Raw genomic sequence first — 72,089 nt, forward strand, 5'->3', positions numbered from 1 at the left:
CCGCCCGAAAGAAGTGGCGCAGTGGTCAGCACATTAGGCTCGCATTCGGAATGACGATGGTTCAAGTCTGCCTCCGGCCATCCACATTGTGTTTCCCGTGATTTCCCTGAATCGCTCTAGGCAAAGGGTGGGACGGTTGCTTTCAAAGGACTCAGCCAATTTTCTTCCATGTAACCGAAACATTCCGAGCGTGTGCTTCGTCTCCAATGACCTGGATGTCAACGGGACGTTAAACCTTTGACAGTCCGCAATGTATATCTGGACATAGCAAATTTTGGAAAGTTAGTTTCAAATTTTAGTGGCTGTCTCACGAGTGGTTACTCTTGTCTGAAAACTTTAATGCGTGGTCACTGTCACTGTCCTCTTACAGTTGTGCCATGAACCTACGCTTTCTGATAACTGTTTCCAGTGTTGCAAACGGCTACCAAACCTAATGTCAGGTGTGGAAACAGACTTTTATAAATTTCTGTGTTATTCAGTTTCCGACTGGAAGCAGATTATCTGCTCAGCACTCGAGCCTATTTCCACCAGGATAAGTCGATTTTAAGTGGGTGCGGCTCCGGCGCCGGCGCGTCAGGTGTCGAGTAGTCGCTAGGCGCCGGCAGCGAGCAGAGCTCCGGGCGCCTCATCTTCACATTAGCGGGAGCCGTGGCTTTGCGGCGCTGAGAATTTATGCGCATTGGGCCTCCGGTATCGAGAGCGGGAGGCAAGTTGCTAAGAGCAAAGTCCGCGGGAAGAGGGTGGGAAACAAATTGCCGAAGCCTTTCTGGCGTCCACAAACGCTATCCGACGCTTTCCACGCTAACGCACTCACCTCTCATTTTCCGCATAAATATCGAAGAAGCAGCAGGAAAGAAAACTTTCCTGCTATTATCACCCACTGAAGTGAGTTCTCGTCCGTCGTTGCCTTACGAAATTTTTCTGCCGACGATGAGCGAAAGGAGAAATGGCGAACTTAATACGGAATAATGACTCTGCATTCGCGAGGTAATTCTGAGGAATGTGCTTTTTGCGTCACATATGTCATCCGTCTGTGGTCTATAATAAAATCTCTCCTACTATCCACACAAACATAAAACGAATTTTCATCCGACAATATATTGAACGAGCTACGTGTTTTACTAACACTCGACCAGACACTAAAAATGTCTCTCTTGGTCCAGGCATGAGTAAACTGCTACATCAGTTCTATCGATTTCACTGCGTACAGCGATAAATATATCTACTAGTGTAGCTAAGTAATAGCGCACTTAGTTTAGGCCATTAAAATTACAGCACCAGGAATGATAGCTAAAGACTAAGTACTACCTGACATACATAATGTAACGCTTGATCAGTTACGTATTTTTTCATGCTTAAAATACCGTGTTTCAATAATGTATTCTCACTAACAAGTGAAAATAGTTACATAAATATTAAATGTGATGTTTGCGTGTGCGTTGTGTTGCCTCTGCTCCACTGGAGTCGCGTCTTTCAGGTTATGCTGTAATCGGAAAACCGAACACAGTAAAACCTGGGATACTTTTTAGGTGCTAATATCAGAAACGTTATTTTTCTGTCTATTTGCTGCGCGCAGGTAGGAACACTGGGAAAATGGGCAAATAACATCTGTATACACGAATGGTAAAAGGAATGACCCGCGGAATTACAGACCAATATCCTTAGCTTTGGTTTGCTACAGAATCCTTGAACACATTCTCTGTTCGAATAAAAATAATTTTCTCGAGAGTGAGAAGCTTTTGTCCACGAACCAACATGGTTTTAGAAAGCATCCCTCGATCGAAACTCAACTTTCCCTTTTCTCACATGATATACTGCGAACTACGGATGAAGGGTAACAATCAGATTCCGTATTTCTAGATTTCCGGAAAGCATCTGACACGGTGCCCCATTGCAAACTGTTAACGAATGTACGAAAATATGGAATAAGTTCACAAATGTTTGAGTGGCTCGAAGACTTCTTTAATAGAATCAGGTATGTGTTCCTCGACGGCGAGTGTTCATCAGTGACAAGCGTATCGTCAGGAGTGCCCCAAGGAAGTGTGATAGGACCGCTATATAAATAACTGATTTGACTGACTGAGTGGACAGTAATCTGCAGTTGTTGGCTGACGGTGCTGTGATGTACAGTAAGCTGCCGAAGTTGAGCGACTGTAGGAGGGTACAAAACGACTGAAACAAAATTTATAGTTGGTGTGATAAATGGCAGCTAGCTCTAAATGTGAAAAAACGTAAGTTAATAAGGATGTGTAGGGAAAACAAACCTGTATCGTTGAGATACAACATTAGCAGTGTCCTGCTTGACACAGTAAAGTCGTTTAAATATCTGGGCATTTTACAAAGCGATATGAAATGAAACAAGCATGTGAAGACTGTGATAGACACGGCGAATAATCGACTTCGGTTTATTGGGAGAATTTTGGGATGTGTGAATCATCTGTAAAGGAGACCGCATATAGGACTATGGTACTACCTATTCTTGAATGCTGTTAGAGTGTTTGGGAACCGTTCCAGGTCGGATTGAAGGACATGGAAGCAATTCAGAGGCGCGCTACTAGATTTGTTACAAATAGGTTCGAACAACACTTTAGTGTTAGGGTGATGTTTCGGGAGCACAAATAGGAATCCCTGGAGCGGAGGCGACTTTCTTTTCGAAGAACACTATTGAGAAAATTTGGAGGAAAGGTATTTGAAGATAACTGCCGAATGATCCTACTGCCACCAACATACATTTCGTGTAAGGGCCACGAAGATAAGATACGAGAAATTAGGGTTCATACGGAGAAATACAGATAGTTGTTTTTCCCTCGCTGTATTTGAGGGTGTAACTGAAAAAGAATAAAGTAGTAGTGGTGCAGGGTACCCTCCACCACGCACTGTACAGTGACCTGGGGAGTGTCTATGTAAATGTAGACGTATATGTAAATATATTAAACTTTTAAATTATTTTGAGGTTGTAACGGAAACTATTAAAGGCTTTACATTACCGAAGTATGCGATACCTTCCAAATTCAACCAGTTTAACGAGTATCTATGATTATAGTAACGTTATTGTGTATGTCACCAATGATTGCATAACATGTCTCCATAAACAGTCAATCCATTAAATTATACTGAATAACTGACCCACACAAAAGTTAATATCACTTGATCACTGATACAACAAATGTCATCATGTAAAAACACTAAGTTCATCTACAATAATTAATATGAAGTACGAAAAATAGTGACCAACTGACGTATTTGGGATCTCCTTAAATAAAAATCACCCAGTGAAACCTATTTGTTCACTAGGACTGTTTTCACTCAGTATTCACATAATCATGTCCATACTTATAATTATGTTCTTTGCTTACATTTCCATTATGGGCTCAAACAGAGCAGACAGTTGCAATATTTTCCTATGGACATATGACCTGTCCATCTATGTAACATATTTATATTCCTTCTATTATCGTGATTATTCTGTGACTCAATGAGAGCTGACTTTGAAATAATTTACATATATTTTTTATATATCTTAACATCGCATGTGATATATTTGTGTCTGTTTTTGATCATTTTCCATGTGGCTCACTAGGAGCAAACATTATACAATTTTTTTTTACCTTCAATTATTACTAAATATTTTTATTATGCTTACATACTGAGAGACGTAACACAAAGTACATTTGAAACAACACAACTAAAATATTGGCAGGAAGAAGTCAATTTGAAACGGTGTAACGGTCATTGTATACATACACATTATGCATAGTAAAACAAAAAAATTAGTAAAGTAGAACTTTTCCAAAATTTTGACATTTGACACATTTGTCCTAGTCGGCTAATATCATTAACATTCTGTAAATAATATTACCCGAGGGGGGTATTGTAACGGAACCTATTAAGGGCTTTACTTTACCAAAGTACGTGACACCCTCCAAATTCAACCAGTTTAACGAGTATTTATGATTATAGTAAAGTTATTGTGTATGTTACCAATGATTGCATAGTATGTCTCCATAAACAGTCAATCCATTAAATTATACTGAATAACTGACCCACACAAAAGTTAATATCACTTGATCACTGATACAACAAATGTCATCATGTAAAAACACTAAGTTCATCTTCAATAATTAATATGAAGTACGAAAAATAGTGACCAACTGACGTATTTGGGATCTCCTTAAATAAAAATCACCCAGTGAAACCTATTTGTTCACTAGGACTGTTTTCATTCAGTATTCACGTAATCACTCCTATTTTAGACGAAAACCAATGTAATTCTTAATAATTCATGTTATTTACCCATTTACGCAAATTAGAGAAGTCAATTGACAAACTTCTAAAAAACGGCCTTTTTGTACCAAAGAATTGTTCTGTCAAGTCAACAAATCTGTCTGTCATTTTAATAACATGTTAAATTATGTCACTCGATGTAAATTAATAACTTTTCTGCACAAATTATGATAACAGATGTACATGTGACTTATAAACTATATCTCTTTTTAGTAGTTCTTTGACAAGGTTATAAATACAAGCAGCAAGAAGGGTCGGGAGCGTAGTCGGAATGTCACTTTGGTAAAGTGTGTTTGTGTGTTATTGTTTGAGGTGGATAAACAATGCTAATAACATGTAAAAGAAGTATTACTTTGTGTTGTGTCATTGCCTTTGTTGGACAGTGGAATGAAGGTGGCCACCAGAGTAATAAATAATTGAAGTTTAAATATTTGTTGGTTTCGCTCGTTATTTATCATCAAAAGCACATCAAAAACACAGGACCTCATCTTTTTAACCCTAGACAACCAGATTTAGAGCCAGCATCAGCATCGAGACACAGCAGCGATTCAGCAAGCAGCAGCGATTACTACAATGCAGCTTCGATAAAAGTGAAGAAAGCCAACAAGGAACACCAACCACGACATCATAGCATAGCTACAGAAAAAAAGCAAGGTATTTTGTTGTTTTTGTCATTTAGAAAATTAATAGTTAACATGTCTCTACCTGAGAGTGATGAGATCGTAGGAAATGTAAAAATTGAACCAGGGGATGGTGAACAATTAAACTTAACAAAGTGGAATATCAGAGTTTGCAACTCAAATAAGCTCGCTACTTAAACAATCGAGTGAACAAGTAAATTTGAAACTTACAGAAAACACGGACAGTTTGAATTTTGAGCTGTTAAGTACTCATCTCAATGAGAAGTGTGACGAAATTAAAACTACCTTCAGTAGGGACACTAGAGAGCAGTTGATACACTTCAGAAAAGAATTTCAAGTTAAAGTTGAAAGTTTAAATGAAAACATACAAGCTAACATAGACAGCATTGCTGTCATCAACAACAGAGTAGATACTGAAGTAGAAAGATTAGATTAGAGAATAGACAAAACATCAGAAAACCTTAAACAAGAATACAACCTGTATACCACTAATGTAGATACAAAAGTAGAAAATATACACACTAAATATATGCAATTGCCGGCCGCTGGTGGCCGAGCGGTTCTGGCGCTACAGTCTGGAACCGCGCGACCGCTACGGTCGCAGGTTCGAATCCTGCCTCGGGCATGGATGTGTGTGTTGTCCTTAGATTAATTAGGTTTAAGTAGTTCTAAGTTTTAGGGGATTTATGACTTCAGCAGTTGAGTCCCATACTGCTCAGAGCCATTTGAAACATTTTTTATACGCAATTGGAGGATGCATTGATGTCCAAATAAATATTTTACAATCAAAATGCAAGGTATGGGCGCATCCAAGTGAAATGCTTTCCAGGTGAAAATCTGCACCCTATAGACTTTATTCACCAATGTAAGGATATGTTTGTAGTAGGAATGTCAGATAACATAAAAATTAAGTTAGTAAAAAGGTTTCTAGAAGGGGAACCCCTATCCTGGGCAAATGAGAATAATGATTATTGTAATACTTTTGAAGAGTTTAAAGCTAAATTTATTTGTAAATTTTGGTCACAATGCATACAAGCCAGATTAAAGTCAGAATTTCTAAAAGGAGCAGTGTATAGAGGGAATGCAAAAATTTTGCGGAGGTCAATTGAAAAAACTAGCTCACTTGAATAACTCTTTTGATATTATGACACAAATTAATGTTTTAAAAAGAAGGTTACCAGAGAGACTGCTGTGGGAATTGGTCCATGGACCAGACGATTCAATGAAAGAGTTCCTGAAATATGTAGATATATTAGATAGGGCCTTGGAAAGAGAAAATAACCAAAGTTTTGGTTCTGGCAACAACTAGAATGGGGGGGAGGGGTGGAACAGGAATGTAAATAGAGATTATTATGGGAGGAGAGACTTTGAAAATTCAGGAAATAATGCTCCAAATAGGGGAGATAGGAGATATGAAAATGATTTCAGAAACAATACACAGGAGGGAGGATGGAGGAGAGATAAAAGGAATGATAGAAATAGGTATTGGGGAAGAGAACAAGATAGAAGGGGGTTTGTTGAAACTAGTGAACAAAACGGCAACTGCTAACGGACAGACCGAGGGAACCAGACGGGAAATGGTGGACAGCCCCACTAGATGTCTGTAGTTTTGGGGCTAGACAATATTATGGCAGGACAACACATAACCGAAACTGGAAAATGGGAGGATACAATGTAAAGAGTAAGTACCATGAAAATACTGATGTTGTTAGAATGAATAAATTAGAATTTAATAAAAGTTTTTGGGATACTATGAGTAAAAGTGATACAGTTAATAAAAACAGTGTTCAAGCTCAGGTAGTTAGTGAAAGTGCAGAAGCTGAAGGTATTGCAGAGTTCCATAATTGGGCTGAAAAAGCTACTGGTCTTAATAACAAGTCAGACACACCACAAATAGAATTTATTTTGGGGGGTTTATATGATAAGAAGGGGGATGATGAAGTGTTTAATGGAGCCAAAGACTCAGTTGCTGAGATTCAGATACATAGGGGGGAAACTGAAGATGGGGTTGTTGTGGAGAAGGAGGAAGAAGTAATAGAAGGACTTTTAAATAATGATCCTAAGTCAAGTGATGTTATTGATGAGAATGTGAAGGAAGAAATAAAAGTGTTTTTAGAATTTAAAAGTGATGATGAGGTAAAGGTAAGTGATGTGACAAATATGTGTAATAATGGGGTTAATTTAAGTGAAATACAGGCTAGGGCATGTGTATCTGATGACAAGCTTTTGCCTGTTGGGAACTATGAAACACTAATCTATGAGAATGGTAATAATAATAATAATATTAAAGGAAATATAAAGGGATGGAATGTAAATGTGTGTTTTCAAGAAAAAGGGGAAAAGTTTTTAGAAGTTTTGTGGAACAACTAAGGAAACTGTATAAACAAAGATGCCTGTTGGAAAGAATTAGCAAAGGTAAGTGCAAATTTGTATCCTACATGGTGGATAAGAATCCGTAGTGGACTTTATAAAAAATGGGGTGAAAACAGTAGTTTGTTGAGTGGCAACACAGTGTTGAGAGGAACAGATGAAAACAAAGGTTTATGTTTAAATGTCAATGCTTTGCAAACAGAGAGGGATGTGGCTAAATGTAGGAAAGACACATTAGACTTAGGAACTAAAGAAATTGAAAATGATCTATTGTTTGAAAATACTGAAATAGACAAAGATGTTGAGCTAGGTTGTTCATATGTTAAAGTAAACATTGACAGGTGAGAAGGAAGAGTGTTAGTAGACACAGGAAGTCCTGTTTCTGCCATCACTTCTAGACTTAGAATAAGCTCAGAAATTCTCAACATTTTCCTGAGATGCCTGTTGTTGGATTAAAAGTGAAAGGAAATGCTACACAGTTCAAACCAGGGGTCCTGATACTCGTCAAGACACAAGAGAAATCAAAATTATTGTCAGTCGAACTTAAAAAGTTTTTTTGATAATTACATTGGTCCATTTGAAGTAAAAGAAAGCCCACATCCTAATGCATATTGACTTATAGACTTATTTTTCCCAGATCAAGAAGGTTATTAGGATTAAGAAACATCACTGAATTGAAACCATATAAACATGATTAAGCACATTTCCCTTTTTCAATACAGTTACTTACCCATTTTCTGTAAAGCATTTTACCACCAAAGATTTTTACTGGGTCTGTCATATAGCAACTAACACTCATCCTATAGACCTTGGAAAAGTTCCAGATCTCTGAGAGAATGTTTTAATAGTTTTATTGTCACTATTGAATATTAAATTTTGAGAATCATCTTTACTAGCAATGGGCAAGTTTAACCATGCACCCAAAGAGGTGACAAACATTTATCACTTTCTGTTTGTGTTGTTGAATATGGGACATACTTGCACCAAATATAAAAGACAATGTAAAAATCGTTGTTCAAGACCCATCATTCTGTTACTATTCTTTTCTTAGGCGTCAGATTTGTGTACAGTTTTCTACAGTTAATCAGATGTTCACCAAGTTTGATGTTTGTGTTATGTTGTGACCAATTTAAGTGTGCAATTTTGGTATTAATATGTTCTTGTACTATCTTGACTATGTGTCTCAATGGGAGACAATATTTAAAAAACATTTCTTTTTTTTCAAATGCATACTATATTCATACATGTGACTTCTCTAGTGTTTGTGTGTATATATCATGTCCATACTTATAATTATGTTCTTTGCTTACATTTCCATTATGGGCTCAAACAGAGCAGACAGTTGCAATATTTTCCTATGGACATATGACCTGTCCATCTATGTAACATATTTATATTCCTTCTATTATCGTGATTATTCTGTGACTCAATGAGAGCTGACTTTGAAATAATTTACATATATTTTTTATATATCTTAACATCGCATGTGATATATTTGTGTCTGTTTTTGATCATTTTCCATGTGGCTCACTAGGAGCAAACATTATACAATTTTTTTTTACCTTCAATTATTACTAAATATTTTTATTATGCTTACATACTGAGAGACATAACACAAAGTACATTTGAAACAACACAACTAAAATATTGGCAGGAAGGAGTCAATTTGAAACGGTGTAACGGTCATTGTATACATACACATTATGCATAGTAAAACAAAAAAATTAGTAAAGTAGAACTTTTCCAAAATTTTGACATTTGACACATTTGTCCTAGTCGGCTAATATCATTAACATTCTGTAAATAATATTACCCGAGGGGGGTATTGTAACGGAACCTATTAAGGGCTTTACTTTACCAAAGTACGTGACACCCTCCAAATTCAACCAGTTTAACGAGTATTTATGATTATAGTAAAGTTATTGTGTATGTTACCAATGATTGCATAGTATGTCTCCATAAACAGTCAATCCATTAAATTATACTGAATAACTGACCCACACAAAAGTTAATATCACTTGATCACTGATACAACAAATGTCATCATGTAAAAACACTAAGTTCATCTTCAATAATTAATATGAAGTACGAAAAATAGTGACCAACTGACGTATTTGGGATCTCCTTAAATAAAAATCACCCAGTGAAACCTATTTGTTCACTAGGACTGTTTTCATTCAGTATTCACGTAATCACTCCTATTTTAGACGAAAACCAATGTAATTCTTAATAATTCATGTTATTTACCTATTTACGCAAATTAGAGAAGTCAATTGACAAACTTCTAAAAAACGGCCTTTTTGTACCAAAGAACTGTTCTGTCAAGTCAACAAATCTGTCTGTCATTTTAATAACATGTTAAATTATGTCACTCGATGTAAATTAATAACTTTTCTGCACAAATTATGATAACAGATGTACATGTGACTTATAAACTATATCTCTTTTTAGTAGTTCTTTGACAAGGTTATAAATACAAGCAGCAAGAAGGGTCGGGAGCGCAGTCGGAATGTCACTTTGGTAAAGTGTGTTTGTGTGTTATTGTTTGAGGTGGATAAACAATGCAAATAACATGTAAAAGAAGTATTACTTTGTGTTGTGTCATTGCCTTTGTTGGACAGTGGAATGAAGGTGGCCACCAGAGTAATAAATAATTGAAGTTTAAATATTTGTTGGTTTCGCTCGTTATTTATCATCAAAAGCACATCAAAAACACAGGACCTCATCTTTTTAACCCTAGACAACCAGATTTAGAGCCAGCATCAGCATCGAGACACAGCAGCGATTCAGCAAGCAGCAGCGATTACTACAATGCATTTTAATGGCGCCAACCTAACATCAAGTGCTAACAAGCTCCGTAAATGTGAGTGAAATAGTGCGATTATAGCAATTAGCAATATCTACGACTAGGCGACCATTACAAGGTATACATGGTACAAGATTTCCAACACCGAGCTGCCAGTTTTCACAGCAACAGATACTCCAACCCTCACAAAATGTGGTCTTGTGTTATCACTATACAAGATAGCGTCATGAAGACCTTTAAGGTACAGCACTGCCACGGACCTTAAGACATCAGAAACGTAACCGCTGCTGTCCATATTATCGGCCATCCGTACAATGGTGATGTTGTATACCCAGTGGCACACCAAACCATCATGCCATGTAACTGTTCCCGCATCACACGACGCATGCATCCTGACAACGTTCGGTCTCCTCGGCCCCCAACACACGGGTACATCCATCGTGATGCGAAATGCAGATCCGAGCTCCCGAAAAGACGAAGTGGTGCCAGTCATCTGTGCAGTGTTGTCGATAGGCGTGCTGTCGTCGGCGCGCTTCTTATCTGCTGCTCTGCGGAAATCCGCAAAAGTGGTTCCGTGTTGCACCAAACGGCGTCGCACTGTCGGTGTGGGTACTTGTCTTCCCACAGAAGAACAACATTCAAACTGAACCACGATGGCTAATTTCCGTCTATTACAAAATTTATCGGGAACAGGAAGTGCAGTCCGTTTCGTAAATTACGCTGCCATTTTTCTCCATTGTTCTTTCACAGGTTCAGCTCTAGAGATGCATTCTACTTTGCAGTTGGTAAAGAAGCATTTGTTATCTGTTTCTCTTAACATTACTTACAGATCTTGATGTTATGCGAACCTGATGATCATTTATTCTCACCTCTCCTGTCACGCGAAGTGGCCGCGCGCTTAGAGGCGCCCTGTCAGGAATTGCGCTACCCCTCCCGTTGGAGGTTCGAGTCCTCACTCGGGCATGGGTGTGTGTGTTGTTCTTAGTTTCAGTAGTGTGTAAGTTAAGGGACCGATGACCTCAGCAGTTTGGTCCCTTAGGAATTCACAGGCATTTGAACATTTCTCACCTCGCCGGTAACTGAAAGAAAGTAAAACTTTTATATACAGTAAGATTGATAAGGAGAATCTTATTCATTCCTCAGTAAGGCACTACCATAATTTGTTTAACACAGTGTACATACAAAAAACGGTGGTCCATGTTCAAACGATTGGTCGATCAAGCTCTAGAGATATGTGCGAGAACGTGCTGAAAAGTAATGCCTCCGAATATTATGTAAAATCTCTTACAGGTTTTTAAGTAAAACAAACTTAATTAACATTCTACATTTCTACTATTCATGTCTACATATTTATTTCTCAACATATTCTGCCTGGAAACGAACACACGTCTCCCAATTAGAGGCCAGTTTGTTAATACCGTCACTGTAGAATGTTCGATTTTCTTGACGGAGCCACAACCTCATCTCTGCTTGCACCGCTTCATCACTATCAATGTGAAGTCTTCGAAAGTATTCTCGAAGTTTCGGAACCGTATGAAAAGTGGATAGAGCTAAGTAGGGATTCTATGAAAGATGTTGGATTGTGGCAGATGTCACAGCGCTCGTGAGAGGTCATTGTCATGCTGAAGGAGAGGGTGCTCCATGTGTGAACAATCTCTTCGAAATAGTGCTTTCAGTTATCTGAGGGTCCCGTAGTACCTTGCGTAGTTTATAGTGGTGACTTTAGATTGGAGTTCCAAAGTACCACACGTTCAACCTCGCATGGAGTCAACTAATGTCTGAAGTAGTACTGGAGGGAACTAACACCATGAATCCTGCGGGGTTTTCCATAAATCCCTAAGAGTACGGAGAGGGGAGGAGTGGACATCATTTCTGAACAACACGTTGCAAGTGGTCCCAGACATGCTCAACAGTCCTCATGTCTGGAAAGTTTGGTGGTCAGTGGAAGTGTTTAAACTCAGAAGAGTGGGGTGTCGCATCGTCTTGCTGGAATTTCCAATGTTCGTCGGAATGCACAATTGACATCAATCGATGCAGGTGACCAGAAAGGATGCTTACGTACGTGTAACCTGTCTGAATCGTATCTAGACGTATCAGGGGACCCATATCACTCCTACTGCACACGCCCCACACCATTATAGAGCCTCCACCAGCTTGAGCAGTCCCCCGCTGATATGCAGGGTACATGGATTCATGATGTTGTCTCCGTACCCGTACACGGCCATCCGCTCGAAACACAATTTGAAATTTGACTCGTCTCACCAGGTAACATGTTTCCAGTCATCAAGAGTCCAGTGTCGGTGATGATGGGCCTTGGCGAGGAGTAAAGCTTTATGTCGTGCTGTCCTCAAGGGTACACGAGTGGGCCTTGGGCTCCGAAAGCCCATATCCATGATGTTTCGTTGAATGGTTCACACGCTGACACTTTTTGATGGCCTAACATTGAAATCTGCAGCAATTTACGGAAGGGTTGCACATCTGTCACGTTGAAAGAGTTTCTTCAGTCGTAGTTGGTCACTTTCTTACAGGATCTTTTTCCAGCCGCAGCGATGTCGCAGATTTGATGTTTTACTGGATTCCTTATATTCACGATACACTCGTGAAATGACCGTATGGGAAATTCCCCATTTCATCTCTACCTCGGAGATGCTGTGTCCCATCGCTCGTGCGCCGACTATAAAACCGCAATCAAACTCAGGTAAATCCTGATAACTTGCCATTGTAGGAGCAGTAACCGATCTAACAACTTCGCTAGACGTACGTTGTCTTCTATAGACGATGCTGACTGCAGCGCCATATTCTTCCTGTTTGCATATCTCTATATTTATATTTCAATACGCATGCTTATGAGTTTCTTGGTGCTTCAGTGTAATATGGGAAAACAGAAAAGTCCTTACAAATATTACTACAGAACACAATTTCAGAAATATTGAGAAAAGTGGATTTGTTATTGATCAGTACATAGAAATGTGTGCTTGTGAAACAATACTGAAAAAAGTTCATTTTAATTGTAACCGTATATCGATCCATGTTGTAAAATTTTGAGATGCTTATAAAGAATTGTGTCCCTTACTGTGTTAACTGTCACACAGCGGAAAGCAGTTACATGCCTGTGGTGATTTCGTTTTAGATTTTCTAAAGGGTTGTGATAGGAAAAATAGTATGGAAAACTTATTTGTATCCTGCAATTTGATGTCAGTAATTCACTTTCTAGCACGGGAGGATAAAGACATTTGAACTTAACTGACAATTATCCCTTTGACGAAGCTCAAAGCAAGATAATAACTAATAAAAAGTAACACATGCTCTCTCTAATCGAGATGCATTGTTAGTTATGATAAAAAAGATAGTGACATACGGTATTGATTCTCTCGGTAGAAATCATTCAGAAAAATTAATAACGCCAGAACAAATGTTTTTAACAATAGTTTACAAGACATCACCTGGAATGAAAATTATAATGAATCAAATACTAACATAAAATTTTATCTGTTTCATGATAAATTCATATAATTAGTCGAAAATAGATTTCCGGATAACCTAATCAGAAAGAACATTAAACAGCGATCCAAAAAGCCATGGATAACTACAGGAATTGAAGTATTTTATGAAAGTAATACGGAAATGCATCTTTTGGCAATAACTATTAGGCCGGCTGCTGTGGCCGAGAGGTTCTAGGCGCTTCAGTCCGGAACCGCGCTGCTGCTGCGGTCGCAGGTTCGAATCCTGCCTCGGGCATGAATGTGTGTAATGTCCTTAGGTCAGTTAGGTTTAAGTAGTTGTAAGTCTAGGGGACTGATGACCCCAGATGATAAGTCCCATAGTGCTCAGAGCCATTTGAACCATTTGAAAAGTAATAGTAGTACTAGTAGACCGCAGCGATGGTAAAGTTCCTTGGGCCAGCCCAGTGCCAAGAGCGTGCACACTGAGGTTCACTCGGTGGGCATGGCTAACACCCAGTAGGTTTATTAACGCACTGGTACAACCTGTAAAGCTGCAGGTAGTGACAACAGAGTCCCCGTAGTTTCAGTAGAGTAGAAATATTAAACGAAAGGAATTAGTTCCTCTCCAATTGTAGACTTAGATGTAGCTTCACTACTTGTAGAACAGCTGCAACTGAAATTGACATTGTATAAAGTAGAACACACTAATTACGTTAGATGATGGGTTGTGTTGTATGAATACTAATGATAATGAAGAATTTAAAAGAATAGATAAATAAAAAAGATGTTGCGTTTACTCGGGCCAGTTTTACTGCGATGTGTGGCCCAAATAGTGTAGCCATCAACATTGCTGCAGTATGTCTGCAATATATGGCATTATTTCGTTATGGCCGAGGTGTTGACAGTATTTCCTACGAAGGGTGGAAAAAACTTCGCTGGGCCAATATATGCCTCTGGCCTTACCTGTTAATACTTCCGTCTCATTCGCAGCCTTGCTCCCTCTTTCTTACGCCGATAGCGCTGCAGTGCCAAGCTACGTGAAACGATCCTACGTATGTCGCTTCAGTTCCAAAGTTGGTTCCCGTACGTAAAGGCACTCGATTTGTTTCTTTTCTAGAGGAATGTAGAATCGGAACAAAGGAAATAATAGAGGCAAATACCGAAATTCGAGAGAGGTCATTTTCGCTGCTACTCGAAGATGATCTGCAGTAGTTAGCCATAATATTATTCTACACAGGTACTTAAGACGTCTAAACTTTTTTGAAGCTTCATCTCGAGTGATTCATTGGCAGAAATTTGCCAACTCTTTCCCTTCCACTGTTTCTGTTCATTACTTTTCACACCCCACAACTCTGGTGGCAGATTTATCGCTTTTATGAAATAATTACGTATCTCATTGTACTAGAGAGTCTCAGTAAAATATTATCATAAAATTTGATTGTTATTTCAAACTACTTTCATGATCTCCTCGAGTTCTTCCACCAAAGCGCTGAAAATACCTTGTACGAAGAGGCGTATCGATACTGCGATGAAAAGCGCAGTTTAAAAGAGATATATCAAATTTTTGTGTGAATCGTCACTAACAAGAAATTGAAGGGTGATGGTCCATCTGTCTGTAAATGGTGTACAGTCATTCATATTTTTATTGATACTACTAATTCACGGACGAATTGCTCTTAAATTACATGTTCAAAATCGTATTTCAACGTAATTGAAAAGCGATGCGCAGTGGCCTGTATCAGTGTACGAATTTATTTTTCGGATGCAGTTCGTTTACTTAATAAATAAAATATCCACGAAGCCTGATTCCTCTCGTCTTGCAGACTTTGGTCCTTGTGGACTGCAAATACAGGAAAGCCACACTCAGTTCGATTACGTCGCTTTAGTTTATTTCGCAGCCATAGTGTGGCTTGTGTAAACACTTTTGGCCCGGAAATGTATTCCCGCTAACATTGCCGGACGACAGCGGCCGGCAATGCTGCCGTATATGTGGCTGCAATTTGTGCGGCGGCAATGTTTCCAAACAAAATTGTCGCGATATATTGTCGCGAATATGCAATTTTTTTGGTCCGTGTAAATGTACCTTAACAGACATGAGCTACTGCTTACACCCGACTGCATCCAGTGCGTTCTATAGATGTTGACAGTGCGTCTACCGCGAGTTCACCTACCAAATATGTAGGAGGTGTGACGAGAATTCGTTCCCAAAGTAGTCACCCTGTGGTGTTATATTAACAGAATGAATAGTAGTGACTACGTCGCTTGTTTAATTACTTAAAGGGATAAGTAAGAGTTTTTAAATGGTATTTACATTTTACATGATAATTATTTCTGAGTGTATTGTTTCTTGGTTACAGTTTTATACATTGTTACTGGATTTATTTAGAGGATTGCGAACGTCTACTATTGCAGCGTACGTCAACGGCCATATCATTATGGTACATAGTTTCGCCTTTTATTGGGAAACATCCAGCAAAATAAACATTTTACGTCCCGTCTCTCAAACCGTCACTCAGTCTTTTCTGTAGTGAGAAGGGAGTGCGAAATGGAGGTGAGAAAATCAGACAGAATAAGAGGGAGGGAAACAGGCATTGGAATAGCAAGGGGTGGGACACAGACTGCCAGCGGAGACGTATAGAGAATCATGCATGTTCACAGGACGGCACGTAGCGCAAATATTTATGTGAATATCGCCCTGCGTTCCACGAATTTCGAAAGGAATTCGATACACATCCGCATTGTCGCCTTATGAACATAATACGTGAGTAAGAAATACCAGGCCAACATTCTGATAACACTGAAGACTTCGTAGCAACTAAGACACCGCACGTCATTCTCAAGAAAGGGAATTCTCAAGACCGAAATGAAACTTGGTTCGTAATCCAAGAGAGTGTAGTAGAGTCATTACTATTCACTGTGTATGTGAATGACGTAGTGGATAGCTTCGCAAACTCCAATGGTTGTTCGTGGGGGATGCTATTAGGGAAAAGTTAGAAACTTGCAAGAAAATGCTTGAAGACGGCAAGGGATCGATGCTTGGTGCGGGGATTGGTAAGTGACCATCAACATCAGCAAATGTTACTTACTGTGCATCAGTAGACATTATTGGATGATTACACGACTCAAGAAGACTCACTGGAAGCAGTGATATACATCAAATATCTGGCAGAGTGTGTACAAATCGATTTGAAGTGGTAGTGTGAGAGTCATGAGAGAATCCTCAAGAAGGAGGTTAGACGGACACTTCGCTATTGCTCGTTAGTATGGGAACTGAACCAAAAACAATCGATGGAGGAAACAGAGAAGATCTAAAGAAGAGCATCGCTTTTTCTCACAATTTCGTTTAGCAATTTCTAAAACTGTCATGGATTAGCTTATATAGCTCCAGTGGAAATGTTACTAAAAAGTTGTAGTATACCACGGCATGGTTTACTGTTAAAATTCTGAGAGTCTCTAGAATAGTTAACAAGTCTATTACTTCCTTCTAAATATATCTCGTGAGTAGATGGTATAGGTAGAATTAGAGAAATACTAGCTCACTATGCAAAGTCCCTGCTGGAAGAGGAAAGGAGAAAGTGACAATTGTACACAATGTACTCTCCGCCACACACCTTCAGGTAGCTTGCAATTTTAGGCGTGGATAAAGATGTATGTAGCCACTAAATCTTCAATTCCTGTTAATCTAATATGCAACGTGACCGGGAAACCATGAGTAGTTCATAATGAGACGAGAATCGTCTTCTTCTTTCACTTTACCAATTCTACGGGGTCGGAATTTTTACATGGGTTTTGGAAATGTTTGTGACGGTTGGTGACTGGACTCCCTTCCTCACGCCACCAGCGACACCGGGACGAAATTTGGGTACCCTATCTGTCTGTGTCTAGAGTAAATCTCATGTTCAAGTGTGGAAACAGTTTTCTAAATGTTTCCATGGGTTGTATCTGATGGGGGACGTGATTACTAGCCTCGTACTCACCTAGCTGGATGTTGGAAATCACCTATAAACCACATCCAGGCTGGAAGGCTCAGCAGCCCTCATAGTTAGGCTGCGAGGTGATTTCGGTCCGCCGGCCGTTGTGGCCAAGCGGTTCTAGGCGCTTCAGTCCGGAACCGCGCTGCTGCTACGGTCAACGGTTCGAATCCTGCCTCGGGTATTGATGTGTGTGATGTCCTTAGGTCAGTTAGGTTTAAGTAGTTCTAAGTCTATGGGACTGATGACCTCAGAGGTTAAGTCCCATAGCGCTCAGAGCCATCCGGCGCGGGATTCGAATCCGGGATCTCCCGCTTACTCGGTAGTTGCATTAACCACTGTGCCACCTGGTCACAGTGTTTATCGAAACTGCTCCGAATATCTTCGCACGCCTCCCAGCCAACCCACATTCCCACTTAGATCCAGCTATCCACAGTCCCGTCCAATTCCTCCATGCTCGCTACTTTTAAACTGCAGCAGGGAGTCGAACGTAATTGTGCATCCGCACTGAAGGTGGTGGACTCATTGCTCATCGGACATGTGCGAAATAGCAGATATCACGCTTTCATAAAGCTGATTCGCTTTGATGGGCAATGACCCCACCACCTTTAGTGTGGATGCACAATTACGTTCAGCCTCATCTGGGAAAATGAAAGCAGTGAGCATGCAGGGCGTAGACGACGACTGTTGATAGGTGGCGCTAGGTGGGGACGTGGGTCAATCGGTAGGAGTATCGAGATAGTCCAAACAGATATGATGAACACTGTCACCAGGTGGTGTAGTGGTTAACGTAACTGCTTAGTAACCAGGAGATCCTGGTTTCAAATGCTATTCCGGCAGACATTTTCACTCGACGCCTCTGATTCCATATAAAACCCCAATGCAACTGACATCAATATTTCTTTACTTTTCTTTCTTCTCCCTCCACCTTCAATTTAAATGGGATCATCTTTGAATTGACGATCTCAGTATCAAATATAGCGAGAATCTACTTTAACCAGTGTCTGAGTTTCGTGATTTTGAACTGAGGAATGTGTATATGTACCCCTGGGGACCCTTCCCACGCGATTTGTATACGAGTTCACAATATATCTACTGCGCGTGCTGGACGACTGACACGAAAAGATGCCAACCAATCATGTCCTACAGGTATTCCATTGCGCACGTGTTTGAGGACATCGTAGCCAGGGAAGGATGACCCATTGCTCCCTAGACATTACCTTGCTGAAAGAAGCATAATGTCTAGTTGTGTAATGCCTTTTGATGTAGCAGTTTCGATGGAAACTGCTCTCGGTGTGCGTGAATCGAGTCGTCCTGTCATATGAAAACGATCAAACCTGTGAGTTCTTCACTGTACTACAGAAAATTAAGGCAGCCGAAATTTGCTTGTCACAGTGGTGTCTAATCCATGTGCAGGCGTAAATGTGGGACAGGAGGAAGTGAACTATTCGTAGCACCACCCATCAAGTCATTTACGGCATGAATGTGCCCGTGCAGTCATAGGTTTTTGTGGTTACTGAACGGTGGGCGCAGACGCAATGTTTGCCCGCAGAGGAAAGCGCCCAGCAGTCCACGCAGACGGGCGCTCACCTGTTGAAGTGCTTGAGCGTCCAGCCAACATTGTACCCCATGTTGTACGGCCATGGAAAAACAAACAAGATACATTAACGCTGCAGCATTTAGAGAGGCAGCTCATTCTCTGAGTGAACGTGGACAGGGTTGGAAATCGACCATACTGTTTTCCAATACGCACGGACATTCGCTTTGAATTAATTGTAAGGCCACCGAAAAATCAAAATCTCGTTGATGGGAGAGGTATTAGAACCTGTAATATGTCGGTTCTAGAGGAATGGAGTGTCCATGAAGGCACAGACTGAGAGACGAAGAAAGTCGGCACACAGTGACGTTCTAGCAATGCCTCAGAGTGTAGCTGTAGTCTCCAACGGACTAGTAGGACCACCATAATGTGTTTCCCTCGAAAGTACTGCAGTAGTAACAGTCGTAGAGACCTAACGATATTACATGAGTCAAGAGGAGATTTAATTTTGCAGATTTCGGAAAACTAAACGTTACTCAGTTTGGATGCTACGAGAGAAACGTTCTTGGCGACTTTTTCTTTTTGTAGTAATAAATGGCGTTCTGAGACGACAAAAATCTGAGCTGGAAATCAGATACATGAACAGACTTGTAGCAAATTTTGCAGAACGCAAGGAGTCATACTCCTAATTTGAGAAACATTGCTGTGAGGATTAAAGTTAGACTATTTTAAATCTCCTGAGTGGTGACCACCATTTGGAGTAGTTGGCAGTCCAATCTTGGTGCCACACTGTATACAACAATGGCCGTTACTGCTTTTCATGTAATGGCTAGAATGATCGATGCCTGATAATAATAGTGTGCTTGCCAGTGTTCTGTTTGTTTCAGAGAAACAACTCGTGAATAGTGACGCTGAGAGAATGAACACACTGTGTTCTTTTTCCGTTAAGCATTGTGTTATGAAAACATACTTAAACGTTTCAGAACAAGTTTTGTGAAGGGTGACTGCAGCCATTCTGACCATTGTTCAAAACAGATGTATTTTGTTTGAATAAAGCAACTGGAATATAAAGTATAGTTCTATTCCTGCAGTTTGCATATCACATCTACGAGGTGTAAACGATAACTGTGTACAAAGTACCAGAATGGTGTAGAAGAAGAAGAGACATTTACGGTCCATTAGGCCGAACAATAAATTCACATTGGCCTAGGCTACAGCGCATATGCGTCAGGCGGAATTTTCAATGTCCTGTCACTCGCTTTACACCACAGGCTTAGTCTGCTATTTCGTTAACATTATTAATTTAAACATTCCCGTGAGAGTAATGAAAGAAAATGAACCTTTGAAAATGTCGTGCAAAAACAGTTCGATCTAAACTGAACTCTTCACAGCATAGTAGTTTCCTAGTAAGTGGGCCAGACAAACGGAAGACTTAATTTTTAAATTTATGCTGTTAAAATTCCTAAAACTGAGAGGAAAGTCAGCTTCACAATTTATAAGTACAAGGCCAATCTGGTGGAGAAATTATCCTGTCAATAACAACCAAAAAGCACGAGTATAGGAGATAATTCCCGCAGTCGCAAATTTTTGTACGGCGGTAGGAGGGAGTGCCATGAACCACATATTAAAAATCGTGACCGGTGGGGGTTACATGTGGAGATGGGGGTGAGTTAGATCATCAGTTTTATACGTTTTTCTTCAATAAATCGAAACCCACTGCCCCTTGCAAAAACGTATCCCGCTACAAAATTAAACTACACTATTTTTCCTGCAAAAAAGTCCTATTCATCTCTGTCTAGGACTAATAGTTTGCGCGAAGAGAACGAGAGAATAGGGAAAACCTCCTGCGAAGTGAATGTGCTGTAGCTTAAATGGTTCTTATACGTCATTTTTATCTAGTTTCCCTGCCTGATAGACCAGGTGTCTCATATCAAATTGTTCGTCACTACTTGCCCGGTATCAACCAGGTACGTTGTAAACAGCTATAGTTTACGTCCTGTATTGATTTCTCAGTAATTTCAAGCTCTGCATGTGCAGTAATTTGTGATTCATAATGAAGGTAAGTAAATTTGTACTATCTTTTCCGTGACCTTTAATTTGATTCCCATTATCCTCATTCGTTTGCTTTGCTGCTCCCACCGTGTGCAAACTGAATACCATGGGGGATTTGCTGCAGACTTCGTTTATTCCCCTTTCAATTACCTTTCAGTTACTGTCTCCCTTTCTTGTCCTTCAACTCCTGTAACTGCAGTTTGCTTTGTGTAAAGCTGAAGATAACCTCTCTCTCTCTCTCTCTCTCTCTCTCCCCCTCTCTCCCCCTCTCTCCCCCTCTCTCCCCCTCCCTCCGTCTCCCTCCCTCTGTCTGTCTGACTGTCGGTCGGTCTCTCTCTCTCTCTCTCTCTCTCTCTCTCTCTCTCTCTCCCTATCTCGTTCTCGCTCTGTTTTCCCTTGATAATTTCAAAGAATGTAGTCAACTATATCTACAAATGGTATAACTCTAGGTTTACCTTTTTCAGTGTATCTTTTGAGGTAAATCGTAGAGTCAATATTGATTCGCGTTTTCGTACTTTCCTGCGGAACTCCAGCTGATCTTCATCCAGACGATCATCTGTCAGTGTTTCCATTCTTCGATAAGTAATTCTTATTAGTGTCTTGATTGATAGGGTATTAAAATGGAATTTTAACTTTATGGTAACTGGTTTCGTGACATAAAATAGGAAATAGATTTGCTGGTGGAAATATGTATTTGAACTGAAATATCAGAGAAAAAGTGGATACACCAGCCCAGCAGCTGTAAGGTGTCTTTTTACACGACACAGAAAATAACATTAATAACTCACGCGTATCTGTGAACTGCAGTAGTGATGTCAGAGAAATAAAATTAAAATGCTCAACAGTTACTGGAAGTCACTGTGTACACAATATGTCCACAAATAACAGAAAATCTCGCGCTGACACCCTCGCGCTCACCAAGTTACTCCCTGCAGAGCGCCGTGTGACATATGGCCTCTCCATCACGAGGAATTCTAACAAATGGCTGGGCGATGAGGTGTCAGCGCCAAACTATACAATTTCTTTCCTCGGTGCTATTCAGGTACTAGGAGGCAAATCGTTACTGTTTCTGTCTACTGCGTTTGAAGCCCACTGACTGAGTGGTGTATAGGCATTCCACTCAACATAGATATTAACGATGATTAAAACTGAAATCGGAAGTTAACATACTCGAAGCAAAGACAAAGCCGTTCTCAAAATGCTTTACTTAACAAAACAGAAATTATAAATCAGCCTACCACATGTAAGTATGTAACGATTAAAACTCTATAAAATGGCAATAGATTCTCGAAATTTATCGTTTTCTGAAAAATAAGGTAGTAAGGAAGAAAACAAATTATTTCAGTATCAGAAATAATCATATATCCAGTCTTAGGATTCAGTTCTGTAGTTACGTAATATGGTAACTGCAGTTACAAAATCATAAATGACAACTGTACTTCCATCAGTGACTAAATATTGTACAGTGATAGCCAAATCCAAGTTCGTTGAGAGTTGCAGACAACCGACGGATTGTGCAATGGGTGAAATAAACTGCAGAGTAGAAAAAGTCTGAAGTGCTGTTGATAAAATAAGTATGGGTTTCAAAACTATGATACCGAGCGTGGTGGCGCAGTGGTTAGCCCACTCGACTCACGTTCGGGAGGATGAGCGTTAAAATCCGAGTCCAGCCTTCTAGATTTAGATTTTCCATCATTTCCAATCACTCAAGCCAAATGCTGGGATGGTTCCTTTGAAAAGGGCACAGCCTGATTCCTTCCCCACACGTACGTAATTCGAGCTTGTGCTCCGTCTCTTATGACATCGCTTTCTACAGGGTTTTAAACTGTATTCTTCCGTTCTCCTTATTTAAAACTATACTGAAATGAAAGTTCACAATCAGTATGTATTAACAGTTTAGACTTGTGGTAATGAGACGTAGGTCTTTAATTGTTTTCACATTAAAACTCAGAGGGTTAGTCAGTGAGCCGTGGAGAGACACATGTCACTCTAATTAAAGACGAGAATATAAAAAAGTTGTCGGATAAGAGAATGGACTGGACGACGTCATCACTGCTGTAATTAAAATGAAATGATGGCGGATGGGATATTTAACTAGGAATATGTGGTAGATGGACCAAGGAAGTTTTAGGCAGGTTTATGAGAGATAAGAGCGAGACAACGCGCTACTGAAAAGTAGCTAGATGATGTCATAAAATATAGACGAGTCATATGGATTCATGCGCACGAGGACCATAACTGTAAAAGTCGAGATATGATCTTTATACAGTAGTAGGTGTCAGATACCAACAACTAAAAGTCCGTGCCTATCCATGGTATGTACTGTAGGAATTATTTCAAATAGTGCTCCACTCGATTCAGTATGGGTAGTAGAAACATATCAGGAACTTCTTTGGTTATTGCTGGAGTGATTTCAGGAGCTCTACGTATAGGTTGGTTGCTGCAATCGCATTACCTTAACTCACTTGACGACATGACTGATTATCCGATCGATTTTCTGTTACGATATTACGCACAATGTTCATCGAACTTGTAACACATTATGCGTAACCTGTACCACAAAGCGCTGATGGTGTGCTTAGGTAATTTGTTGCCCTTCAGGTTCATCGCTGACGCTCTGCAACGCTTAAATTCAGTAGTTAGATAGTAACTAAGTGACCTTTGATATGAGCTTTGTCGCTCGAAACCGGCAATGGTATGAATAAATTGGGTTTAAAATGGCTCATGCTCATCTTACTTCATTTATTAGTGTTGTGTACATAGTTCCGCGTAGTCAGCGCGTACACATGTTTCCCACTAGAGCGCGACCCTCTAAGCACAACAGCGCAGGCGCAGCGCTCGTCCGTCTCCGCACTACGAGATGGCGCGATCATAGAGACGGGCCAAATTCTGCTTCCGCCGATCCGCGTATTAATATGTAACGCAGCCAATGAGATTGCTGCTAGCATAGAACCTTTTCTCCTCGCGGATCACACTCGCGCAGTGATACCTCAACGCGCGAGGTATTATAACGAGTGTACAGACCTCCGATTAGTCAGTCTGAATTAGTCTGCACTCGTCTGCATTAGTCTGTAGTCAAGTTTCAGTCTACGCCTAATAAGATTATCATATTCCTGTACAAAGTCATGAAGAGAAATGTATAGACACTTTGTCAAGTATCAGAGATATGTGAGAATAAGATTAACGTACCAATACCAAAGGAACTTCAGATTGTCAATTGTAAATAGCATCCAGAACCAAGTTAAGTTATTTTTATGCTTGTTATTATTTTAATAAATGTATGTGAAAATTAATCAATTTCTGTTTGAAGTTGGTCACCGTCAATCTGCTACTCTAAACGTGCAAGTGGCATTTGTATCGTCTGACCTAACGGCAGAAGATAAACACGCCACGATAAGACCACGAGACATATTGCTGACACTCGCCTACTTCGTTAGAGCGACAAGTCAAATAATCTGATGGTGTGTATACCGAAGGTCTTACAGTACGCACACCACAATTAGTAGCGGGGTTCAGCTGTACATCCATTACAGATAAAACTGATTATTTTAAAAATGCTGGGCTAGTCCTTTTCCCAATGTCGTCTCAAATGTATACCAAAATCATATAGAACGTAAAACAACGGTGAATTTTGTGTGAGGTGGTAGTGCCCATGGAAACAAATTATACACTACAAATAACAAAGTGTTCAGAAACAGATATTGTCAAAGACTGGAAGTCTTGTTCTTTGGAGATGCTCACAGTAACGTCCATCAGTCTGCCCATAACAGCAAGGAATAACCCTCTGTGAAGTTAACTCCGTTGAATACTTGTCGGCACTCACTGAAGTCGTGATTCTGTAGTGTGTGCACATCGTTGGCTACAGATGTATACCCCAATTCCTTGAAGTGTTCCCATATCAAAAATTCCAAAAATTCAAGAGGATTGTGGTTTGGATTTCCTGGCTGATGCAGTATTCCTGTAAAGTCTGTCGCAGTTGTTCACGCGTATTGCTGCGAAAATGTGCTAGTGCACGTTGGTGCATGAACGACATCTGTGCTCTGCGCTAGTATGGCACAGCATCCATCACGATAGGTGAAATCCTGATAATAACATCATTTAATCTCTGAGATAGTACGTTCACCCCTAGTAATACATTGCCAAAATGCTGGCCCATAATTTGATAGAGGAACTTTCCTGTATGAGCAGCTACTAACATTCACCTCTCTTTGAACAATAATGAAACTGAATATTAGAACTTTGTTTGCAGAACCATTTTTTTCGCAGTCTACTGGTTAGTTTCATGCTCTCGAATTGCTTAAAATGCTGAATCAAAGAGATGATGATCAAACATTCAGTTTAAATATGGAAGTAAAAAGTAATTATATGAAATTGCCTTGCTTGCCGACATCCATTATGGTTTCTTCTTGGTCTTGACAGAGGGTGTCGGCGTATGAAATGTTCTTACGCGGATGATGATGATTGGTTTGTGGGGCGCTCAACAGCGCGGTCATCAGCGCCCTTACGAAGTCTCAACTTTTTCCCAGTGTACTTTCTTACGCAGTCCAATGTAGCCACTGTCACGAATGATGATGATGATGATGAAATGATGAGGATAACACAAATATCCTGCCCCCAGGCAGAGAAAAATCCCCAACCCGTTCGGGAATCGAATCCGGAACCCCGTGATCCAGAGCCAGCAACGCTAGCCACTAGACCTCGAGCCGCGGACTTCTTACGCGGAGAAAACCGTTTTATCATGTGTACAACTATCAATGAACAGTTACAGGCGCTTAAATTGATTGTTCACTTTTTTTGTTTCACTATTTCAAGTACATTATACCCATTAAATATGCTTAGCGCAAGACACAGCTGGATTCCCCCAAACTGCGAGCAAGGCAAGAAGGACAAAGATGACACATATACCAAAGAAACTTCTAGCTTTAACAAAAGAGTCACTTTTCGACCATATTAACGTCCGTGGTTTTAAATGGAATTGTACCAGGTAACATTATTTTAAAAATAAATTGAGTTTATGAAGAATAATTGTATAAAAAACATTCATATCAATCACATCAGATTCCTGCTGAAACTCTCATTCTGTGTGGAAATACATATAACCAATTTATTTATGTTACTATAACTGTCAAACGTTAGTAAAAAAAGAATTTACCGATCGCCCATTTTTGGATCGCATCGTAAATTTACGGGATGCATAGAGTTCTTCAGTAAATGACAACAGTGTGTCATTGGTCAGTTGCATTACAAATTTCATGGGGCTTCTCATCAGCCCTACAGTGCTGGTCACGAATATCCAAAACTGCACCTTGTTTGAACAACGCCTCGTCAAAAATGAAATCTTAGATGTAAACAGTTTTGCAAGAGCCATTTACACATCTGCAATCTACCACGACCACCGTGTGGCCTAAGGACCCTGACGCAATGAACGCAGTAGGGATAAAACATTTCACGACTGTAGTCACTAGATGTTGCCCACACTACACTGCAGGCGTGTAGACTGAATAGTGCCATCCTATGTTTATCTGTTTGGATAGAGGAGAAACTGAGTCAGTAAGACGCTTTAAATATCTGCCGAAATTCTAATTAGATTGTACTCTGCTACGAGCGTATTCTTCAGCATAGAAGGCACGGGTTCACAAGTTTCTTCCATTTTCTGAACCATAGCAGAACAACATGTCCCCCATAACACTTGCGGTGTAGTAGGTTTCCGCTGCTAATAATTGGTGTCAATGAGAGAAGATAATAATCTGAACCATTTATATGTACAAACGGCACAATAACAGCAAACACAAAATGAAGACATTTGGCTAAAGTAAGATACCACTGTACATACCCAGAGTTTGAAGTAATTTACCGTACAGTAACAGAAATCAGCGCGCCAGGAACTGCACTACAACACGACTTGAGCCGTGGAACTGACTACAAGGCTGCCTACTGCTTTAAGCTATGTGTACCTAGAGTACTGTGATATACAGGCTTGAAACAATTCAGCTGACCCTTTTTAACGGAGCGCCAATGCAATGACTGTGCTCATAAGGACAGAGAAACGGCTTTAGGGCTGTACATCTACATCAAAACTCTGCAGTTCACAATTAGGTGCCTGGCAGAGGGTTCTTCAAACCACTTTCATACTATTTCTCTACCGCTCCACTCTCGAACAGCGCACGGAAAAAACAAACAGTTAAATCTCCGTGCGAACTCTGATTTCTCTTATTCTACTATGATGATCATTTATCCTTATGTAGGTAGTGCCAACGAAATATTTTCGAATTCGGAGGAGGAAGTTGATGACAGAAATTTCGTGGAAAGATCGTGCGGCAACGATAAACGCCTTTATTCTAAAGATTACCACCCTACCTCAAGTATCATATCCGTGACGTTGTCTCCCATATTTCGCTATAATACAAAACGAGCTGATCTTATTTGACTTTTTTTCGATCTCTTACGTCAATTTTATCTGCTGAACATCCCAAACCGAACAACTTTACTGAAGCAGAGGACGGACAAGTGTAATGAAGCCAGTCTCTTTTGTAACTTTGTTGCATCTACCTAAGTGTTCCACCAGTAGAACACAAGTCTTAAGTTCGCCTTCCCCCGTGTCATTATCTATGAGATGGTTCCAGTTTAAGGTGTTCGTACTTGTATTTACAAAGTTTAGATTTGTGTGTCTTAACGTGTAACCGAAATTTAAATGACTCCTTCTAGCACTCATGTGGATGACATCGAACTCTTCGGGTCAATTGCCACTCTTTGCGTCATAAAGATACCTTACTCACATCAATTTGCAACTGTTTTTTTATCTTCTGATGACTTTACTAAACGATAAAGAACAGCAGTATCTGTAGATAATCTATTAAGACTGGTCAGATTGTGTCCTAAATCGTTGCTACAGGTAAGGAACAGGAGATACATGGCCTGTAACATTTCCTTGGGGAAAGCCAGATATAACTTCCGTTTTACTTCATGACTGTCAGTCATTTAATACGAACTTTGACCTTTCTGACAAGAAATGACTAATCCAGTCGCACAACTGAGACGACACTCCGTAGGACCAAACTTTATTAGAAGTTACCAGTGATGAACGGTGTCAAAAACCTTCTCGCACCAATTACTTCGAGTGAATAGAGAGCTAGAGCAATTCCACAAGAGCGATATTTTCTGAATCCCTGATGACTATTTATCAGTAAGTTGTTTTCTTCGAGATACTTCATAATGTTGGACCATAGTATAGTTACAAAATCATACTGCAAATCGTCGTTAGTTATGAGTCTGTAATTCTGGGATTTATCCTATTTTATTTTGTTGGGTATTAGTGTGACCTATGGATCTTTCCCGTTTTCAGGTACGGATTATACACGAACTAGTCACATTAATGTTCAGCGTTAACGTTTAATAACCGTTCACGAACGGCAGGTGGCAGAACCAGCAATGGAGTGTATATAAAGCGAGTCGCGGGCACGCGGCAAACAGTGCAGTCGTTTTTCATATTGCGGAAACAAGGAGATGTAGCTGACGCCCAAAAGGGCATGATCATTGGCTTTCGGGCCAAGTGTGGAAGCAGTTCCGAAACGGTTAAGTTTGTAAAACGCTCTTGGTTAAAGTATAGTGTGCATGGCAAAATGGCGCTATGCGAAACATGCCGAGACAACTATGGTGTACCACGGGCCTTAGATGACAGGAGTGAACTACGGATGTGGATATGTGTACGGGCGAACACATGTGCAACTGTTTAGCAACTGACCGCCCAGATGAACCACGGGTCTATCGACAACGTCTCCTCAACGACTATTCTTCTCACGAAGTAATGAAGGCTTCTGACAGGGGACGTCAGATTGATTCCACATTTTTAGATCACCAGAAGGCTTTTGCCCCCTTCCCCACAAGCGGCTTATAATTAAATTAAGGGCCTGTGGAGTGTCGTCTCACTTGTGTGACTGGGATCGTGGTATCCTGTCAGGGAGATTACAGTTGGTAATAATTGACGGAAAGTCATTGAGCAAAACAGAAGCGATATCTAGCATTCCCCAAGGAAGTGTTACAGGCCCTCTGCTGTTCCTGATCTGCTTAAACGACATAGGAGACAATTTCAACAGCCCTCTTATATCGTTTGCAGATGAAAAGGTGAAGTTATCCTCATGAGTACTAAAAGAAATCCGCTAATTTTCGGTTACACGATAAACCAAACAAATCTAGGGGCTGTAAACTCAACTAAATACTTAGGTATTGCAATTTCGAATAACGTAAACTGGAACCATCACATAGATAATGTTATGGGAAACCTAACCAAAGACTGGGTTTTGTTGGCAGAACACACAGAAAATGTAACAGGTTTACTAAATCAACTGCTTACACTTCGCTTTTTCACCCTCTTCTGGAGTACTGCTGCGCGGTGACGGATCCACGACAGAAATAATTGACAGAGGACATCGACAAAGTTCAAAGAAGGACAGCTCGTTTTGTTGCAGATGTGATGCACGAACTGGGGTGGCATTCATTAAAACAAAGACATTCTTCGCTGTGACAAGCCTTCTTATGAAATTTCGATCACCATCTTTCCTCTCAGAGCATGACAATATTTTGATGCCACACATCTACATAGGGAGAGGAGATCATCAAAATAAAACAAGAGACATCAGAGTTCGCACGAAAAGATTTAAGTGTTAGGTTTTCCAGCAACCTGTTAGAGTGCTGAACGGTAGAGAAGTGGCTTAAATATGGTTCAATGTCCCCTTTGTCAGGCCCTTAATTATGAACTGCAGCGTAATCATGTAGATGTAGACGTAGATGTAGATATTGCTGCGCATGATCTTTCGCAGCAGTTGCCTAGTTATGCACCCATGCTGATGGCTGCCAATCTGCGACAAAGGTTGGAATTTATACGCCAAAACGGCAACTGGACATCCACTGAGTGACGACAGGTGTCTTTTTTCGGATGAATCAGGTTTTAAGCTCTATCATTGTGATAGCCGTTGGTGTGTGCGCCGTGAAATGTCTGAAAGCAGACACGCTGCAACGATCGTCGGAAGGGTGCAGGCCTCAGGAGGGAGCGCTTTTGTTGGGGAATGTTTCCGTAGCATTCTCATGGTGATTTCATCGTTCTGGAAGGCACGATTTATCAACACCAGTATGCATCCATCCTAGGGGACCGTGTAAAACCCTCATTCATTTTGTTTTTCCTCGGAGAGGTGACATCTACCAGCGGGACAATGCAACCTGTCACACAGTTCGCAGTGTACACGCGTGGTTCGAAGAGCACCGGCATGAGTTTAGTGTACTCCCGTAGCCACCAAACACGCTGGACCTAAACCCAATCGAGAATCGGTGGCACCACCCGCACCGGCTGTTCGGGCCATGAATCCTCAACCGCCAAACCCAGCGCAGCTGGCCATGGCACTGGCTCTACATCCCTATGGGTACCTTCCAGAACTTCATTGACTCTCTTCCTTCACGTCCACGTGCTTGTTCAGGCTTTTGACAGATGGTCACATTAATGTGACTTTACAGTGCAGTTTACTGGGTTTGGTATCCATGTTTCGATGAGTACTACCATCTCTCTAACTATCTGACACATTTTTCTAACTTCCCCTATTGCAGCTGTTTGAGAGTGAGAAATGCACAGGACTCCTTGAGATACTTACCCAGTTATGGGCCGAAGCCTGTGGTTAAACAAGGTAACATCCTTGGTGTATGTTTCACATAGGCTATATTTCAGATTAAGTAGATTTCGTGTTCTAATAGATAAGTCAGTGAGCCAGTGTTTATTTTATTCGTAACCTGTTAGTTTTTGCAGTTCAAAAATTAGAACTGAACATTCCTAGCCTCATAGATGGTTCATGGCTTAACTAAATGACACTTTGTCAGGTTCAGCGGGAGGGTCTGTATACACAGGTTGAGATCCGGACTAGGTCTGACTAATGGAAAAGCGAAAATAATCCCTCTGGTAGGAATTTAATTCAGGTTTAGCAAAACTAGGTGAAATGGGAAACTTTGATGGCGATACACAGGCGTGCGACTCTCGTCAGCTTCGCCACTGAAAAAGTTATTAACACAGAACTGATGTCATTCTGAGCCAGCGCAGAAGCTCACTTACTATGGAGTCAGAATGCTGGCATTTACAGACAGCGAAAGTGGTGTAGCAGCAACCTTCAGGTCATCTAACTCCGGGCCTAAGAGCCGGCTCAGTACAAGGCTTCCGTATCACTCCATAGAAACGTAAAGATCTGCTGCTCTATCGCTTCAGACCGTATCCCTTCTTTGTAGGACTTACCATGGATTCCACAAAGAAACGTCGTGATCTTGCGAAACCAAGCTCGATCGGTTCGTCCACCAGGCCCAGAAGACAGACAGATATTGGCACCTCAGTTGACGTCGTGTTCCTTGACTTCAGGAAGGCGCTCAGTGCATTTCTGCAATCACCTCAAGAACAAAATACGTGCGAACGAAGTATCAGGCTTACTGCCAAAGTGTCGTCTGCTAAGAGAAGGCAAAATGTGGCTCCACGGCCTCCTGCTTTGTACTTCTATTACTTTATATGTCTCGAATTATGTTTGATTTGCCGCCCCATTCCCCTCTCTCTCCTGCCTTCCCTCTCTCCCTCCAGGCATACAACTTGAATACTCAAAATATTTATTAAACGGTTATAGGTATGCAAACGATGTTTCCGGCAATTAATCTACTCTATTGATAATATTTGTGTTTTATTATCTACTAGGATACTGGATAAATTACAGTTCTTAAAAAAATTAAACAAATGAAGTATTTAACTGATGTCAGTTCCCCGCGTGAGATTAGCCGAGCGGCCTTGGGCGCTGCGGTCACGGACTGTGCGGCTGGACCTGGCGGAGGTTCGAGTCCTCCCTCGGGCATGGGTGTGTGTGTTTCTCCTTAGGATAATTTAGGTTCAAATGGCTCTGAGCACTATGGGACTTAACTTCTGAGGTCATCAGTCCCCTAGAACTTAGTACTAATTAAACCTAACTAACTTAAGGACATCACACACCCATGCCCGAGGCAGGATTCGAACCTGCGACCGTAGTGGTCGCCCGGTTCCAGACTATAGCGCCTAGAACCGCTCGGCCACTTCGGTCGGCAGGATAATTTAGGTTAAGTAGTGTGTAAGCTTAGGGACTGATGACCTTATCAATCCCATAAGATTTCACACACATTTGAACATTTTTTTGAAGTCAGTTCCTCTTGGAAAAAGACGCTGTGTGACAGAAAGTTTATTTAGGTTTGCAGTGCAGTTTTTGCAACAACAAAAAAACTGGACGTTTGTTTCTAAAAACTAGTGGTAAGGCAGGTGGCCGTTCCCTGTTGCTCCTTTGCGCGAGGCATGAACGTCGCTGGCCACATGCGGAAACACTTTGCACTGCTCCTTACCATTGTGTGTGGAGTCTAGTGTCTTTGCAGTGGTACCAACGCATGAAGTATGAGATTCGGTAACGACAAAAGAAAAGGTATCGTCGTACTGCACGCGCCCGGATAACCCAGCGCCTTAATGCGCTGCTTCCGTGGCTCGGGCACGTGATCCTGGCCAGGATCTAATGAACGACGGACGACAGCTGGTCAGCTAGTCAGCGTGGATGTGGTCTTTAGGCAATCTCCCACATCCCACTGCGTAAATACCAAGTTGGTAACTACGACCCGCCTCACATACACTTTACGAAAACATTTAGAATAGTTGACACACTTGCACATAAGATTATTTCTATACGCAGACAAATGGGGCACACAGATTCCGTTCTAGGGTGGAAGAAATGACTGATGACCCTCGACGTTTAGTTTCTTCAAGTCCGTAATCAGCAGCAGTGGCTTGTACCATATTCTGCTGAATGCCAAGCTATACGCTTAAAGGTATCCTAATCGGCGAAAGGAAAAGTATTGTGGAAGTCTGTTATCATGTAGCGATTCTATTCAAATCTACATCTATACCCCACAAGTAACACTTCTGTACTTCGCAGAGCCTGCTTTGATCCACTATCACTTAACGCCTTTCCTGTTCCTGACGCGAATGGTGCGTAGAAAGAACTATTGTTGTTAAGCCTCCATACCAGCTCAGGTCTCTCAGATTTTACCTCCATGGCCTTTCCGCGTGATATATCTGAGAGGAAGCAATAAGTAGATTGACTTTTAAACAAACACATTCCGGAAATTTTAGCAGTACAAAAAAATGGCTCTGAGCACCATGGGACTGAATTTCTGAGGTCATCAGTCCCGTAGAACTTAGAACTTCTTAAACCTAACTAACCTAAGGACATCACACACACCCATGCCCGAGGCAGGATTCGAACCTTCGACCGTAGCGGTCGCGCGGTTCCTGACTGTAGCGCCTAGAACCGCTTGGCCACCCCGGTCGGCTTTAGCAGTACACCACGCCGCTGTGCAGAACGCTACTCTTGTAGCTTCTGCCATTGAAGTTAAATCAGAATTTCCATCAAGTTTTCTCATTAACATTACGAAACTGTCATGAAACAGGTTCCTCTTCTTTAGATCTTCTCCATTTCCTCTATCAATCCTATCTGGTAAGGGTCCCAGATAGTCGAGTCTTATTGAAGTAACTGTCGAATAGTTATTTTCTAATCTTCACTTCCTCGAAACTCTCCCAAACAATCCGTCCGCCATCTGCCTCCCTTGCGATTTCCATTAGGGAGTCGTTAAAATAGTTCAGTACGTGTACTCTCAGATATTTATGTGTATGAGAATGCTTCCAGTGGCTGCTCGGCAATCAGACTAAAACTGGGATTTCCGCTTATTCTTTCACAATACGTTCCATCTGTTTATTTAGTGGGTCAACTACCAACCCGTGCACCACACGTCGATCCTATGATGTTTCCTGCACTTCGCTACATTTTTACTATTCCTACGTCTCTATACAGAACACCTTTACCCCCCGTTAGGTTCATGGAGCTTCTGATGTTGGCCACTAGCTCATTTATATGTATTTTGAACAGTTATTGTACCATAACGCTCCCTTGTGCTACTCGTGAAGTTACTTTTGCATCTGAAAAGTTATCTCCGTTAAGAATTACACGGTGCGTCTACTTGAATGCAACTCCTCAGTCCAGTCACACAGCTGTGTAACGGTTAGTCACTTTTTCATTGGAACATGTTCTATTGAAAAGATACATACCGACCAAATTTACGCAGGTTCTGTCAAAGATATTTTGCCACCATTGTTGAAGTTCTACCCATAGTCATACGCTGGATGGATTATGTGGTGTCACCGTGATGGATGTCACGCGCATTTTCTTTAGCACGAATGCAAATACTGAATGAAAGATACTGACTGCAAGGGATTAGATGTCGTGGTTGAGTAAATAGACTGGACGCCCTCTTGATCTCACACGAATAAGTTGTTTCCTGCTGTAGAATTTCTGATTACCAGACTGCACCAGCGACACTAAATTATAAGAAAGCGATTGTATTTGTAGAAGGGGCCTGTGATTGCATTCAGGCAGAAACCCTTCCATCTGTTCTCCACTTTATGACTAGTCATTTAAAGACGTGTATAGCTGTCAGTTGGAATCATATTGAGCATTTAATCTGACAATACATGATGGAATGTGTTTCGTATTTTCATGGCGATGTTTATTTATCTGATTTTTCTGCTACTGTTATTTGCCGGTGACTTAGTTTTGATCGCTGGAACCGTGTTAGAAATGTGCGTGGCTCATCCTCACTCAGATATGCATTTACTATCAACATCATCGTCTGTAGTAAGTTTCAATGAGGTGACTAATGGTAGCAATATTCTTACAGCATGACTGTAGCGTTGCGTTCGTGCAGGTGCCGAAACGTGTGGTATTTTGTCCCCTAGATCACGTGCGTTACACGGCCAAGACATGTTAATGTGGAAGAAAAATATAAGCGAAATGCCTGCCTGAGAGGAAACGAAGCGAAACGCTGACACGCCTAGATCGTGAGACGTAATATCGTGCCTGCCAATGGTTTTCTTCAAGTAGGTCGCTTACGTGTGTTACATTTCTCTGTGCTTGAAAACACTGAGGCCATGTCAGTATAGCAGGAAACGCCTGAAATAATTTATTAATGTTTTTGCATTAATTGCATTTATGGCAACATAATGGAAGAAGTATTTTCAGCTCAGAACTGATTAATGGTCCCTATACGTAACATTTCACGAATCTCATGTAGGTTTGTGTTCAACGAGGCGGGAATTCATAATCTAACAAAGTAGTGACCTCTACTCGCTCATAACATGATTGACAACCTATAAGTGCTTAGCAGGTACAGCAGCATCCGTCCCATGAAATCGAAACAGAGGCTAGATCTTACTCTTGCAGGCACATCTTTAACCAACGTACAAAAGTGTGTGCAGTTCTGCGTGAGTGGCAAACTATTAGCGACAAATTATACCTTTCATGAGTTCATATCATTGTGTTAAATGAACGTAATTCAGTGAAATGAACGGATAAGAAATCGATACATTTCTTATATGTTTACTTCAGGTCCACTTGATTGTGTTGCAATAAAGTTAGACCACAAAACTGCAATAGGAGCTACTTTCATACGGATTTCTTGCGGGCTGCTTCCCTGATTCAGTCGATTAGATTTAGATATTCCACGGTTCTCTTAAATCATTCTCGGCGAATGCGAGTCTGGTACCTATCTACAGGTAGTAAATGACTGTTCCAAGATTTACTGACCGATAGCAACATTTATAAAATGAAGTAAGTTCTTCTGTTGTGAATCTGTTATTATCAAATGGTTCATATGGCTCTGAGCAATATGGGACTTAACATCTGAGGTCGTCAGTCCCCCAGAACTTAGAAAAACTTAAAACTAACTAACCTAAAGACATCACACACATCGATGCCCGGGGCAGGATTCGAACCTGCGACCTTAGCGGTCGCGCGGTTCCCAACTGAAGCGCCTAGTACCGCTCGGCCACACTGGCCGACTCTGTTATTATCATTATCATTCTAGTTATGTATTTGTTTAAACCAGTCAGACTGGGGCCTTAAAGCCTTCTTTTATGTTGGAAAAGGGTTTCACACATGCAAATAGTTTATCATCGAAGTTTCATCAAATAAATATAATAATTACCATATTATACATAATAATAGTGATACTAATAGAAGTAAGAGGATGATCTTCGTAGGTCTGTACCCATTTAATGTGACGGTACGGGCTAGGAGGTTATATTAATAACATCACAACAACACCTACTATTAATAATAATTACGACAATGACGATGACGATGATGATGATGATGATGATGATGATGATGATAGTGACCGTACGCAATGAGAATGTAGTGACCACATGAGATAAAAAGTAGTTACTGCGATGCAGCGAGTTCTAAGGATGAGAAATTATGGTAAAGATCCAGTAGATACCAGGAATTAGTCATCGTAATCGAGTAAAGGGTGAGTATAAACTGGAAAGCCGACGTTATCGTTGTTTTAAGTGATATGTTATTTGTTTTATATTGAAGATTGAGATATGGTACAGTTTTCTAATATTACAAGAGCGATCTTTCCTAAATCAGGATGTTGCTATTGCAAAGGATTTAGAGAAGACGGCCGTATGACGGAGTGTGACACATAGCTTTATGTGCTGATGGGAATGTGTGTTTCTACTCTCCTATTTATACGGGGTAATTTTTTTTTCTACCGTGTACCAACTCCAGGGATTGATCGATGAGAGGATATGAAACAAAAAATATCTAGTGAACTTATGTCTAGAAATGCATGGTTTCCATGCTGGAAAAATTTTGGTCTAATAAACATAGAAATCAGGCAAGGACCCCTTGGGGTTTAGATGGTTTGAGCTTTAATCCTACGAGTATATTGTGTATCCATTGTGATAAAGCACAACTTTTAGTTGTTTTTACAGCGGAGAATAACTGGAGGTCAACATAATTTGTGGTATTTATGATTTACAACAGATCATCCTTGACGTACAATGAGAAGATGAACACTCCTGGGGAATGCTTGATGTTACGTGTTTCTCTTGCGACTTTGTAGCTCCAGCCAACATACATTGTTAACACTTTCGTTTGACATAGTCACAAAACGCCTCGACAAGTTAAACTACACTCCTGGAAATGGAAAAAAGAACACATTGACACCGGTGTGTCAGACCCACCATACTTGCTCCGGACACTGCGAGAGGGCTGTACAAGCAATGATCACACGCACGGCACAGCGGACACACCAGGAACCGCGGTGTTGGCCGTCGAATGGCGCTAGCTGCGCAGCATTTGTGCACCGCCGCCGTCAGTGTCAGCCAGTTTGCCGTGGCATACGGAGCTCCATCGCAGTCTTTAACACTGGTAGCATGCCGCGACAGCGTGGACGTGAACCGTATGTGCAGTTGACGGACTTTGAGCGAGGGCGTATAGTGGGCATGCGGGAGGCCGGGTGGACGTACCGCCGAATTGCTCAACACGTGGGGCGTGAGGTCTCCACAGTACATCGATGTTGTCGCCAGTGGTCGGCGGAAGGTGCACGTGCCCGTCGACCTGGGACCGGACCGCAGCGACGCACGGATGCACGCCAAGACCGTAGGATCCTACGCAGTGCCGTAGGGGACCGCACCGCCACTTCCCAGCAAATTAGGGACACTGTTGCTCCTGGGGTATCGGCGAGGACCATTCGCAACCGTCTCCATGAAGCTGGGCTACGGTCCCGCACACCGTTAGGCCGTCTTCCGCTCACGCCCCAACATCGTGCAGCCCGCCTCCAGTGGTGTCGCGACAGGCGTGAATGGAGGGACGAATGGAGACGTGTCGTCTTCAGCGATGAGAGTCGCTTCTGCCTTGGTGCCAATGATGGTCGTATGCGTGTTTGGCGCCGTGCAGGTGAGCGCCACAATCAGGACTGCATACGACCGAGGCACACAGGGCCAACACCCGGCATCATGGTGTGGGGAGCGATCTCCTACACTGGCCGTACACCACTGGTGATCGTCGAGGGGACACTGAATAGTGCATGGTACATCCAAACCGTCATCGAACCCATCGTTCTACCATTCCTAGACCGGCAAGGGAACTTGCTGTTCCAACAGGACAATGCACGTCCGCATGTATCCCGTGCCACCCAACGTGCTCTAGAAGGTGTAAGTCAACTACCCTGGCCAGCAAGATCTCCGGATCTGTCCCCCATTGAGCATGTTTGGGACTGGATGAAGCGTCGTCTCACGCGGTCTGCACGTCCAGTACGAACGCTGGTCCAACTGAGGCGCCAGGTGGAAATGGCATGGCAAGCCGTTCCACAGGACTACATCCAGCATCTCTACGATCGTCTCCATGGGAGAATAGCAGCCTGCATTGCTGCGAAAGGTGGATATACACTGTACTAGTGCCGACATTGTGCATGCTCTGTTGCCTGAGTCTATGTGCCTGTGGTTCTGTCAGTGTGATCATGTGATGTATCTGACCCCAGGAATGTGTCAATAAAGTTTCCCCTTCCTGGGACAATGAATTCACGGTGTTCTTATTTCAATTTCCAGGAGTGTATATCGCACTAAACTGACCACCAACACGACTATTTCACTGCAGTTTAAAAAGTTTAGCAAACAAAATTCCGAAGCCAACAATATGAAGTGCTTTTCTGAAAACTAAAAAGGAAATAATAGTCACTCCTTGGTTGTTCGTGGGTAGCTTCATGTCGGCCATTATTTCTGTCAAAGCAGATTTTGTTTGAGGATTTTGGTAGAAACTTGGTTAGTATTCTTTAGTTCTCAGTACTGTAGATGTGGACAAATGTAAAGGCAGTTATTCTGGAACATCATGGTACTGTGTTCCATTATTTCTTTGATTCATTCTTGATAAGTAGAATCTAATAATTTATTCTGTGACCTGTTGTTGCGGGCACTGAATAATAAACATATAAGCAGATACAGTTAAGAGCACCAACAGCTCTCCTTTTATTTTTATTACTATGCAGCATACATGCGATCAAGCGACAAAGAATCATTATCGTACAGACTGTGTATCGGGCTGTTATAGTTTTGGTGCAACGGAGGAATTAGCGTTTTAGCCATCTGAAATATGCCTCGATGTTGCTTTGATTTATTTATTAAAATGTATCGCTGTTAATACAAATTTTTATTTGCACAGAAAACATTAACATGCTGTACAAGATCTAATACTGAGCATACGCAAAACTGTCCGCCGAAGCACCTCTCATCGAAACTGTACTAAAAATGAAAAAGTCATTTTTATTGTACACCCTAACATACACATTAAGGAAACAATATTTTAGTCGAGGTCTTGCACAAGAATTTTTTTTTCACCTGCGATGTATGTTAAGTCAGGAATTTATATAGCGATCGTACGAGAGTGACGCAACTTGTTCGTGTCTGAAAAATCGATACATATACATTATCGGATCGTTTACTCCTGAATGGCGAGGTAAACGTATTTCACAGGCTGAAGGTAATTTCCTTTATCGTGCCTGTAACTACTTGCAAAATTTACTGGAAATCTCATTTAGTGTCATCAACGCCGATAACGAAGTTTTTAGTAAAAAACAAAAAAGTGATTGGGGGGTGGGTGGCTTATACCGAATTACACTAATTTTTACTATATATTTTTAAATATAATGTGTAGCAGGCTACGACTGACACTTCACAGTATATATATTGATAAATAATTCTTGAGAGGTTGCCTCTATGCTTTAGTGGTGGCAATTGTAAAAGTAAAGTAATGGGAAAAGGTGAGTAGAGAAACCGCTGTATCTTTTAGGGAGTGATAACTTATATCCCTTCGAATCCGTACAGATTTGTTGGTGACCAAAGAAGATGAAAAAAAGCTAACTATGGTACTACAATGCAAATAAGTTTATTAATTAAATATTCTTATACTTTCACGAAAATGATACGAGAAGGATCATCACTACGCCCTCTTCCTCATTAACTGAAATATCTCCACTCAGCACTTGATAAAGTTCTATCTTACCAATAGAACTACTGAAATAAGTAACGCATGAATTGCGTGCGACATGTTAATAAAAACTGCAATATTAAGAATCAATGGGCAAATTGACCACTTGAGTCAGGGTATACAACAAAAAAAAGTAATTCAGATATAGTACACACACCAAATCCGTGACCTGCTCTGATTATTTGTACACAAGTATCAATAGTACGAGAGTCAATAATAATGCCCTGATAGGAGACTAGAGGGCATTCAGAACGACTTTTGACTTTATGCCATCGCTGTAATCGTAAGACACTGAACATTATTTGATATTGTTGAACAGAAGTCAAACAATTATCAAATAAGAACTGAAAGAATACTCAAATAAGGCAGCATGCTTTGCGTGATCCTACAGGATCTCGGCGCAAATAATAATAATAATAGTAATGACAAATATCCGCGGTATGTATTAGATACGCCAGTAAAATTGTCAGTGAAACTAAGAGCTCAGAATGAAATGTTTATCATCAGTGTAGAGTAGAAATATTGAGAGAAATTGATACTGTACTTAGGAGCTACAATAGCCATATGTCAGATTTTGGAACTGAAGTCCAAGATTCATACGGTAGAGATGCGTTTTAAGTGATACAGTGAGCATGGTTGAGTATATGTAGCTTGATTTTCTTAAGAATGTGTCCAGATCAGAGGCCATAAATGATTCCACCTGCGAGATGCTTCAATCAAAGCTGTAGTTCTGAGGTTACGTAATAAAAATATTTGTTCACTTCTGGAAGGAAATACGTTCGACTTGCTCTAAGAAGATGTTCCGTTATTTCTCCATTAATAATGAATGCAATGGTAAGGTTGTTGGTTATAAGTTCCGTTAGCTTGACCCCATTCCGCTCCTACACGTATGGTTTGTGCTTCTGTAAGAAAATGGAAGTGATACACCATTTAAAAGTTTAGTACAGAAGCAGTAGCCAATGAAAGCATCACTGCTTGACGCGTAACTGCCTCGTGAGGAAAGAAATTAAAATAAACACACACACACACACACACACACACACACACACACACACACACACACATACATACATACGACATACATTACCCATACTATCGAAAACTCGTTAGACCAGTGAAATATTTGTTACTTTACGGATGTCAAACCTTTCTTACGGATGTCAAACCTTTCTACAAGTTTGAATGAGATTTGAAATACTGGAATTTTTTATGATTTTGCTGAGATTTCACACTTCCTAGCTACTAAATGACAGCGTTGGGTGAGACAGTGTACCTACAAAGTCCGTCACCAGTACTTAACACGAAAGTAAACACAACCTCGTGTTTACACTGGTGTGACGTACAACATGAGAAGGTCTCATCATTCCAATAGTTTTGTGAAACTTATGCAGTTTTCGACATATTTAATAATAATTACTTTTTATTAGTTTACCGATGTTCAGGTAATGCTGTGTCTCCGCAACTGTAATATTCAGCTACGGGAAATAAATTAAATAAAACTTCGTTTCATTTTCTTTTCGATGCTAAAATACGGAAAGATAGGTTGAAAATAATGAATTCCTGAACAACGTCTCTACGTTTACAGATTAAAACACACAACATCAATTATCTTGGGCCAATGGTTAACGTTACATGTAAACCTAGCTATTTGCTGGAGGAGAAACTCAATAAACTACTAAGAGATCGTTATATCTTTCATCGCAGTAGACAACAATTACGAATTTATGGAAGTGATTAGACATACCTATATCACTGTTAATCCTTCACTCGACAATAATAAATATGTACATTAACATTCATAGAAACGAAACGATAGCAGTAATTAAAAACAATTTTCTAGCGCACAAGACCCATCCTCCTGGATCAATTATTGAAATTATTGAGTCATTGGAAACATTACTGAAGTACAATTACTTTACTTTTTACAGTAAATTGTACATTCTAAAAGCTGAATTAGGTATAGAACCTCCGTTGGCAGGTATATAGGAAGATACTTTCGACAGTCATTTGGAAAATGAAGTCTACAAAGATCGGTTGGAGATTAATGCCTTTATAGTGTACTAAGAACATTTTGATGTTGATGTGTTAATCTGTGGTTCATAGCAATAGATCGTCCACTTTAAAGTACCTTTAGTAAAATGCAAAATAATATTGCTTTTACAGTTTTTCTTATCTGTTTTTTTTTTTTAATTTTATGTTTCTTTTTCTATTTTTCTATTTTGTTTAATTTTAAAAACTACCGCTCATTTTGTAGACTTTTTCCCTCCTTATCTTTCTTCATCTGATTGCTTCGTGAGTTTTACTGCTCTGAAACCTGTTTTGAAATGAAATATGATGTAGTCCTATTGGCCGCACGTGTGACGTCACGTGAAACTTAAATTTCCTTCTTGAGACTGTACTGATAGTACTATAAAAATGAAAATTGAAATGCAAATTGGCGCATTGCTTTTGAGCCCCCCATGAGCGACTGCACTAACTATAAAACCAAATAATAAAGAATCTGTGGATGCTGCTCTAAAACACTGTTGATTTGTTTGTGTGATTGGGCCACGCTACTGTCTATGCGCCAACCAAACTTATTTGCCCCAATTACCCTTCATAATTAGTAGCAAATGTTCAATAATTAAATATGCAGGCAGGATTATGCGGTGAACATAATTAATGCTCACAACTCACAGTAATTTCGATTTAAATAAATACTGAGTATATTGTTCTTTTTTCTGCACCGAATTGACGTAATTACTGTGCGAAAGCTTTGAATTAAAACAAAATCAGAACAACTTCCCACGTTAACTAACGAGTAAATTCCGGTAAAATCGCGGAAATAGTTCAAAGTTCAGCGTATGTTTTAAAAATAAATGTCCACATTGGCTAACCACTCAAACCCAAAAGTTCAAACAGCTCACAAAATAATAACGGAGATACTTTTGAGTTGTATTCCATTCATCTACTATAAATTACTCACCGAAATATTTCCTATTATTCGCTGCTGACACATCCGCAAAACGCAAGTCGTCGGCTTCGTACCTGTAAGTTTCCCGGTCATTAGCGAGATGCGACCCAATCGCGGCTTGTACATAGGTGTTCACTGCTCTGTCTTCGGCAGACAAACGACCACAAGCGAGATGGCCACCACCTGTTTAGGCATTTCATTAGCGTTAGTCAAATTCATAGACTTCTGTTTTCCAGTACCCACTTAAGAACTAGTAATTCTACAATATATATATATGTATGCTACATCAGACAACATGAAAATTTCTCGAGCTTTTCTCTGCTGCCCTTGGTTTTCTGTTAAGTTAATTAGTTTGTCCAATATTTAGTAATCTGTAAGCGTAAACGCTACTTTAAGCTGTTTTGTTGTTAATAAATTAAAACAGTTAACACGAAGTACATTTATACTTAAAAACCTAAATCTAATATGATATGCTACCTATACTGTCATTCTACTGTTAACCATTTTGCAGAAAATTCACGTTTCTTCTATAAGGAATGCATATTCCCGCATGTGGTTTAAAATACATAACCGTCACAAAAATTTACTATTATGTTCTGATAGATGTCCTTGAGCTCTATCCATGCACACTTAGTTCATGAAAATCGCACAACGTGTTGTTGAGAGATGAATTTTTTATTATAAATCTTTTGATATCGAAGAACTTAAAACTACTTGATCGATTAATCGCGCATTTTTACAAGCCCACTCATCTTGTTTTTGTCTTTGTAACTATTACTATACCTTTGTTGTAACTGTTCTGGATCAGTTTGTATTGGACATATGTCTTTTTAGTGGTCATTTTGGTCACTCAGTTCTGACATAACATGTACCCCGTCCATGCCACTCGCCAGCGGCTAGAGCGCGTCGTCTTTTCCCAAATAATATGCTATAGCACGAGTTCACATGTTGTTCTTCTACTGCTGTGGGATTTCTCGTGCTCTCAGTGTCCGCCAATTACAGAGACTTACGGCTACCACCATCTACCTGCCATCCTGTGACGCTGGCCTGGGCCGCCTCTGAGTTACATGCGTGCGCAAATTCGCGCCTAGATCTCCCGTCACAACAAAACGCACGTTCGCTGCCGCGTCCGCTCTTTGAAGTTTTAAGTATACAGACGTATAAACTGCAGCCTCGTATTCTCAATAAATAACTAGAAAAAAATTTGTAGCAGTTACATGCCGTGTTCATGTAATCTTGACACATAAGATTTCATCGTAATTGTTGCAAAACAGTTGATAGATTACTGAAATAAAATGGTTTCTCTGTCTTCCTTGTTTGTATGTTAACGTGTCAATGAAACTGCAAAACAAATCCACTTACGTTAAAATTCGTAAATAAACGAAAATGTGTAAAACATGAGCATACAGTAAGAAGGAAATAAGCGAACGGTTAACTTCTTGACTAAGAAAGATTTTCTTTTGCAGTTAAATAGCTGCTCCACAGTTACAACACTGTGAAATGCAGGTGGATATGAACATGAAGAAAATTCCTCTCTCGAGTTAAAACTTGACATGTCAGCGAGTATATATATATTAAACTGTATTAAGAACATCATAACGCCTCATAGCTAGCAAATACCTCTCTATGATTTCGCCTCATCCGTATTTCGTCAAACATTGTTGCGATTTAATGCTCGAGTTACAGGTGCTGGTTTGTGCACGCTCATTACGTAGTGCACAATTTGACTAGATAACCATACTGTGTTTTTGGGTTGTAAATCGCTTAGCATCTCTGTGTAGAACGTGTTCTCTACGACCGCGTTTTATCGACGCTCACAGTATAGTAGCAAATCTTCCTTGGAGCCATTACAATACTTTGTTCCTTGTGCAACATGTGATTTTGTGTGTTAATGTATCGTCTTTGTTACATATCCACAATCGGACGAATCGGTTAAATAAACAGCGTATAGCTTACTACGTACTGGTTTCATTGACAACTTTACACCACGTCAACTTGATATCTGTTGTTAGTTGATGGTTATTAAGATTTTTCAAGACTTTAACTTACTTTAATATGGATACTTGTCCTAAAATCTATTTGGAGATGATATTTCTGTTAAGTGGCCGTAGCATTTCCTTGCAATGCGTATTTTAACGTTCCGGCTTAGGTAGCATCACTCAATTGTTGCCGTTTTTAGTAAGCTAAGCTCTGGTTGTACTTTCCATCGTTAACAGGTGCTGTATGGCTTTCAGGGTAAATACCACTTGTAAGAATACCCGCCTTGTATTTGGCTATGAGATTACTTCATCACTAGAAATGACATGGCGCCTTTAACTATGATTGACGGGGCTATCAGTATGGAGACTACGTAGAAAACTTCAGATAACATGAGTCCGTTAACTAGTTTTACCTTGTGGTGCTTGTTTTGCCTGCACTTTCAGTGCACTTGGGCGCTGGCTCTAGCTTTGTGTAACATTAATCCAGAGTTGCATGCCACCATCTTTAGTGAGACTAATACAACGTCGATCCCCAGACTTGGGATCATCGCCGCTACAGGAATCCACTATTGCTCGTCTAGCCGCTGATCATTGCTAACGTTCATTATTCGAGATATTATATAGCTGATAATGGCTCCTGCAGCTCGGCAACAACTGTCAAGAATACTTTTGAGGGACTCTGTCTGGTCTTGTGCCAAAATAAATATGCTCAGGTCGTCGGGCAATGCCCGGCACAAAACTTTTTCTCCAACACCCACAACCCCGAGATGTCACAATGGCTGACACAAGACGCCATTAAGAGCGATTGCTAGTGGATAACCCTGACACACTGATCGCGTAATATCCTGTTATTTGTCAGTTAATCATAATTCAACAAGAGTTTGGACACCTGTCTGAATGTGTTACTGATTCAGAGTTGGTCCATTATTTGCGGTAGGTCACTACGGGAAACTCTGTGCCGAGTACGTCTAGTGCGCTCCTATCAAGTTTTTGATGACTTACTTTACTGTAGAATTAAGAGTTACACCCAGAATCTTATCTGCATTCTTCAAAGTTATTGGCCTACAGGATACTACGACTGTAGCTGAATATTTCTTTGGTACTAAAGCTATTAGCTCCTCCCGGAAACTGGCAGGGATTTATTGGATATTCCAAACGTCGCTGAATACCGCAACAACTTCGCCTCTTAGGATTTAGAGGTAAGGTAGAATTCCATTGGTGCCCATCTATACCTGGCACATATCCTCTCGAATTTCTTGATAGTTCTTCAAATATTCCCTCTTCTGTGAATGAGTCAGTGAGGGCGCTGATTTGTGCTAGTTATGGCAGTACCAACGACTTGCAGAAACAAAGATTCACAGTTCTCATTGGCATCCGGTTCCGCAAATAGTTCACGGAAATGTTGCGTAACTCTGTATTTTGTTATATCCTGATGGGCTGTTGCCTCGTCTCATATCTTAACCTTCTCGCTAATTTTGTAATTTGCTGTGTTTATTGCTCGGACTAGGAGACTGAGGAAGACACCTCTCTTTTATGTGATGTCATGTCTTGATCTCTCTATAAGGCCTTCTTCTAATCTCCTTGTCTGTAACGATGTAATTTGTGCTTTGATTTACTTTATTCGTAAACTATTATTGCTTATTTCTTCTGTATTTTGGTAGAGTTCCCAACTCAAGGGAATTAGAACTCTTCAGTGTTCTCTTGGCAATTCCGCTTATTATAAACGTATTGTCTAAGCAGAGCCTTTAGTTTCGTTTTCGCATGCTCTGTCCACCACCTGCAGTTTCTTGGGGTGTATACTAATATTTCCAACGGAAGCCTCCCATGTTTCTAACACCATCTCTCTAAATTCTGGGTCACTGATAAAGCTGGCATTTAGTTTCCGATAACTCCTCAGGTTTGTTGTCTATTAAATTAACTCTGGTAACGTAACCAGAGTGATCCGATAACTTTACTGGCCATATTTCAGCCGATGTGATATTTACAACTGTATCTCTCGAGACACACTCCATCATTCCAACAATTGTCGATACGGGATTAGTAAAAATATGCAAGTTAAGATGGTGCTTTTAATGCTTCAGGTGTTCTATGCAGTCTTCCCCACTTGAGTACGGCGCACAGAACGTAACCACGTGAAACAGTCAGAACGGTGCTGCGTTGCAATCGTCAACTCGTGCGTTACGTGGGCTTGGCTGTCGGTTATGCCGTCAAAGCGCTGAACCTTCATATTAATTTCTGAACTTCGTCGTTTTGTGGTATTACTGCATTGATAACATCAGGTCTCGTCACCCGTCATGACTTTTTACCGAAAAAAAGTTTCCTCGTCTTTCATTTCAATCAAGTCGCGGCAGGCGTCCACGCGTTGTTGTTTCAGTTCAGCAGACAAGGTGTGCGGGACAAACTTTGCATACTCTTTTCTCTTCTTCAAAACATTGTGGATAAAGTTTTAAAGACTAGATTTAGAGATGCTGCTCGACTGCGATTTGTGCCAAAACAACGTTGACACACTACGCTGGCACGTCCACTACTTAAGAGTTCCTCCTCTCATCTGACTGATCGAATGCAGATCTAATGTTTATAGTTGTTAGTTCAAGTTGTCGCCGGAGTAACTGAGCTGATGCCACTTATACGCCAGGAATAAAATCAACCTCTGAATTTTTTGTACAGGCTCTGTAGATCCTATCAGTTATACTTTCCGAGGTTTCGTGTGTGTAGGGCATTGTGTCACCCTTTGCCACCTCATAGGTGACACATACTTAGCTTTGTGTTCATATGCTCCTGCTCTACGTACCTCTTATAGTTTGGCTTCTGATCTTTCTGGTGAATAACACAATTAAAACGCGTCCCTCCCGAACCACAACATTGTTCCACGTAATCAGCGAAGCAGGTATTATTTCGTTTTTGAAGAACTCTGTCCCTGTGATTTTATAACTGCTACCGGACGAGGCGTGTGCGCTTATGAAATCTGTACCTGCTTCGGAAATCGTTATCGACCTTACGTTTAGTAACATTCCTGTATCTATTGATGGTTTACCATCCTTCGTTAATATACTGTGCCAGAATTTTCGTTTTTGTTGCCCATTACGTCATAACTAGGAATGGATTCGAGATTGTCTCTAGCAACATACCGTAATAGCGCTATGTCTGTTTCAGCTGCGCATAATAATGGTTGAAGAAACATCGGCTTTAACTGCGATCGGATTTTACTAACCCTTAAAGGGCAGATTTTATACTTTTGTGTGTCCACTCTCGCCTTCTTACTATGTCGGTATATTGCTAATTTGTTCTGGCCTTTGTTTTATGTCTAGATTTTGTGACCATGTTCAGTTTAACGACTCTTTTTTGTGTTTACAGTTACTTCCAGTGGTGACAAAAATTCTCTGCTTCAATGTCTCTTTCCATTTCTCCATAGGTATGTTTTGCTCGGAATGCCGTCCCTGCAGATTCTGACGTCACTGTTTCGTACAGTTCACTCTCACTGTGATCAGTAGTTGACTTAGTTGAGAGTTATTTCGTTATATCTTCCTGCACTTCTTCGACGCTACTCCCCAATACTTCTCCTTCAGATTTCTCGTTTTATATGTCACTGTGAGGTCCTACATCGTTAATTTAAGATGTTTCCATTTTGAGCTGCTCTACTAGTTGAACCTGTTGTTCTGTGAATGTTTCCATAGAATGGATATTCTTTCGGATTTCACAGTTTGCTTCACTTTCCGTCGAGAATGATACGGTCTGATCCACCTTCTTCAGAAAAGTAATGGGTCTGATGCTTGTAATTTAACCACTCGCATTCGCATTTATACCTGGAACGACCTTTGGCTCACAATTTCTTGTTTTGGCACTGTTAATATTAACTGCATTGCTAGACTGATTTTGAACACTAGCTGCTTTTATCAGTATAGGATCGAGTCTTTACAAGCAACGTTCCTTGCAACACTAGGTTTTCAATTAAAATATTACTTCGGTCATTGTGGTGGTCTAAACTACTGATTGCACCAGTGGGACTCCTAACAGCATCTTGAATGTTCACAGCAGGGATCGTATTGCTTACAACTCAATCTCCTTGTGTCCGCAGTCAAATCTGATAATAGTAAGATACGTTTCACAACATTTATTTCTGTATGAAACTTTCGTTTCACACAGTTCTGCTTAAGATAGTCGGTTTGGTTGCATATGAAACACACTGGGAATTGCCTTATCTACATCACACAGTTGATGGCCTCCTATGATTAATCACTGGGGAATTGGCTGTTTGAGTTTGATGTTGTACCATTCGGAACGGGGAACGGTTAATATTCAGCTCACACGTCGTTTTGCAGAACACAAGCATTTCCGTAAGTATGTAACTTCTGTTTTATAGCTTCATTTGGAACTTTCAACTGCACATTAAATAATCTCACATTAACCGAGTTGCCTTCTACTGCAGTGACATATAATTAATCTCCAAATCCGAACGGTAGTGTCATTTCAAAGTTTCCTGAACACTCTCGAACAGCTCACTTGTAAACTAGGGTGGAACAGATTTTGAAATAATAGGTAAACTCGTTGATATTGGTTTTTGTACTATCTACTTGGTCTCCACTAAGTTTGAGATTGGTGGCAATCCCATTCTGGGTTTCTAAACTTGCTAGCCGATCGTTTTACTTTGGAAATTCCTGTTTCACGATATTCTTTCTTGGATATGATTCCGTTGCAGCTACACTTTTCCTTCGCACTACAGAAATAGTGATGATACACGTCAGCAACACTTAAAACTGACAATCGCCAGCGGAAAACGATCACAAAGGTGCACACATCACATCTAAACGGAATAAGCGGGTAAACAACTCCTACACGACCGTTCGACATCGCAGCGACTGCCAAAATGCAGACTGAGTTGAGCACCAGTGGGTTGGTAGTGTTAATTTTTAAGATTTTTCCATTGCCATGAATGAAACTAGAAAGGTTTTTGGAAGTTACCGTAAACTTACCTCTCCCGGCGTCACTATTCCTGCCTCATCACATCATTCTTCTTGCTATAACAAGGCCTCATTTTGTTCTGCGATAAACAGTCTTCTTAAACTGCCACTGCGTGTTGATGAAGCAGGAAATAAACTTAACTGGTTGCGAAGTACTGACCAGAGTAACGGTTATCATATGGTAGTTGATAAAATTTATGATTTAAGGATGTCTAAAAGACAATCAATTGCCAAAGAACAAAGAATTACATTAAAAAATTTTATCGTGTTCTTTCTATGGATAGGGCTCACGTAGACTCTGCAACTTTTAAAAATAGATGATGTACATGTCGCGTATCTCCTCAAACTTCACTGCTACATCTACAACTACATCTACATCTACTTAGGTAATTCGTAAGCCACCTTACGGTGCGTGGCGGAGGGTACCCTTTACTATTATTTACCATTTCATTTCCTGTTCCACTCGCAGATAAAGCGAAGGAGAAACAACAGCCTATGTGCTTCCGTATGAGCCCTAATTTCTGTATTATATCTTCGTGGCCCTTACGCTCAATGTATGTTGGCGGCAGTAGAATCGTTCAGTAGTCGACTTCAAATGCCAATTCTCTAAAGGTTCTTAACAATGTTTCTTGAAAAGAACGTCGCCTTCCCTCCAGGGGTTCCTATTTGAGTTCCCGAAACTTCTCCGTAACACTTACGTGTTGTTTAAACCTATTAGTAACAAATCTAGCGGCCCGACTCTGATTTACTTCGATGTCTTCCTTCAATCCGACCTTCTACGGATCCAAAACACTCGAACATTACTCAAGAGAAGGTCGCGCCAACGCGCCATAGGCGGTCCCCTTTACAGGTGAACCACTCTTTCCAAAAATTCTCCCAATAAAGTGAAGTCGACCATCCTCATATCATTTGCAACGTTATATCAGCCCATTTAAACGACTTCACTGTGTCAAACAAGATACTAGTAACACTGTATCCGAACATTACTGGTTTGTCTTCCTGCACATCCGCATTAACTTACAATTTCCCACACGTAGGGATAGTTGCCGTTCAACACACCAGTTGGCAATTTTGTCTAGGCCGTTTCGTATCTTCCTACAGTCACTCAACTTCGACATCTTACCGTACATCACGGCATCATCAGCAAACAACCACAGATCGCTGCCCACCCTGTCCGTCAAATCATTTACGTATATAGAGAACAACAGCGGTACTATCACACTTCTCTGGAGCAGCCCGACGGTACCCTTGTCTCTGATGATCACACGCCGTCGAGGACAACATACTGTGTTCTGTCATTTATGAAGTCTTCGAGCCACTCACATGTCTGTGAACTTATTTAGTGCTTACATATGCTTATACCTTCGTTAACAGCCTGCAATGGGGTACCGTGTCAAATGCTTTCCGGAAATTTATAACTTTGGGATCTGCCTGTTGCGAATCATGCACAGCTCTCAGTACATCATGCGAGAAAAGAGAAAACTGAGTTTCGCATGAGCGATATCTTCTAAAATTATGTTGATTCGTGGACGTAAACTTCTGAGTCTCAAGAAAGTTAATATATTCGAACTGAAAATATGTTCAAGGATTCTGCAGAAACCGAAGTTAGGGATATTGCTCTGTAATTTAGCGAGTCCGTTCCCTTACATTTCTTATACCTCGTATATTAGAGTCATCGGCGCCTCTTTCCAGTCGGTTGGGACTTAGTGCTGGGTGAGAGACTCGCTATAAATGTAAGCTAGGTGAGAGGCCAATGCCGTAGAGTACTCTTTGTAAAACCGAATTGGGATTCTATCCGCACCTGGTGACTTATTTGCTTTCAAATCTTTCAGTTGTTACTCTACGCCAGGGATGCTTTTTTCTGTGTCGTCTATACGAGAGTCTATCCGATGGTCAAATGAAGGTGTGTTTGTACGATTCTCGTGTGTGAACGATTTCTTGAACGTGAAATTAAAAACTTTGGCTTTTATTTTGCTATCTTCGACTGCCACACCAGACTGGCCAGCAACGGGCTGAATGGAAGCCTTAGACCCGCTCAGCGATTTTACGTAAGACCAGAATTTCCTCGGGTGCTCTGCCAGATCTTTTGCTAAGGTGTGACGGTGGTAGTTTTATGCTTCGCGCCTAGATCCTTTCACAGACGCACGAATCTCTGCTAACCTTCGTTTGTCGTCATTTGTGCGTTCCCTTTCGGAACGAGAATGCAATAGCCCCTGCTTCCTCAGCATCCTCCGAATTCCGTTATAAAACCTCGGTGAATCTATTCCATTCTTTATCCATTTACTAGGCACATAACTCTACAGACCATGATTTACAGTCTGCTTAAACTTTGCCCGCAATTCCTCTAATCTATCTTACTGGAACCAAGTGGTGCCAATTCACTGTCTAAGTGAGATGCTAACAACTAATTAACTGCTCTCTCTATCAGAAACACTCTCCTACCCATCTTGACAGATTTATTAACGTTTGCAATCATAGTTCCTAAAATATCATGATCGCTAATCCCTGTTTCTATACTGACATTGCCGATAAGGTCCGATCTGTTTGTAGCTACAAGGTCTAAGATATTTCCACTGCATATGGGCTGCCGAGCTAGCTGCTGAAGTCAGTTTTCAGAAAACGTGTTCTAAAGTATTTCACATGATTGTCCGTCTGTACCCTCGTCGCCGGCCGAAGTGGCCGTGCGGTTAAAGGCGCTGCAGTCTGGAACCGCAAGACCGCTACGGTCGCAGGTTCGAATCCTGCCTCGGGCATGGATGTTTGTCATGTCCTTAGGTTAGTTAGGTTTAACTAGTTCTAAGTTCTAGGGGACTAATGACCTCAGCAGTTGAGTCCCATAGTACTCAGAGCCATTTGAACCGTTTGTACCCTCGTCAATGAATCCATAGCCATTCCAATCTATCATCGGTAGGTTAAAGTCGCCTCCAACTAGTATTGCATCATGTGAGTATTTACGCGCTGTAGACCATAGACTTTCTTTGAAAGACTTTAGAACTGTCACAGCAGAATCGGCTGGCGGGTAAACACATCCAACAATTAACTTGGTTTCACCTGAACCTGTTATCAACTTGGACTTCACTAGAGACGGTAATTTTGTCAACGGCAGTGAACACTCCCCCTCCTCTGGCCTCTGATCTGTCCTTCCGATATTCGTTCCACGACTTTCTAAATATCTCAGACATTTCTACTTCGGATTTTGGCCAACGCTCGGTCCAAAATATAATTTGAGGGCGAAAACTTCCCTGGAGGGCAGAAAATTCGACAACTTTATTACGAATATTTCGACAGTTTACTAATAAAATTGCCCGCGTCTCGTGGTCGTGCGTCAGCGTTCTCGCTTCCCACGCCCGGGTTCCCGGGTTCGATTCCCGGCGGGGTCAGGGATTTTCTCTGCCTCGTGATGGCTGGGTGTTGTGTGCTGTCCTTAGGTTAGTTAGGTTTAAGTAGTTCTAAGTTCTAGGGGACTGATGACCATAGATGTTAAGTCCCATAGTGCTCAGAGCCACTAATAAAATTGACACTTGAAGTATCTTTGTTCTGAACGCCGTTTGACTTCCCTTATTGCAGATCGATAGGCAAGGGTTAAGCGGAGCACCTCAAACTACTGCCTAGCCCAAAAAACCCTCATAAGCACTCCACAAGTGAAGTGCTACCCGAGTAGTTGCTTCCTTTGTGTAGTGGACCCCTGACTTATAAGGGAAGTCCTACAAATTCCCACACGATAACGCAGGTCTAGACATCAGCAGCCAAGACCGTCACAGAGTCGAGAAACCCTTCGGTTGTGACCTTCCACTCGGCTCCAAACTAAAGGGCCGCGACCAACTTTGGGAACGAGGCAGCAAATTGCGAGCACTGCTTGCAGCCCGCGCACGAGGCCAGCAGTGTTAACACCTCCACCAGTCTCCTGTACGACCTGAGGATCGCCTCGGAACCCATGCGACAGGCGTCGTTGGTGCCGATGTGAGCCACAACTTCGAGACGACTGCACCCTGCACGCTCGACAGCCGCAGGCAAGGCCGCCTCCACATCTCGGACGAGGCCGCTGGCAGACATACCAAGTGCACACTGGCTTTCTTTCCAGCCATGAACGCTATCTGCCTAAGGGGTTCCATAACGCACCAAACATTGGAGCTTCCAACAACTAGTAAACGCCTCCTCCCGTGTGCCTGCTCGGACCCTACTGAAGGAGCGGACACCTGTCTACTCACAGGGTGAATGGGCGAGGCCAGGCGTCCAATCTCCACATTGGCTCTCCGCTTCGAGAGACGCGAACGCGTGACTACCTGCCACTCACCCTGCTCTGAGGGCGGATCCACTGAGTCGGGTGCACTAGCAGGTGCCTCGGAAGCAGAGTCCGTAGACAAAACAAGCGGGCCGGCCTCGGTGGCCGAGCGGTTCTAGGCGCTTCAGTCCGCTACGGTCGCAGGTTCGAATCCTGCCTCGGTTATGGCTGTGTGTGATGTTCTTAGGTTAGTTAGGTTTAAGTAGATCTAAGTCTAGGGGACTCATGACCTCCGATGTTAAGTCCCATAGTGTTCAGTCATCTGAACCAAAACAAGCGGCACCTGAGGTGTCCCGAGCGACGCGTCAGATCCTCCGCCACCGCTACACCCCGAAGCAGCAGCCAGAAGGTGACTGACCGTAGACAAAAGCGCATTCAGCTGTTCGTGGTCTGTGGCCAGCTCCCACTGCGTCCGTACACTACATCCTCACGTGCTAGCCATCGTAGCGAGACTAACTGAAGAGGAAAACTATAAAAGCAGACCGAATTCTAGCTAAGCTTCTTGCTGCTCTCCTGATTTGTCATCAATGGACGCTGATGGTTTTATGATCTACTAGCTGGCTATTCAGTGAGCAACTTCTGCTCTACAGGCTGAATGAATTTGCACTTACCAAACCGCTACGTCTTTTAATAAACGAAATTAGTACAACGCAAGACTTTTACCAAAACGGTACCATATACAAATTTTACTGCTCTGTCTACATTGGGCAAATGGAAAGTAATTTTGAAAAACATTAAAAGGAACACCGAAATTGAAAATTAAAATCACAGAAAGTAAATCCACCTCATAAAAGATAGCCTCATGATGCACAACGTAAAAAAAAAATCTCGTAATTCTTAACACAATGCAGAAGGGATACTTTCTGAATATATATGAAGAAGTAGCAATTTACACCCGCCAAAAAAAAAAAAAAAAAAAATAAATAAATAAATAAATAATTAATGGAAAATACGCTCAACGGCAAGCGCGCACTACGAAACACCAGTTACCTGTATATATGCAGCCCTGTTACGGACAGAATCCTTCGAGGGTGCTCTGCAATTTCGTAGCTACATCTAGATACACCATGTGACACCTGCCTGAGAATGACTTACAAGTTCATGGCGCCCTCCATCCATACTGGAATTCGGTATAGTGTTGCCCCACCATTAGCCTTGATGACAGCTTCCACTCTCGCAGTCATACGTTCAGTCAGGCGCTAGAAGGTTCTTGGGGAATGGCAGCTCATTCTTCACGGAATGCTGTACTGATGAGAGGTATCGATGTCGGTCGCTGTGGACTGACACGAAGTCGCCGTTCCAAGACAGCTCAAAGGTGTTCTGTAGGATTCAGATCAGGACTCTGTGCAGGCCTATCCATTGCAGGGATGTTATTGTCGTGTAACCACTCTGCCACAAGCCGTGCATTATGAACTGGTGCTCGACCGTGTTGAAAGATGCAATTGCCATCCCCGAAATTGCTCTTTAACGTTGGGAAGCAAGAAGGTGCTTAAAACATCAATGTAGGACTGTGCTGTGATAGTGCTACGCAAAACAACAAGGGGTGCAACTCCCCTCTACGAAAAACACGACCACACTATAACACCACCGCCTCCTAATTTTACTGTTGGTACTCCATACGCTGGCAGATGACGTTCACCGGGCATTCACCATACCCACACACTGCCATCGGATCGCCGCATTGTGTACCGTGATTCGTTACTCCACATAACGGATTTCCACTGTTCAATCGTCTAATGTTTACGCTCCTTACACCAAACGAGGCGTCTTTTGGCATTTACCGGCGTGATGTATGGCTTATGAGCAGCCACTCGACCATGAAATCCAAGTTTTCTGACCTCCCGCCTAACTTTCATAGTATTTGCAGTGGATCCTGGTGCAGTTTGGACTTCCTGCGTGATGATCTGGATAGATGTCTGCCTGTTACACATTGCGAGCGTCTTCACCTGCCGGCGGTCTCTGTCAGTCAACAGACGCTTTTGTGCTGTACGTGTCCCTTCACGTTTCCACTTCACTATTACATCGGAAACAGAGGACCTAGGGATTTTTAGGATTGTGTAAATCGTGCGTCAGACGTACCACACGAGTGACACCCAGTCACCTGACCACGTTCGAAATCCGGTAGTTCCGCGGGGGCGCTCCATTCTGCTCTCTCACGATGTCTAATGAATACTGAGGTACCTGATATGGAGTACCTGGCAGTAAGTGGCAGCACAATGCACCTAATATGAAAAATGTATGTTTTTGGTGGTGTCCAGATACCTTAGGTCAGGTAGTCCAAATGGCTCTGAGCACTATGCGACTTAACATCTGAGGTAATCAGTCCCCTAGAACTTAGAACTACTTAAATGTAACTGACCTAAGGACATCACGCACATCCATGCCCGCTGCAGGATATGAACCTGCGACCGTAGGGGTTGTGCTGTTCCAGACTGAAGTGCCTAGAACCGCTCGGCCACTGCTGCCGGATACGTCACGTAGTGTATTAGGGTACATGTTCTCGTAGGCTGTTATAGTTAGTTCCAAGACAAGCAGTTTCCTGTGGTTTAGCGCTTGCTCGCTCACATTCGAGGACGTAATTTTGTTCTCGACTTAGATACAACGTCTACTGCAGCTATCTCAGCATGTTATTAACACTCCTTCCAAGGCTAAAGCATGACAATACCTTTAATGTGTCCAGCTGTACAGTTTTATAATCATAACACGTCCCTTTTTGCTACAATATCATTGGATACATCACTTTTAAAACCATCCTATTTTTACTTTCTTAATTTCTTGACGTTGCTTTACAACAGCACAATTGTAAGGTATAGCTTTTTTGTGCTTATACTGTGTAAAAATTTTTCTTGTGTTGTGTTATTTAAAATACTACATATGTTATATTATGCTTTAACAAAGGCTGTTTCGGATCCACTTAACAATGGCCTAGATGTGAAGGTCACAACTGGTCATGTGAGTAAATATACTTTTTGGCAATCCTGGTCTAGAGTCTAGCGGATAGAGGTCTTGTGTACAATCCGGGATAGAAGCTGGCATTTTTTCCCGTTCCAGTCTCGCCAGGATGATCCCAGGTCGACTCAGTCCGCTATCAAATGATTACCGGGGATCTTTACCGGAGATAAAAGGCCGCCGGGGCCTGGGCTCTCCGTCCTACCCCTCCTAGTGCCAGACGAATAAAGACTGCACTCTATCTGCAGTCATGCCAATAGGTCGGTCACGGGCTCGTGACACAGACATTAACTGTGACTTCACCCCATAAATCTGCAATTTATGAGCACTAAATCTGTGTACATAAATATTGCAGAAACGTGATGTTTGGATGTGTATTACTCATTCATTCCTAGAACTGGTACGCCACACCTCATCTTGGAGAACTGAAACTGTCATCAACCTGCACAGCAAGATGGTGGTGGTCTATTAACATCCATTTTATAAATCAGCATGTTAGGGTGAACAGTGAATTCTCTTAACAGGTGGTGTCAACACATTTTGCTAGAATGGCATACTGTTCAGCAAACGTCTGAATTAACCATTTTACATATTTTGAACACGTTCGGTTTTCAGTGTTATTTTTCGACGTCGAATTATTGAAATATTTCATTTAGTTGCTGATCATCAATGAAGTTTATGGGAGAGATAATATTCTGCCACATTACTCTACAGATAAACATCAAAACCCTTTTAGTATATTATGCAATGTTTCATTCAGTCAAGTCATTGTTATGTTCAGTATATATACATTTTCAAGTTGATTCTCATTTATTCCGCACTCGACGAGTTATTGATAGGTTTGGATTTCGTTTGCCGCGCCAGACATTAATCGAGAGGCTCGTAATAGAAATTAAGATGACAGAGTGTACAGCCAAGATTTCAGAGCTGGAAAAATTTAAAATGTTGTGAAACGTATATGTTGTTTTTACAATCTCATTGACACCAGTGAGTGTATGCCTCCTAGACAACGAAAATGTTCAAAATGGTTCAAATGGCTCTGAGCACTATGGGACTTGACATCTGAGGTCATCAGTCCCCTAGAACTTAGAACTACTTAAACCTAACTAACCTAAGGAGATCACACACATCCATGCCCGAGGCAGGATTCGAACCTGCGACCGTAGCGGTCGCGCGGCTCTAGACTGAAGCGCCTAGAACCGCTCGGCCACTCCGGCCGGCGAAAATGTTCCTTAACTGTGCAGAGGAGTTCAGAATATGAAACTTGTCATGAGAAAATTAGATGTTAGGTAATTCCGATCCAGAGATATAAGTTTCAGAAAATTGGTAGGGATATTACGATTTGCTGTCGAATCGACGATGAGGTCATTAGAGGAAAGCACATGCTTTAGTTAGAGGATGAGGAAGAATCGGTCATGCCCTTTGAAATGAAACATTTTGAAATTCACCATTAGTTACTGAGGGATAGTGAGGGAAACTAAATTTGGGTGACCAAACAGGGATTTAAACTGCTGTTCTCCCGGATAAGGGTCAAATGTCTTACCAGCGGACTATATTCCGAAACATACTGCCATAAAGCCCCTCATTACACAAAAACTGCATTAATCACAACTTCATCCTTGACGTCTGTACCGTAAGGTTAACACCCATATTTGTAGTGTGGATATCTTCAAACTGATGGACAACTCACATACCCGAATACATAGTGTGATGATGGAAACTTACGTGCAACATCTGCTGCGTTTCGCGCTTCAATGTGAGTTGGGAGGGACGACGAGAAACAGTTTCGGGATAACGCAGCGTAGCGAGGCTGCTCTACAGCCAGCGTTTTCACAGCGAACTGCTCAAGTTTCAAGAGCGGTGCTAAGAGCAACAGCAAAGGTCACGCCGGGATAGCCACTTGCGGTGTCGCGCCAAGGCGCAAGGCTCGCAGCGCCGCGTTCTGCTCTCGACACGTCACTGCGTCCTCCCGCCTGTTCATGTTCTTTTGTGCAACGTGAGAATCTGGCCGATAAAAGTGCGACAAACGTCTCCTACATTCTGTGCTCGCTGTTTTTTTACCAAAGGTGTTACACGCTGTATAGCAGACACGCATTCGATAAAAGTGACATGAAACAGACAAGCTGGCTTTAGACTTCAGAGCTTGTAAATACGCTTAGAATTGCTACCCTGATGTTTTAACGTTGATTACACGTACGTGGAAAAGTTGAAAAGTTCTCAGCAAGGCAGTGAAACAGTATAAGCATATAAAAACCCATCTCTTTTTTTCCATGTAGCTTTCAGGTTAAGAGAATCTAATCAAAGCGTTTCCACTGAACACGGCTACTGTAACTGCTCCCTAGATTTCAGAGAATTCTCTTGTACGAAATTTGTTCAGATGTGGGAATAGCCGCAAGTCATATAGGTTCAAACGTAGTAAAGAAAGCGGAGGATGCAGCTACAAATACTTCACATCCATCAGTATTCCCATAATAAAAGCAGCCTAGTGGTAGGAAGAAAATTTAGGGTGTAATGCCCGATGAGGGATGAGTTCGATTGAGAATGACCACAGGCATGGATTGAAGAAGGATGCGAAATGATACCGGCTGTCTCTTTTAGAGAAGTCATTCGAGCGTTTGCTTTAGGTAATTTAGGGGAACTACGAACTAAATCTGGAAGGGAAGATGGGCATTTGAATTGTCATCTTCACGATCGAGAGACCAGTTTCTTACAACTGCGGGCTCTCACTCGCTTTCTAAGGCATAACAGAGGTTTTTTTTTTTCTCAGCAAGACAGTATGGTAATAAGAGTTCTAAATGTGTTAGATAGTTCTTAATACTGAAACCATTGTTTCATTTTTACTCTGCAGCGAGTTCGAGTCTCGGTCCAGCTCACAGTTTTAATCTGCCAGGAAGTTTCATATCAGCGCAAACTCCGCTGCAGAGTGAAAATCTCATTATGGAAATACCCCCCAGGCTGTAGCTAAGCCATGTACCCGCAATATCATTTCTTCCAGGAGTGCTAGTTCTGCAAAGGTCGCAGAAGAACTTCTGTGAAGTTTGGAAGGTAGGAGACGAGGAATTATCAGAACTGAAGCTGTGAGGACGGGTCATGGGTCGTTCTTGGGTAGCTCAGTTGGTACAGCACTTGCCCGCGAGAGGCACAGGTCCCGAGTTCGAGTCTCGGTCCGGCACACAGTTTTAATCTGCTAGGAAGTTTCATTGATTTAAAAACTAAATACAGTCGCATACATGTAAGACTATACACGTGAGACAATTTTGATATGTAGTGTGCTGTTCCATGACAGAACGAAAACAAATACCAGTAAACGACAGTTGTTAAAATTGTGAGATCAAACAAACTCTACAGACAACTTTCCATTTCGTAAACAGCTTGCTTGTCAGACAAAATATAGCTGAAGTACTCTTTCAGTAATGTGTAAACATTCCACACAGAGCTCCTTCATTTAATCCAACGACGATCTATATTCCTAGAAATGCATTTGCTCTTTCTGTTCTCGTGGACCAAATGTACGTTGTAGTAAAGGAAACAAAGTAATGAACTTCCTTGGGGTGAGATTTTAATTATCGATGCAAGATCCAGGAAAAATTGTCTTATTTTTACTTAGCATGAAGTAATAATTCAAAGTTTCCAGCCTAAACACTGTGAATCTTTTATGGAAACTCGTACAATTCATTACGATTGTGTATATTTCTGGTATACCTGATCTGACACTACTTCTCCCTTTGACGTGATCCCTTTGCAAATTTTGAAGACACGACTATTTCTATTCAGGGCTCTATAGAGTTTCTTTAACAGGAGAAGGGAAATCCACATCCAGAAAGGTATCATAATAAAACCGTGATTGTTGATGAAGCATTTGCGATGTTGAACCCGGAGGCTAGATTCGAAAAAGTTTCCATCTCTACTACGCAGACGTCAAAAATGTATGAAATATCGGCGTATTTTTATCAGTGTGGCTACATGAAGCTAACCATAGAATTTGAACGAGTTTTCCTTCAGATATATCACATAATTACACTGACTGTCGGGTCTCGTGATCCAGTAGTAAAGTGCATTACTGGAAACCGATAAGTGGTGGAATCTAATCCCAGTTGGAAGACGGAATGTTTCAGTCTGCCATTAATCTGGCCTCCACCTCATCGATTATGTGAAGATTACTCAAACAAGAAAAGCGGTTTGAATTCCACATTAAACTGTTGGTTAGAGACACGCAAAAAGCTGATGCTTCACCCATCTGAAAGACTTGTACCAACCGTTGAGACACACGAAATTATTTCTATTATGATACTGCAATATACGAGGAAAATATTCCTGTGTTGAAGTCCCTGACGCCGGCCGGTGTGGCCGTGCGGGCGCTTCAGTCTGGAACCGCGTGACTGCTACGGTCGCAGGTTCGAATCCTGCCTCGGGCATGGATGTGTGTGATGTCCTTAGGTTAGTTAGGTTTAATTAGTTCTAAGTTCTAGGCGACTGATGACCTCAGAAGTTAAATCGCATAGTGCTCAGAGCCATTTGAACCATTTTTTGAAGTGTCTGACTCTGATACAGCTTTTATGGGCGACGTTTTCTTGTGCAGGAAGTTACGAGGTGCGATTTAAGTCAAACGAGGTAGCTTGAATTTCCAGGCATTTATTTTTAGTAGCGTATTTGTGCCTGACTACTTTTCGAGTTTGAAATGTGCATTTGTGTGATATGTTTCATGCTTCGTAACTACCTTACCGGCAAGCGACAAGCAGTGAACAAGAAGGTGTCCGTATGGCATCTGGAAGGCAAAACGGAGCTTCCTAGTAACTTCGGAATTTGTGCATTCGTATCGGTTATGACTTAGCGGCAACTGCCACTAACAGTAGGTGCTCGATAAATACACAGATCTGCTGCACCGCTATCTTTCTTTTTTTGTATTTCCTTTTATACGACATTGTCCGGTGGGAAGAAAGTGGAACCACTCAAAAACATTTTCCTACATTGTTTGTGCGTTTATCAGTCGAATTAATGATTTTTGCAGCGTAAGGACACAATTCAAGGTGTAATTAAGGTCATTCACTAATACACAACGGCACTTAGTTCCTTGTATTACGTTTTCTTTTTGTCAGAGCTCGTCAGCACTGTGGCTAGTGACTGTTAAACATTTTATTTCAACTGCCTTCAAAGTGTTTCTTCAGAAGTGCATTAAGTCTTTGAGCTTGTGGATAGGAGCTGGAGGCACATTTCATTTATACATGTGGCAACACCCCGTTATCCCGATGCAACAAATGTTCCGCTAACAATGGCGACTTCCTTAAGACCATCCCAGTAAGGCAACAGATGGCAAGCAGAGTGAGTGAGTGAATGAGTGACTAAGTGAGTGGTCATCGAATGCCGAATAAACGATTCGCTTGCCACGGTGTCGAGAAGTTCTCACCAGATGGCAAGAGCCTTCAACAAGAAATGTGTACATTGTCGTGCATCCAGTCACTCTGGGAAAAACGAATATTCGGCTCTCACTGCGGAATGGGAAGCGATTCAGAACAGAATGTAAATTTCTGTGCGTAGTCAGCTTTTTTGAACTAAGCTTACTGTTGAGCTTACTGTTGAGTTTAATGTTAGTGTGTATTTCAGAAGTGTGTTCCAATTTGTTGTTGTTTTATGTGTGTAGTTCCACTGTCTTTTATTGGTAGGCTTGCTAACAGAACCATGTGAAAAATTCGAAAAATTTTTCAGAATATCTAACGAATATTCTAACTACAACAATAACAACTAACAACACAATGATCGCGGGAAATCTATCCTAGTTTATTTAGTGTAAATTATTTTTCAATTTTTTTTGAAATTATTTAGATTAAGGATGCCAACAACACTTTTTTCTTCGATCAATGTCAGTGTGGAATAGAACAGGGAGCACCCATCACCACGCTCTGTACACTGGCTCGTGCGGAATGTACGCAGAATAAAGTGACGAAAAATGAATAACTCAAATCACAAATGATGAACCACAGTTTTGAAAATCGAAACACTGCCAAAGTAAGAACCGTCGAAAAGCAAATTAAAATAAACTGAACTACACGAATTGGTGCACGAATATTACTATATTATGCTCTCACGTGAGAGAGTGTAATTACGAATAATTAAGTTGACACCATATTGCAGTGCCTGTGTTGTTCGGAAGTATGATGCAATGTCCCATCTGAAATGCTCTGCGATATCGTATTTATCATCTGATACAGGGCAAGGGACTTTCAGTTAAAATGTCTCTTCTGTACAGCAATATACACAGTGCATGTACGAGTGCAGGTTATACACATATGTAGACAACATATGGAAATTTGGGTCGGGCCGTGTGTTGTGGATGGATAACAAAAGCGATTAAGACGATCGCGCGCTTAAGGCGGGAAATCTGGGTTCGAGTTCCTGTCCGGCACCAATTTTCACTGTCGGCATTCTATTACACAGCTGATGATCGTTCGTATTAGCAACTACCAATACATTTCATTTAATTAAGGTGCTCACTGCTTGTGAGAGGGGCCTAAATGTGGACGGCGCTCACGAGCACGTGTGGCGAAATATTCGTCCACTCTGCTGTTGCTCGGAAGACCGATACGGTACGGCGAAGGACAGCATCCAACAAGAGCTCTCAGCAAACAGTTGCCAGCCCGTCCACACAACACGCCATTCGGCGAATACTCGCTCGGTGCTGGTGGAATGCCGTATGTCTGGCTCCGTCGTTAAGCCCCCTGCACACAGGGACAGTAGCGGTGGGCAATAGCACTAGCCAGTACTTCCCGAGAGTAATTATCCCTCCACTACTCCGTGCGTAGGAGTACTTCTGCTTCACCGTCCAGTAAGCTATTGGCGGCCAGTAAACACAAGCAGTTTTCGGTTTAGTGGATGCCAAAGGGCCAGTAATGTAGTGACCCAGTGGCAGCCAGTACTGGACGTATCTTAAAAGGTACTGACCGCCAATAGAGCGGTAGACGCTGTTGAGGGTAAATTACTGTTGTGCCTATTATAGTTTCGATATGAAACTTCTTCAGTATCTGAAGAAACACACTCAAAACCAACTGCTAGTGTAAAATGAAGTGCAGACTATATAAGTATATTTTTAGAAACTTAGGCGAACTATAAACTGTACTGTAAGAGAAAAATAAAGAAACGAAGCACGTCGAAGGACTTACTTGAATGGGGCGGCAATCGAAATCGGTAGTTGTGACGTACTTTTACAGACATACAATAGATTACAATATCAGAAATATTGGATGATTTATGCAAGAGAAACAGCTTTACGAACTGAGCAAATCAGCAACGCGTTGGTCCGCCTCTGTCCCTTATGCAAGCCGTCCAGATGTTCAAATGTGTGTGAATTCCTAAGGGACCAAACTGATGAGGTCATCGGTCTTTAGACTTACACACTACTCAAACTAACTTATGCTAAGAACAACACACACACACCCATCCCCGAGGGAGGACTCGTACCTCCGGCGGGAGGGCCGCGCACTCCGTGACATGGCGCCTCAAACTGCGTGGCCACTCCTCGCGGCAGAGCAGTTATTTGGCTTAGTATTGATGTGTATAATTGATAGATGTCCTCCTGAGGGATATTGTGCCAAATTCTACCCAATTGGCGTGTTAGATCGTCAAAATTCTGATTTGGCTGAAGGGTTCTACAGATAATGCTCCAAATGTTACCAGCTGGGGAGAGATCCGGAGACCTTTTGGTCAAGGTAAGGTATGGCAAGCACAAATAACAAGCAGAAGAAACTCTTGCCATGTGCGCGCGAACAAAATCTTGCTGAAATGTAAGCCCAGGATGGCTTGCTGTGAAGGGCAACAAAAGGGGTCGTGGTATATCGTTGACATACCACTGTGCTCTAAAGGTGTGGCACATCAGACCATTCCTCCTGGTTGTTGGGCTGTATAGCGGGTTACACTCAGGTCTGTATCGGACAGCTGTTCGGGGTGTCTCCTGAAACGTCTTCATTGGTCATCGGAGCTCGCTTCGAAGTGGGTCTCATCACTGAAGACAATTCTACTCCAGTCAATGACGTTCTAAGCTCTCCCTTAAATTTTACACTCTCTCTAATTATGTCCTCTCCTCCTAAATTTCTTTCCTTCTAATGTAAGAAACTTTTGCTAAATTATTCCTTATTCGCTTAACCCGTACCGCAATGGTTTTTTTAAAGGTAGTTTATCAACAACATTTAGACCTGGTAATGGCTATGAAAATATAAAGAAATTATGTATCTGCGGCAGAAACATATGTAATAAAGATGATTGAGGTATCGTGAATGTGCATTCTCATTCCATGCATTTTGCATAGCTAATCTTACTTTTGTTTTAAATTATGATAGTAAGGAGGAAGATTGCTTCAGTAAGAGCCTTAATTCTGGAACTGTAGACAGTCCAATTGAAGGAACCTGACGGGATGGTTAGGGCTAAAGCAGTCTACAACGAAATAGTTGAACCTTCCGACTGTTCCAGAAGGCACATCCGTATTATTTGGGGCTTGCTCGAGCAGCACTGGACATTGCCGGAAATCTGTCTCATGCGGAGAAATGCAATAAGCTTTAATGTCGCGTGAAATGTCAGCGGTTCTTGAGTGGAGCGCGTGTGCAAGTGGGCGCACTGATTTAATTACGTCTGCCGCATCTCATTTTACTTAACGCGCTGCCGTCCTTCCCAGTCGCCATCTGCTGTAAATGGGCTCATTCTGGACCGCTGGCCACCCGAATTAACGTTTAAATTATGAACGGATCAATAAGCTCATCAAGCCAAGGAATAATAACACCGTTGATATTGTCTGGGATGGCGCTGACTGTGTCCTGACCCCATTACAGCATGCTACATATCTCAAATACTAGAGCCACTGTTTTTTCTAAATCAATGGTGCGTATCATTAGTGTTGCTTGCATTTACGTTACTGTCTTAATTGTGTCCCTCGACATATCGCTCCTCAGATATATATCTCTTCCTACAGGGGTTGTTCAGAAAGTTGGGTCCGACCAGGTACGAAATGAAAACCACAGTGAATATCCGATGAAGCTTTGCACAGACGTGTTGGGCGGTGTCTCTAGTGTGCCCGTTGATTGTGTCAGTCGCTCTTTCCAATTCTGAGAGCACAGTGAGCAGATAAAAATGCCTAGAAAATAGTATATCCCGACAAGCATGAGGGTCTGGTGAGAGATTTCACCTAATGTCAAGTAACCCACATAACATAACTGTCACGCATTTCCTTCTCCACAACAATTCTTGGCCGCTCTCTTCAGAGGCAATGAAGACACTTCTGCAGCGTTTTCCATGGGAAGTGTTTGATCACCTACAATACAGCCAGTAACTGGCTCCCATTTGGTTTAATCTCTTCTCACATGAACCGCTGGCTAGGAAGACAATATTTTGACACAGACAACGATCAGAAGACCATCCTAGAGAACTGCTGGAAAGCACAGGTGGCTGTCTTCTATGACGAGGGTGTTTGAAGGCTGGTACTACGCTACGACAAATGTCTGAGTCGGAATGGCGGTTATGTAGAGAGGTAGCTGTAAGACGTAGACAAGTGTCGTAAATGAAATATTTTTGATTTTCTCATTGGTTTCCATTTCGTGACCGCTCGGACCTTATTCAGAATAGCCCTCGGATTTATCGTGTATGTGAGAATGACTATAGCTCATGTTTTGGAGATGAGTTTTGCATTTTATTTAAATCTAAATATGTTTCACCCATTGTTTCGACCATTTCTAAGGTAGCAACGGAGGAAGAATGGGTGTAAATAAAATAATCTTTGTGCGGCTGGTCCCGGCGGAGGTTCGAGTCCTCCCTCGGGCATGGGTGTGTGTGTGTTTGTCCTTAGGATAATTTAGGTTAAGTAATGTGTAAGCTTAGGGACTGATGACCTTAGCAGTTAAGTGCCATAAGATTTCACACACATTTGAACATTTTAAAATAATCTTAATAATTTCGTTAGTTTTTTGTGACCATATTATGTATTTATTTACATACCAGAGATGATTTGGGCCATTAGGGCCTTTCTTATGTCTAACCAGGAGATCTGCATATTTTATATGTCGTTCATTGTGGCAAGCTTTTAATCAGTTAAATGCAACATAGAATCCAACATTCGGATAGTACTACCACTACTACTACTACACTAATAGTGGAGGAGAAAAAAATTATAATATTTTCTGACAGGTACAATAAATACGGCTTAGATGGAGGTATATTAAAGTATAAGTGCTAGCAACTATGGTCATGAAAGGAGGAGTAGAACGGGAAGATACAAAGGAACATTATAAACCGCAAGTTATGGCGCTAGGGGAAAAGATAATGTCGTGACTGGTTGACAAATGAAAAGAGAAAGAAGCATATCTAAGAGAAGATGCTAAATAAGTTGAGTGAGGGTAACTGTCCATATGCGGCAGATATGGGGGATACTTTGTGTGGTTGATAAAAGCAAGTGATTCTGCTGCATCTTCAAGACCATAGGGCATTGAATTGTGCACTGAGTGCAGGGCACCTTGTTCCAGAGGCAAATAGCAGCAACGAAGGAGTATACGAATGCTTTTGTATTGTTGGTTGTGAGTACTAGTGTTTCACTTTCGATGAGGTAACAAATACTGCGCTGCATGTGCACTGAGCGCATTCTGGTGTAATGGAGCGCCTAGCGTTACTGTCTCCAAAATGTACTTCTTGTTGAATCCGTGGCCTGTCACATCCTCCATTCATGTGTTACACTGTACATAAAACACAGTATAGCGTTCTTCTTTGCCATGAGAGAAATGATGTTTTCGGATAACATCACTTTTGAGCGATAGTAGTGGAAGAAATTGATTTTAAAGCCATATCTTGGATATTTAGAGAAGTTTGTTAACTGGCAGGCCGAAGAAATTAATTGCAGCTGCCGACTTAGGTGCATGAAGTCTCAGCAACGCTCTTTTGATAACGTGATTTTTACGAAAACTGTAGCTGTTTCAAATCGTTGCGCGCGTAATTCTTACTCCCACATGGTCAAATGTTGTTGCAAGTAAACATTTGGAAATAATTCCCATTCACTATTTGTAACTCAGGAAGGTGCTTTACAGTGCGAGACGTGTCGTAAGTATGATTTCACGCTGAATATTCGTTGGGTCAGTCTTTCTGTAAATTATTGTTCGAATTCGTTTCTCACCAGTAAATTGTTCGTTCAGTTACATGTTAATTGCTGTAATCTCCAGCAGTAAATGAACATTTCTACAGTTACAGCATTTACTATCTATCTAACACTAATACAACATAAAATACCAGATCCTTGTATCCGGAAAAAATTAAAGTCCACAATAAAATAAATGAAGTTTAAGCCTCTTAGCCTGCATGATGCGGGCAGTCACAGAGGGCGGGACTATTCGTGGTTGGGAGCTCCAACGTCAGGTGCGTAATGGGGCCTCTTAAGGACGTGGCTATCAAGGAGGCGAAGATATCCAATGTGCACGATGTGTGCATACAGGGTGGCCTCATCCAAGATATGGAACGGGTCCTCCCAGTTACCACGAAGAGTACAGGGTCCAGTCAGCTGCAGATGGTTGTTCATGTCAGTACTAGTGGGATCGGAAGAGACTCTCTCTGGTCTCGGGCGGATAGCTGAACTGATGAAGACTGCCCTTCTTGCTTGTGAGATTAAGGCAGAGTTCACCATCTGTAGCATCGTCGACTGGACCGGTTCTGAACCTGTGTGACAGAGCCGAGAGGAGCGTCTGAATCAGAGTTGTCGGATGGGTCTGCGACCGTGTGGGCTGCATCTACTAGCTCCATAAGGTGGTTGGGTATCGGGTCTCACTTAACAGGGGTCTACTAAACAGATGAGGCGGCTCACAAGTAGTGGGGGCTATGTGGAGAGGACTGGGTGGTTTCTTAGGTTATAGAGTCACGAGAAAGAACAAAAAGGGTTTCAGTCTCAAAGGATGGAAGTCAAACAGAGGACAAGGTTTGACCAATGAACGATAGGTGCTATACTGTTATACTGTTGTAGCTGTGTTGGGGAAGAGCCAGAACTTCATTAGCTAATGGAAAGCACTAAAGCACAAATAGCTGCGAGTACTGAAAGTGGCTAAAACCGGAGACAAATTCAGCTGAAATTTTTACAAAGGACCTTCCCGTGTCCACAAAGGATAGATTAAATACATTTGGTAGCGCCGTGTTTGTTACTGTTAGAAGTAGTATACCTTGTAGCGAAACTGAAGTATGTAGTTCCTAAGGGTTATCATGAGTAGAGGTTACACCTGACAACCGGAATAAACTTGTAATGGGTTCCTTTTACCGACCTCCAAACTCAGATGATATAGTTGCTGAAAATTACAAAGAATACTTGAGTCTCATTTCAAATTCGTATCTCACTCATACAATTATACTTGTCGCTGGCTTCAATCTGCCCTCAATATGTTGCAAGTTTCAAGTCTGTCGCAGGCATAAAACATCTTCTGAAATCGCACTAAATGATTTCTCCGAAAATTATTTTGAACAATTCGTTCAGGAGCTCACTCGAAGTGTAAATGGTTGCAAAAACATACACAACCATTAAGCAACGAATAATCCAGAGCAAATAGGGAGCATTATGACGGATAGAGATGTTAGTAACCACAAGGTCGATATAGCGAAACTAAATACCGTAACATGCAAATCCACCAATTATAAAGCCAGAATATATATCTTTAAAAAGAGCAGATAAAAATTCGCTTGACACCTTCCTAAGAGACAGCCTCATGAAAGTGTAGACCAAATGCGGCTTAAATTCGAAGAAATAATATCGACATCAATGTAAAGATCTATACCAAGTAAATTAATTGTAGGCGGAAGCGCCTGCCATTGTACACAAAACAGATTAAAACACTGTTGCAGAAGCAACGGAAAAAGCATTTCGATTTAAAAGAACACAAAATCCCCAAGATTGGCGATGTTTTACTGAAACTCGAAATTTAGCACGAACTTCAGTGCATGATGCTTTTAATAGTTTACACACCTAAACTCTGTCTCGAAATCTGGCAGAAAATCCAAAGAGATGCTGGTCATATGTGAAATACACCATTGGCAAGACGCAATCAATACCTTCACCGCGCTATAGTCGTGGTAATGTTACCGATGACAGTGCTACTGAAGCAGAGTTACTAAATACGATTTTCCGAAACTCCTTCACCAAAGAATATAAACTAGATATTCCAGAATTCGAATCAAGAACTGCTACCAACATGAGTAGCTTAGAAGTAGATATGCTCGGTATAGAAGAGCAGCTTAAATCACTTTATAAAGGCAAATCCGCCGGATCCAGATTTTATACCAGTTGAAGAGATGGATGGGAAGACGAACTAACACTCAAGTGTAAGAACTTAGAGATAAGCGCTGCCATCTGTTGCTGGGTACAGGAACTATCAAAATTCATATCGGTGTCACCCCTAAACATAACATTAGTGTGTAATACGACGCAGAGAATTTCTTGGGTTTCGCTAGATATGATTTCTGTAATGTCAAGAACTTACTAACCTTCCGCTACACTACGGCTTCCAGCCAGCGGAAAGAAGCTGAATAGCTGAACAGGAGGAGAGCCAATACTATACTATATGATAAACAGACAACAGATAATTAACTGTAAGCAGAAAAGGCTAGGGGGCTTAGGTAGATTATATCGGAATTAATAAAAGTGTGCCGGCCGAAATGGCCGTGCAGTTCAAGGCGCTGCAGTCTGGAACCGCAGGACCGCTACGGTCGCAGGTTCGAATCCTGCCTCGGGCATGGATGTTTGTGATGTCCTTAGGTTAGTTAGGTTTAACTAGTTCTAAGTTCAAGGGGACTAATGACCTCAGCAGTTGAGTCCCATAGTGCTCAGAGCCATTTTGAATAAAAGTGTAAACACCAAATATAATCCTTGTGTAGTATGTAATATTAATCACTTCATGAACCAATTTTAGAGAGTTTTAAGTGTTCAGTTGGCACATTCAGTACAGAATACAGATGCCGGTAGTGTACATGGTTGATGTAAAAATGGGATACATGGATTCCTAAAATTACTCACGCGAGTGTTTCAAAAATATGCTTCACCAAAATGGATGCTATCTAACTTTAAAATCATCCTCATAAGGAAAATGAAAGAACATTTTATCAACTACATATGTTTCTTTGAAAATAGAATTTCTTAAAAGTCATGGTTTAACTGGTTTCTGTCTTATACCTAATTGGTGGGAAATAAACCGAATTTCTGTTTACGTAAAAGGAAATATTGTGCATTAAGCTAAGAGCTTTCATATTGGCTATTTTACTGTCGCTCCTATGTGTATTAGGGATCTGAGCGGTCGGACTTTTGCAATAGCTGCTGTTCTGTGAAGATTAATTGCTGAAAAATAATTGATAAATACATGGTGTGTAGATACAACATGTAAGTATACAATGAAACTTCTATGAAAGGTCCCAGATACGTCAAATGAACTAACCCTTATAATACAGTGAGTTGTGATAGCTTGTTATATCACATTATTAACTATAAATGGTTACCTCAACACATTTAGCACGAAGTAGACAAAGTCCTTGACAGTTATTCAAGAGGTAGTATGTTGATCAGCAGTGTCTGAATCGATACACAAGCAGACAGAGCAGTTTTTTCATATCTGAGTCTAAGAATAACATTACGGAACATATTTTGGTAAAGCTTTTCCGGTGTAATAACTGCTTTGTGTCACTTTAAGAAATCCAGAGATTGGTACACGGTGATATAGAATCTTCGGGTGTACCACTGGAAGCGGTATTGGGTATACGGTTAACTTTAAATTTTTCTGGTACTCTATGGTACTTAGGAGAGTTTCAAACGGTTTTTATATCAGTATATATATATATATATATATAATCTTCCGTCATATCTGCGAGAGTCATAAACTTTTATTTAGCTGACGATGCCACTATTATCACGAAAGTAATGGGGAAATTTCAAAAGTTGAAAATGTAAATAATATTCACTTAATGATTAACA

The sequence above is a fragment of the Schistocerca americana genome, chromosome X (genome assembly GCF_021461395.2).
Source record: "Schistocerca americana isolate TAMUIC-IGC-003095 chromosome X, iqSchAmer2.1, whole genome shotgun sequence".
In the NCBI taxonomy this organism is placed as follows: domain Eukaryota; kingdom Metazoa; phylum Arthropoda; class Insecta; order Orthoptera; family Acrididae; genus Schistocerca; species Schistocerca americana.